Raw genomic sequence first — 72,089 nt, 5'->3', positions numbered from 1 at the left:
GGTGAGGCTCCAAGGGGGTCAAAAAAAAAGAAGTTAAAAGAAGCCAAATTCCCTTCTAGGTTTTTCTGGGTTTTGGCTAAGGAGTCCAGGCTTAAAAGCATATAAATTTCTTGGTAGTTTTCTTTGCAGTTTCTAGCCATTCGAAATTTAGAAGTGGAATAGTTTTCTAGGAAACACAGTGTCGATTGGTGCAGCAGCTGGGTAACCTTCAGTTCAACCATTTTCCTACCCGGGTTTGGTTTTGCTTGTCCATTGAGACAAGCCCAGCTACACCATTCCACCATCTATTGTATTTGGCTTGCATAAATATAATAAAATGGCTCAAAAGTTCTTCATTTGCAGTTTTTCTATGGGTGCTTGATGAATATTTTGTTTTTGTATTTTGATGCATAGAATATTTGTTGTTATCGCTTGTATTTCCTATTTAGGATCATTACATTTTCAGTGCTTTAGAGTTGTCAAACACCGGTGCTCCTCTTTCCTTTGTCAGGTTCCTTGACGTTAATGCTTCCCTCGCTTTCCATCCTTCCATTCATTGCTCAGTGCGTTGCTTTCAATTTTTCTCGAACAATGCTCAATTTTTTTTTTCATTTATATGGTAACCATGCTTCCGTGATGAGAAAATGTCTGAGAAATGTCCATTTTTTTCTTTAATTTAACTTTTTAATGGAGTAGAATTGAAAATTAGTTTAAAAAATCCATTGTTTTTAAATTTTTTTCCTGCGCGGTGCATTCAATTGGGGTGATTCGCATCGATGACAATGCACCCTGTAAATTTATAGGGTGCACCACAAATCGATGCATTCTTGATTAAGATTAGATCATTATATTTTTTTTTCATCCATATCGATGTATTTAGAGTGGAAAAAGTGGAGGAATCAGCTCACGAGACTATTTGTAACGACGAGACCCAGTTTGGCGAAAGGAGGTTTGAAATCTTCCAGGAACATTTTGAGGCGTCAAACGATATTTTTTGGCGTAAAATTTTTATTCTTTAGCGTGGAACATTTTCAAGCTATTCTACACAGAGATAGTTCAAATGGCACAAGTAGCGCATCAATGAGAGTCTATATGCAAAACTTATGCCACTTAGAATTTAACCTTCCTATTTTCACGTCTATAATTCAGGAGGATACCGCGCCAACCCCCATTATTCATGAAAAATGGGCTAGCCACCTGATTATGATGTAAATGACTCTAAAAAGGTCTATATTGTAACTCTAGATAAGAGTTGATGTAGTTAAACTTAACCACTAGTAGGCTATAAGGTTGTGTTATAATCGGGCCACTAGGAGGAAGAGGTATTCCATTCTTTTGAGAGCATTTTGTTACATAGCTGAGCAAAGATAACAAAGAGAGATAAGAGGTAGAGAACAGATAAAGGATTTCTGCACTATAGAAGTCCATAGGGCATAGGCCTTACTTCTTTGTATCTGTAGCCATATTTCCAATAGAGAAAGAGAGCGAAGAGACCTCACCTTCTAGATAGGTTTTCTATCGAAAGGGTTTCCTAGAGAAGATTTTGCGTCTTATGTGTGTACATGAGCTTATTTTTTCGTTCTCTATTTTTTTGCATAATTTTCATTCGCATGCATGCACTAATTACATTTAAATCTATAGATCTTGAATTTTACTAAAACTATAATAGTGTAGAATTTTCAGAGTCTTGAGATAAAATTATCAGATCTGTTGTGACGGACTCTCCGGTGATCCATGGAATTGTATGGATTAGTTTTGTTATTGCACCATAGTTTTGCGGTGCCTTTGATAAATTGATATGCATCAAGAAAGTTATAATTTTTTCCTATGGTGTGTCTGATAAAATTTACTTCCAAGTGTGTTTGTTTTTACCAAATACACTATAGTCATAAATATTAAAAGAATATAGCTTCGTGTGTTTGTTAACTTGAATGTTCCATTTAGGTGTAAAAAGGTTATTGATACGCACCGTTGTAAATTGTATGTTGATGCATCATGTCGAGAAATAAAAAACCAATGCTTAAGTGGTGTATTTAGAAATTAATATGTACTAGGAGAGTTATAATTTTTACAGTGGTGTGTCTAGTAAAATTTACTTCCTGGTGCGTCTTTTTTACCAAATGAAACACATGTATAACTATTAAAAAAATATAGCTCATTGTGTTTGTTAACTTGAACGTTCTGTTTTAGTGAAAAACGGTTATTCACACACATTGGTGCATATTGTATGTCGAAGAAAGCTGCATCAAGAAATAAAGAAACAAATGTTTAAGTGGTGCGTCAAGTAGTTGTATCCACTGCTTTCAGTTCTTTAGTGTGTTTTGCTGTGCACCATTTCTGATTCTTTATTGTTTCTTTTAGCACACCTACGATGTTTTTCATTAAAAGTTATATTTCCATATTTATAAATGCATTTCTCATTTAATATATATATATATATATATATATATATATATATATATGATGTATGTTATATGTCAATCATGTAAAAGAGTTATCAATAGAGGGAGAATAAACAACAACAAGAGTAAATAACATACCAATACAATGTGGTCTGACCATGGGAGGCACAAGAGAGGGAGAGGCATTTATACCCTCACCCTATTATTGTAATGACCCAAGCCCTCTTGAGGCATGTAGGCCTCCTTAAGTACTATGAGGAGGATACATCCTTGAAGGGGCACTCTGGGTTATTAGCACAGTTGATCCACCAGTGGGATTCCTACCAACAAAATTTCCATGTCTGTCCTAACGCGTGGTATGGGCACACTAAGGGGGACATATATTTCATAACTAGCCTATCGAGGAGAGAGGAGCATTTTCCCCACTTCCTTGATACCCCCCATGGTGTTGCAGTAGAGAGACAACTTTTTTACTCTCAAATATATGTTGGGGATCATGTAGTGCATGCACTAGAATTTCAGGTGTGTGATGGATATATACGGATCACTTCTTTTGATATAAAGGAGGTTACATTCCTCTCACTATTAGTCACTACCATTGCACACTACACTAGTGATGGGTAGCATATTATTTTCCCTCTTTTATTTTATGTTGATTCTTTGGTGTAGAGGCCATGGTGTATCGGATGGTCTGCCACTATTTTGTGTTAGTTTTTTATGGATTTAGATAGATTTCATGCTATGGTACATGGGAGGGCGAACTTCCATTTTGAATGAGAGTTTTTTCGTTTATTTTTTGAGAGGTTTCTATAGACAAGGCATAATTTTGATCATCGCCCTCCTAGGCTGAAGAATGAGGTGCATATGCGCATGTGGGGTGAGATGATACCCAATAGGGGCTTGTCTGAGTATTTGACCAGGATTTCCACTGAGGCACTAGGGCTACTAGGAAGTGAGGATGACCACTTGTTTGTCTTGGTGTCATGTCCTTATGCAGGTAAGGATTGGTGACAGTGTGCCAACATCCTCCTCACATCAGATGAGCATGCAGGTGATAGAGGTAATATTAAGATTTTATTTAAATTAATCTAGTTTCATTTTATTGTCTTAATTATTTATAATAACATTTATTCTGGCACATTATTTAACTTGTTTTATTAAAATTTTTAATGAAATTGTCTAATTATTGTTGTGTACTATATATTTTGTAGACACTGAAAGTTTTGTTAGGGACATGCCTCACCCCCCACCAGAGGGAGATTCAAAGATGGTGGAGGCTGTCGAGGGTGAGGAACATCGTTAGATGCATATGGGAACGAACACGTGGTCATGTAGGGCTAGTTTCATATTCACAATGGAGCTGCAACCAACACCCTATACTTTTGGTCGAGGAGGGATTCTGCCCCGCGATAGCTCAAGACATCAGGGAATATCCTAGGCTCATGGAGATCTTAAGGAAATTTCAGCATGATATGATGAGTCTAATGTATCATATTGTATGAGCTACTAGGCTATTGGCAGCGAGGAAGGATCATGGGCATGCAGTAGATGCACATGAGTCTTAATCCTATATTGATAAATGGAAAGTAGCAATGAAAGAGGAAATGGATGTCTTAGAAAGAAGTAAGACATAAGATCTATTGCAACTTCCTAAGGATAGAAAGGTTGTTGGTTGTAAGTGGGTTTATAGATTAAAGAAAGGTGTTGATGATACTGTTTAGAAGTACAAAGCAAGGCTAATTGAAAATGGATATTCTCATCAGGAAGGTGTAGATTTCTATTATATTTTTTCACCAATTGTTAAGCTTGTTTCAATTCGAGTTGTGTTAGCATTAGTAATTGCATTACTTGATCTGATGTTTGAGCAACTAGATGTTAAAAACCATTCTTACATGGAGATTTTAATGACGATATATATATGGAACAACGAGAAGTGTTTGTTCAAAATGGAAACAAGAGGTTTATTTGCAAATTGAAGAGGTCATTGTATGGTCTGAAGTAGCTTCCTAGGAAATGGCACAAGAAGTTTTATTCTTTCAGTTGAGCCACAATTTTACCAAAAGTGAGTATGATCATTGTGTTAACTTTCAAAAGTTGGAAAATGGCATATTCATCATTTTGGTGTTATATGTCGGCGATATACTTGTAGAAAACAAACACATCGTTGGGATCAATAGGTTAAAGGTTCAATTGGCTAGGACGTCCGAAATGAAGGGTCTTGGAGTAGAAAAACAAATCTTGGGCATGGAGATGCACAAAGATAGGAAAAATGGTAAGTTGTGGTTATCACAACAAAAATATGTGGAGAAAATACTTCCGAGATTCTGTATGAAAAATGTGAATGTGTTCAAATCCCTTTATCTTCCCAATTCAAGTTTGTGTCCAAGTAATGAGGAAGAAAATGAGTATATATCTCACGTACCATATGCTAATGCAATAGGATGCTTAATTTATGCGATGGTCAGTAAAAGGCTAGATATTTCATATGCGACTAGTGTTGTCAGTAAATACATGTCAAATTTAGGTAAAGAGTATTGGGCAGTAGAGAAATGGGTGGTTTGGTATCTTAGGGGCACAAGTAGTTATTGTATGACCTATAATGGTAGTAGTGATTGAGTCTATGGTTATGTTGATTGAAATTTTTCTGGTGACTTGGACAAGAGGAGATCCATTTATGGATATGCCTTTACTCTTGTAGGTGGAGTTGTTAGTTGGACGTCAAAGGTTTAGAACATAGTTGCATTATCCACTATTGAGGCAGAATACATAGCTACCTCACATGCTTGCAAAGAGGAAACTTGGTTAAAAGGTTTGTTGGGTGAGTTTAGAAGGATGCAGGACAAGGCGAAAGTATTTTTTAATAGTCAAAGGGCTATTTATTTGATTTGAAATCCATCTTATCACAGTCAGAGATAGCACATACCTGTTAAATAATATTTCATAAGACATGTTATTGATGAAGGTGGAGTAGTGACTCTCGAAAAAGTCCATACAAAGCAAAATTGTGCATACATGTTAACAAAACCAGCGTTTTTAGAGAAGTTGAAATGATTTCTGTTTTCTCTTGGCTTGCAAGGGAGGTTATGAATATTCTGGGCATGATATATCTGATAAGTTATTATCAAGGTGGATATTGTTAGAAGTTGTCAATTATTTCCCTATAGTCTTGGATGGTAGCTAAAATTAGCTCTTATGGTTTGGGAAGTTTTTCTAATGTGAATTTAGGAAAAAACACAAAATGAACAATTTATATTTTATGTAACTGCTTTAAAGTTGCCGACAGAGTTAGGAAATCTAACAAGTTGTTATTTATCTATATAAGACTATAAAGGTAGTAAAAACAAAATTTGAGGGTGTAGAATGGTTGAATAATGTATGGGTATGAGTTGACCATTGTAAATCCCTTGAATAGTAAAAATACTAATTGTCATTGTCCCCTGGATGTTTCCCTCGCAAAGAAAACTTTACCACATAAAACACTGTCAATTTCTGGGTTAGATTATTTTGTTATCTGGTTTATTTTTCATTATTTTCCCATTCTAATCTATTTACACGTTATGCTTTCGCTTCTCAATTCAACAGAGCCTCTGTTCATATTTACTCCTGAGCCAAGTCAAACGGCACTTGCGGGCACTTGCGTTGTAGATTCTCGTTGCGTTGTAGATTTTTGTCTTTCATGATCAACAGGGTGCTCCATCCTCTTGATTGGGGTCTTCCCATTCTCGTTGCGCTGTAGATTATTGTCTTTGATGATCAACACGGAACTAAGCCGAGACCCAAGATAACTGGTGTTGTGGGCTCTGCCATTGGACGTCTGGAAACCTTGATTCCGGGAGAAGTTGCCCATATTTCAATATCAGAATCGTATATAGAGGGAAACCTGCAAGAGTCCATGGCAGATGAAGCATTCTCTGCTACTGTACAAGCCATGTTCGTAAGAAGCATATCCTGATGAGGTGGCAGTGGTGAACCTTTTTGATGTCTTAGAAAACTACCTGTGTGTTGCGGTTGTTGTTGAGCCAACACAGGAGCTCTGGATCAGTAATGTGGGGCATCACTAAATCCCCCATCTCCTCTCTCTGTTGTTTCAAATTCAAATGACTCTATGGCTCCAAGCCCGTTCGTTGGGTATATTGAATTCTCATGGGGGATATGCCGAGCATTTATATTGAACTCAATAGGAAAATGTCCTGTTTTCGGCTCGGTCAACACTTATACTGAATCCAGCAAGTTAGCTCCAAACTCGTTCGTTAGATATATTAAGTTCTTATGTGGTATACGCTGATCATTCATATTGAGCTAAATAAGAAGGTGTCGGTTTTCTGCTCCGTCAACACCCTTACCGAATCCAGCACATCTGCAGTAAATTATGGTATATAACGCCAATCTCTATACACCAGAACAAGGTGAAATGGTCTAAAATTATAATTATAATTATATATATATATATATATCTTTTACGTTTCTGTGATCAAAATGTCAATCAGGAAACACTATTGATTGAAAATATATATTGTGATAATTAGGTCGAAGACGTTTTTAGTAGGAAGGAAATAGTCTAAAATTATATCTGGAACCCTTGTTACGTCTGTGTTGTCAAAGTGAACTCTATTGATTAAAAATATGTATGGTTATTGTTAGGTCGAGGACGTTTTCATGACGAAATTTTCCTTTACATGTCACATGTACAGGCACTCGTGGACGTTGGGTGGATGGAAGCGTGCACAGTCCTTACCGGCTCGCAGGGGCAATCACTTTTGACTTGGTGGGAATCATTTTATGATTTTGGCAATTGCGAAACTTAATCCAAGGAATACTCAGCATCATTTTTATGGTTTTGACAGTTATCAGATTTAATTTAAAGAAGGCTCAAGATGATTCTTATGATTTTGACAAGAGCTCAAACTCATGAATAATATACTCAGTGTAATTTAACCCCTGACCTCATGGATTTCCCCCAATCAACTCAGCCACCACACCACAAATCACTATATGACTTGGTGGCATCTTTTAATGTCTTTGTATTTTAGTTTCCAATGCCTCCATTCACCGAATCTACTCATGCCTAGGGGGCACCCAGCTTTGCATTTAGTTATATTTTAACGGGTCTTCCGCCGAGTGTCTTTTAGGGTAACAAACCCATCCATTCTTATCAGCGCGCAGTTTGTTCATTACGAGTTTAGCATTTACGATTTACCATATAAATATAATGTTTAATTATAAAAAAAAATAGTCTGATAACAAGGGTAATATTTGTTTCAACGCTCTGATTAACAATTGCACAAGCTTCAGTAGGCAGGTTTGCACAAGGGCTTCCTTGTGTCGTTAGCACAGCAAACTCTCTTGGGAACCGTAGTACAGCAGGGTTTGGTACTTTTTTGACCTTAGGCATGGATGTACGGCAGGGGAGGGGTGAAATCCCCTCCTTTCGGGATGTCATGATGGGGCATGCTGGAACTAGTACGGCGAATGGGCAAGGTTCGGATGCTGCTGATGCTACCCCAATTCCGGGCAACCAGTGACAGGCTCGCTTGGTTAATAAGTGTCTTCCAAGGGCACAGAAGAAACCCAGGTATGTCATTCCAAACAACAAATTGGAGGAATATCGTTGTTATATGAGAGACCATGCCTTAATCTGTAAATTTATTGGGTATTGGCCGTCTGAACGAGATCTCTTGCGGTGGATTCATCAGCGCTGGAACCCTCGTGGGGATATTGAGCTTAAATTGGGTGCTAAGGGGTTTTTTACAGTAATTTTTGCTAACTTACAGGACAAGGCAAAGGTCTTTGAGGAGGGACCCTATTTTATGAATAATGCGGGCTTATTTACACGATATTGGGAAGACCGATACAACCCTGATGCAGAGCAAATTAAGGCTGCACCACTCTGGGTGCGTTTATTTGGACTACCAGATGAATTTTGGGATCCAGAGATCTTAGAAGGCATTGGAAATTCAATTGGGACTTTTGTGAAAGTTGCAGAGACTACGAAACGGGGGAAATATACGTCGTATGCTCGAATTTGTGTATATATGGATATTTCGGCACCGTTACCGGAATCCATTGAGCTGGAGTATCAGGACGAAATTTGGCAACAGCCTCTGGATTACGAACATGTGCCGTTTCGCTGTCGTCGCTGCCATGTTTATGGTCACCTTGCCCGGGAGTGCCCGCAGGGTAATGATCAGAAAGGTACACCGGATAAACCAGCGGACATTCGAACGTCTGAGAAGGGTGGTGGGATAGCAACTGATTTTCAGGAGGTTCAGAGGAGAAGACGACCTCATCCTGGTAATCCTAAACCCTCTAAGGTTACGACTGGCATTCCAGAGAGTCAGAATCCATATAATGTTCTTCATCAACAGGAAGAAGGAACCCAACGAAACGACCGAAGTGAAGTAAATTCACTTGTATTGAACAAAGAGGGTAATGTGATAGCGCCGATGGAAATAATTAAGGATGGAAAGAGGAAAAGTCGAAGCCCTAGTCGCGAGCCGGAAGTAGATGAGAAGGGTAAAACTAATAAACCTTTAGATCAAGCAACGAAGGGGAAAGAAACTGTTAAAGAGAGTGGAACAGAGGAAGAAATAATTATGAAGAAATTGCTTACAGATTGGAAAAAATTGGACGAGAGATTCATACCCGATAACGAAAAACAATTATACAAAGAAACTTTTCAACGCTATAAGGAGAAGATGGCGGGGTGTTTGGAATCTAAGGGGGTCATAGATAATCACGATTCCCCAATTATTGATGGTAAGACTGGCAGGAAAAAAGGACGACGAACGTTGACGGAATCCATTCAAGCTGTGGGAGAGACTCTGGTCAACTCTGGACGGGTGATACCTCTGTCTGAGGTATTCCTTCAGACCCCTCGAAAGTTTTAAATGATTGTTGAAAGTTGGAATATTCGCGGCCTGAATAGTCAGGGGAAACAGCGATACTTGAAGGATCGATTGCAAAGAGACAAGCCAACTATTATGGTGGTTCAGGAAACGAAGGTGACTGGTCAACAGCTTGAAACAATTGTTAAGAGAATGAAGCTTGGATATGACGTTATGGCCTTAGATGCAACAGCGACAGCAGGTGGATTGGCTGTTATGTGGAATACTGAGGAGGTAATCTTCGAAAATTGGCTTTCCTTCCCTAGAATTTTGTCTGGCAGGTTTAGACTTGTTGGAATGGGGGAAAGAGTTTTGTTTACTGGGGTCTACGGCCCTCATAATCGTAATGATAGGCAGGACTTTTTGAGGAACTTACGTTCTCTGAGACTTCTCTTTCCGAATATCCCATGGATGATAGGGGGGGATTTCAATTTAATTAGGCATCTAGGGGAGAAGCGAGGAGGGGTAAGGCGAGCAGATTCGATTATGGAGGAGTTTAATGATATGATAAGGGATCTAGGATTGATTGACATTCAAACAATAAATGGTGTACATACTTGGAATAATCGCCGTGGGGGAGAGAGCCAGATTGCATCTCGTCTGGATCGATTTTTGATATCCGAGCAAATTTTCAATAGAGATGTGTTTATTGAAGCGAAAATTATGCCCTGCATTGGTTCAGATCATTGGCCCATTCACTTGGAGGTAGATATTAAGCAGATCAAAGGGAACAGGCCTTTTCGTTTTGAATCTTTTTGGTTAAGGGATCCACAATTCATTCAAAACATGGAAATCTGGTGGAATCAATGTACTAGTAGAGGGCATGGGAGAATGTATACGCTTCAGTTGAAGCTAAAGGAATTAAAACAGCGAATCAAGGCATGGAATCGCAAGGAATTTGGGAACATTTTGGAAGCTAAGCAATGGTTGGAAGGAGCAATGGAAGAGATTCAGCAGAAGATAATATTGGAAGGTAGAGATGAGGACAATAGTAGGGAGGAAGGACAGATTCTTGGCCAGCTGGAGGAACGACGCAAACAAGAGGAGATTTTATGGCAACAAAAATCAAGGGTTCGATGGTTACGAGTAGGCGAACGGAATACAAAATTTTTCCATCAAGCCATGATTCAACATAGACAGAGGAATCGAATTTTCTCTATCAAGAATGCGGAGGGTGAAAGAGAGATAGAGCAAGTTGGTATTGCAAGGACTCTGGTGGAGTATTTTAAGGGGGTACTCACGGAAACTCAGAGGGATAGAGCAGAGGCTATTAATAGTATCTGTAGTGAAATACCAAGGATTATAACAGTAGACCAGAATAAGGCGCTAATGAGGGCAGTCACTCTGGAGGAGGTGGAGGAAGTTGTAATGAACATGGCAAAGAATAAGGCCCCAGGGCCGGATGGTTATACGATTGAATTATTCCAGGCGACCTGGCACTTTCTAGGGAAAGACATAGTGGATGTAGTGGAGGAATCACATTTTAGACAGCAAGTCTGGCCAGGTATTAACTCAACTTTCTTTACTCTAATTTCTAAGAGTAATGCATCTGAAGACCCATAGGGTTTCAGACCCATTGCCCTCTACAACGTAATCTATAAGATAATCTCGTCAGTGATTGCGAAACGGCTGAAACCTCTCCTACCCAATTTGATTGCGCCTGAACAGACTGGTTTTGTGGAAGGCAGGCAGATCCTGGATGGTATAGTGGTATCACAGGAGGTCATACACTCTTTAAAACAGCAGAAGAAGAAAGGAATGCTTATGAAGCTTGATTTATCAAAGGCATATGATCGTTTGAATTGGGATTATCTACGCGCTGTTCTTCAGGCTTTTGGGTTTGACAGCAGGTGGATTGCTTGGATAAGTAGTTTGGTCTCTACTCCGAACTTCTCAATATTGCTCAATGGGATACCTACTGATACGTTTAATGCCACTAGGGGTATCAGGCAAGGGGATCCAATCTCACCATTCCTGTTCATTTTAGCAATGGAAGGCTTGAGCAGGAAAATTAAGCAGCAGGTCAGGGACCGTAGAATCAAAGGTCTGAGATTATGGGGGTCAAATTTAGTCATCACGCATCAGCAATTTGTTGATGACTTGATGTTGTTTGGTGAAGCTTCACTTCGAGAGGTAAGGGGATTTAAAAATCTCTTGGAGGTTTTCATGACAGCTTCAGGTATGGCAGTTAACAATGATAAATCCTGTACTTTTATTTTTAATTCTCCTGCAGTTGTAAAAGCCCATTTAACTCGAGTGTTAGGTTTTAGATAGGGTGCTTTACCGACAAAATACCTAGGTATTCAGTTAGATAGTAATTCTAGGCGTATAAACACTTGGCAAAATTTGATTGAGAGGATACAACAAAGATTACATAACTGGTCGTTTAGAGTGTTGAATCTAGCAAGTAGAGTGGTTCTCTTAAAATCAGTGATACTATCCATTCCTATATACCCATTGTCAATCATGCCTGCCCCTAAGGGAGTGTTCTGTAAATTGCGACAAATCCTTGGTAAATTTCTTTGGGGGGGACCAACACAGCAACGAAAATGGACGTTAGTTTCATGGCAGCAGGTCATCTGGCGGAAAGAGGAAGGGGGCTTAGGGGTTCAAGATTTGGAAATAGTGAATAAGGCTTTAGGGGCGAAGCTATGGTGGAGATGGGTGCAAGGGGGTGCCGATATATGGAAACGTATCTGGAATCAAAAATACAACATGCCAGGTTCGGTGGAAGGCCGCGTCCGGGTACACGACACTCCAAGAGGTTCCCAAATTTGGGAGCTAGCAAGAAGCAACAAAGATATAGTTCGCGAGTATGCGTTCTGGAAAATTAGGGAAGGTAATCTAGCAAGGTTTTGGACGGATGGATGGCAACAACGTGAGAAGTTGCAAAGTAATCCACATTTACAGGACCTTCAAGTAGGTGCGCAACGGGCGGGACTTGAATATGTTCAGGATTACTGGAGATTGCCTAATCCGAATGAGCAGTGGCGGATATGGAAACACCCGACGGCATGGCAGCAGAGAATCAGTCCTGAGACTCAAATACTGTTCATCAGAGAATTGGACTCCAGGAAAATCAAGATCCGTTCAGGTGGTGATATTCTTCGTTGGGGTAAGACCATGCAAGGTATGTTCACAGTTAAAGAAGCTTATTATAGGCTCACCAGAGAGGATCGACCGGAGGACCAAGTGGATTGGAAAAAATTGTGGGAAGGTAAATGGTGGCCCAAAGTAACTATGTTTCCATGGTTTGTGTGTAGAGAAAGGATCTTGACGTGGGACCAAATGCAGAAACACGGGATGATTGGTACATTGCGGTGTTATCTCTGTAATAATGATATTGAGAACCAGGAGCACTTGCTAAATAGCTGTTTGTATACACAAAGTTTGTGGGAAGAGGTGCGGGTTCTCTTCGGGCAGGTTAATAGAGATCCTCATAGTCTACGAAATACCATTTTACAATGGGGTACAGGTCATTTCCATAGCAAACTGGTGAGGAGGATATGGAGTTTGACGTTGGGTTTCCTAATCTGGGTGGTGTGGAAGGAACGTAATCGACGCATTTTTAAAGACCGAAGCTGCCATGTAGCCAGTATATGGGATGTGGTTTTCCGTTCCATTAAAGAGACTATCTTGTCTGAACCTTGGCAGGAGGAGGATTGGCAATTAAACTTGGGTGAGCAACGAATTTTATGCCAATTGAGCCTAGATTATACAATGTTGTATCCTAATACTGATAAGCGTAGTCGAGTTACTATCCAGAGCCCAAATCGTTTTAGGTTCCCAATAGATAATTGCATTAAATTATCCTTTGACGGTGCATCAAAGGGTAATCCTGGGGATGCAGGATGGGGTGGTATTTTCCGGGATAGTGGCGGTATATCGCGTTGGGTATATGCTGAATGGGGTGGTGAAATGTCCAATAATGAAGTGGAACTCTGGGGAATTTTTCATGGTATTCGGATTGCTGCGAGGAATGGTTATCGTAACCTCGATATTGAAGGTGACTCCCAAATTGTCATTGAAATGTTGAGGAAATTACAGAGAGGCAAAGCCTGGGACCATGTAGCCAAGAGCTGGCGGACGGCTGCAATTATTCAGGATATTGAACACCAAATGCGGAGGATTGACTATATTACAGTCACCCATGTTCTGCGACGAGGTAATAGAGCGGCTGATTATTTGGCAAATTGGGCATGTGGCGGTTCCCATTGTGTATTGGATGGCAGCTGGGTGGCCTTACAGGAGGACATGAGATGGCATGACCTGGCAGTCATATTGCGCCAGGATAATCATGAGGCGAGAGGGGAGGATAGGACCGCCTAAAACGCCTTCTCCTGATGATTTCAAACGAATATGACAACTGTATTTATGGAGACATACGAAGCCTCATTAATAGATATGTTGAAAATTTAAAAGGAATCATGAGGCGAGAGGGGAGGATAGGACCGCATAAGTGCCTTCTCCTCATGCTTTCGACTGAATATGATAACTGCATTTATGGTGACAGACGCAGCTTACGGAATACATGTATTGAAAATTTAAATGGGCGGCATCCTTATATCTATGCATGCGAAGCCCTGCTCATCCCAAGGCTGACGGCAGGGCAGGTACTAAGGTTGGAGCGCGGTGGCGTCAGGAGGGCAGGGAGTGCATCACATCAGGATTTGGGCTATGCAAGGTGTAATAATGAGATGGTCTGGAGAATAATTGTTCAGAACGTGGGAAGGTGGTCGAGCAAGGTCCTTATGCTGCATGATCTCTTTCGAAGCTGGTATGATAATAGCTGCCGCGACGCAAATTTCTTTCCTGCAGTTAGGCGAGCGAAAGTAAGGGTCTCAGAGTGGGAAATAGAATTGCAGTCACTGAGGAGGTCGTGGGAGACTGGCTGTTTGCGTTACATTGTTTTGTTTACGAGCCCAGAGTGTAAAGGCGGTTGTTTGCAGTGGAAGCAGTGGGTGGATAATATGGATATTAATCTAAATCGACCCGAAGGAAGGCGAACTCGCAGTCAGGGAGCGACGATGGCAGAGAAAGGGAAGCAGGTGATGGATGAATCCATCCCTCCCATTTACTTAGATATCCCTGAGGATTCGGACAAGCTGGAAGTTGATATTCGGGAGTTTCTTGCAGAGGATAACTCTCGCCCCTCCTCTGGTGGAAAATTTGGTAGGTGGATGAGGCATTCAGTTCCAGAGGAGGCCAAGGAAGATACCGAGATCGATTCTGAGGATGATGACGAGGCGGATGAAGGAAGGAGCAGGCGCGGTCGCGGGAGAAGGGGCCGAGGAGGTGTTAGGGGCAGAGGGAGGTATGTAGGGCGAGAAGAGCATCGCGGTTCTGAGGAGGGCTCCGGACGTGGTGTTCGTGGTCGGGCCAAGAAGGATATGCGACAGAAGTTACAGGATGCAGAGGCCGCTTATACCAAGGAAACTAATTATAAAATTCGCAGGATAATAGATAAGTTAGAAGAAGAGGCTCTGCAAGATCAATCTGATCCAGAGATGGCTGATTGGGAGACCTTCTTACCTGACCCTGGACATACAAGAGGACGGATGTCCCTCTATAAGCAGTCACTGCACGTATATTGGGGAATGAAGCGTTTACTTGCTAAGGCCCTGGAGCAAGTAGCAGTAGAAATGGTGGAGCTCGCACAGGGTATGCCAATGTTCAAAAGAGAATTGAAAAATATACAAATGACCCTTCTAATGCAGGACAGGAAAATGGATCAGCTCATAAAGCTGTTGAAAGATAATGGAATAGCTGTGAAGACAGAAGATGATGAAAATGCAGTAAGGAATGATGCCATGCATCCGTAGCCACAGTAGTTGAAGACATTAACAGGTTTTTACATGGAGATTTTTGTGCTTTTTCCAGATAGTAGTAGTTTATAGCAGTATAATGGTAGCAGTGTTGAACAATATGGATCTATCTCTAGTGTTGCATAGTCTGTTTTTGGATAGATTAGCGGGGTATTTCGTCTGGTTTGAGAAACTGATCTTCTATTACTTTTTGATGGCGGTTATATATTTTTAGGAATTCACCCGGTTTCCCTGTTGGGCGGGTGGTAATATGTATATGTACATAGTTTTCATTTTTATTAATAGAATTTTACCTTAGCTTACAAAAAAAAAATTATAAAAAAAAATATTTAGTTTACAATATTATTAAAATAATTATTTTTCAGTTATTTTAATTTTTTTCAATCATTTTATTGTATTATAATTTGAAAGTTTTATTGCAGACTTTTCATAATAGAGTTTCTTGTGGATAATTGTCTCACATATTTTAAGCCATAATTTATGGATATAGTTGCAATATTGATACATAATTTTTAGATATTTGTGTAGTGAATTAAATGCCCATACTCATTTAAAAAATATATTTACCACCAGGTACTTCTCACCATAATTTAAGCAATATTCTCATAAAAAACGAATAGGAATAAGATATAAATAATTAGACTTACCACAAGTTACTTCCCACAATTATTTATGTTTTCCTCATGTGTTTAGAGTTACTAGTGGTGACTGCCCACAAAAATTTATGAAAGTCCTTGCAAGGTATTAATTTATCCACTTCACTTCTCAATTTATTAGTTCTCACCAAAGAAAGATTGTCTAATTCTATTTTCCAATTGACCACCATTAATTTAACATTGACCATTGTAGATCATAATTTTTTATAGAAATTTTCCCAAAGCAAGATTTCTAACTTGGGTCGCAGGGATTAACTTCTTGCAACACTTCTTTTAAACTAAAAATTAAAATGAAATTTTGATACCAATATACAACACAATGGAAACAAATGAACTTATTTTAATGTAAATCTTTGCCATTTTTAGATGTAATAATTAGTATTTAATTAAATACTGACATAACTATATACATAAAGTGGTTGATATATGTTGATTGACATCATTTTTCACGTTTTAAAATTAATGGCCTTTTATTATCAAAGGTAGAAAATGATGTTGATATAAGCATATTGACCACTTTATAAATGTGCTTATATTAGTGAACTTTAAACTCAATGCTATTAGTAAACCATGGTTTGTTATAATTGACTATGGCTAAATATGGCCAAGTTATTGGTGATGAAAATTAATCATTATTAGTTATGGTTGATGGGGACTGACCATGGTTGGTGATGGTCAATTACGATTGACTATGGGTGACCATGTTTGCCAACGTTTAACTAAATATGAATATGGTTGACCATATTAACCATGGTCATCATGTATGTCCATAAATGACCATGGTGATCATCACTAACAATTGAGAACATGGTTGAGCATTGTTGGCTGTGGATTGACCATGGTTGAATATGGTTGATCTTCATTGATCAGTATTGACTATGGTTGGATATGGTCAAGTTATGGTCGATGAAGGATGAGCATGGTTGACATGGTTGATGAGAATAGGCCATGGTTGACCAACGGTTTCTGAGGATTGATAATTGGTCACCATGGTAGACCATTGGTGACAAGGATTGACCATGGTAGACTATGCTTAAACATGGATGGCCATGCTAACCATGGTTAACCATTATTGATCCAGTTTGACCATGGTTGACTATGGTTGAACTTCTTATCCATGTTTGAGCACGGTCAACATGGTAGACCAAGGATGTGCTCGTAAGAGCATAGTTAACCATGGTTGATTATGGTTTACTACAAGTGAACATGCTTGACCTTAGTTGGAAATATTTAACTATAGATGAATATGGTTGTGCATGTTGACTATGCATGACAAAGTGGTTGACCATGGTGGCCATGGTTGACCACTATTGATTTGGTTCAACCATGGATGGATATGGTTGACTAAGGTTCAACTTATTGATCTTGTTTTACCATGGTAAACATGTTTGTTAGTTACATCAGGAGATTGAATTTTGTTTGTTTCATTGCAATGTTGATATTTTTTTGTCACATTGCCACATCATTTCTTGTTTGTCATATACTAACATTGACCATATTTGTCCATCACATTGCAATATTTTCCATATTTATTTATCACATTTCAATGTCAATTTTGGTTTTTGACATTGTGATGTTGATTTTTGTTTGTTACATTGTACTGTTGATATTTGTTTGTCACATTCTGACATCATTTTTTGTCCACCACCTGCAACTTTAAGTTTTGTTTGTTGCATGTGACATCAATTTCCATTTTGCACATTCTCACATCAAGTTTTGTTTATTACATTGTGACATCAATTTCTTTTATCACATTGCAGCTTTATTTTTAGTTCATTACATGGGACATCAATTTTATTCAACGCATTGTTATGGCAATTTCTTTTTTCAAGTTGTAATTTTGATATATGTTGCAAGTTAACTTTTGTGCATCACATTGTGACACTATTTATTGTTCAAAATTACATTACAACATCAATCTTTGTTGATCACATTGCAAGGTTGATATATGTTCATCTCATTATGAAATAATTTTTTGTCCATAACATTGAGATATCGATTTTTGTTCCTAACATTACGATAGAATTTTTTTTGAACATAATTGAACTTAACCATAGTTAAGCTTGTTTGAACATGGTTGTCTATGGTTAACTGTGGTTGATATTGGGTGAGGATGGTTGACCATGATTGTGAATACTTAACTATAGATGAATATGGTTGACCATGATAACCATGGATGACCATTGAGTCCACGGTTAGCCATGGTTGAGGTGGTTTAAGAATTAATTACTAGGTTGTGTTCTTGACCATGATTGACCATTGTCAAATATGGTCAACCATAGGTGATTATGGATGAACATGGTTGACCATGGGTGACTATGGATGAACATGGTTGAGTATGGCTGTCAATGTTTAATTATAGATGTATATGGTTGACAATATTGACTATCGTTGACAATGGTTGAACACTGTTGAGTTTGCTTAACCATTGTTGATGTGGCTTGACCACGATTGACCATTGTGTAGTTTTTTTTACCACCATTAGGCTTCTTTAACTATGGTTGTCAATGTGTAACTATAGATGTATATGGTTGAACATATTGACTATGGTTGATTGTGTTGACCTTGTTAACCATGATCGACCATGGTTGAGTAGGTTTGATAATGGATGAATATGGTTGAACTAGTTAACCATGTTGTACCACAATTCTAATCCCATTGATTTAAGCTTTCTAAATATCATTGATATAACTAGAGTTGATTTTGTTGGAATTTAACAAAAGTATTATATTTGTACAAAATAGAGCTTAAATCAATAGGATTTATGGTATTTATATTATGTATAAAGTTTAATTAAAATTTAATTATATTAAATTTAAAGTTTATTGATATTAATGTGTGCTATTAATATAACTTTGAGATAATACTTGATAACTATATTATTGTTGCTAATGCCTAGTGTGACATAGTATATGTAGAGTGGTAATCCTAGATGACTTCTACATATGCCACAATTGCTAATTTTCCCAGGTTTTTCTTTTGAGGTGCCATCAAAATTCAGTTTAAGAAAGGAATGATCAAGATTTATGAAGGAATGAAATGAAATACAGATATAAATAGAAACACAAAGCTATAGTGAAAATAAAACTTCAATTCATTAATAAAATAGTATTAAAAAACATTTACATACAAAATGGAAATAGAGTACCTCAGGCGATGGTAACTTATCCCTGAGAAGAGATATGCGGCTACATGCTTCTAAAATTTGTTACAATGAGGCTCAGAGGCCTATTTATTATTAAAAAGGAATGTAAATCCATAAACATCCAAGAAACTAACCCTAGGAGATAAAGAACCAATATTCTCTGGGCCATGTTAGGGTAAATTGGTATTAACTTCTCAAGGTCATAACTTTGGCATATGATCTTTGTTTTACATGTATGATACCTCATTAGAAATATATATCCGAGGACTAGAAATTTTGACTACAAACCCTACTACAAAGTATTGCTTTCCCCATTTTCCAAAAAAAAAAGTCGTTTAGGGCTTCAAAATGGCTTAAAAAGTTCAAGACCCAAAAAATTTCCAAAAATAGTAAGATATGATACAATTAAAGAAACTAAAAGAAAAAATAGTGAGAGTCCAAGTGGAATCGGCAGTGGTCCCCATTCCACCATTATCCCATCCATTATTCCTGCCCGACCATCACTCCCTTTTTCAACAACCCTCTCCCCTATTCATGCCCCTTAAAACTATAACTATATATATATATATATATATATATATATATATATATATATATATATATATATATATATATATATATATATAGATATATATCTTAATGAAATAATAAAAATAATAAAAGAAAAGAAACGAGATTCTGTCAAGAAAAAAATGAACAAATTGGTAAGCAACGATGAGTTACAAGTTCATATTAATTGGTATAGGGATGAAGTTAATAATGTATGATATAGTCTCGGTAACTTAGAAAAATCACAAATAAAATTTAGGGAAGAACAGAAGAAGTTGATGTTGATAATGGAGAAAATACTACAAAATAAGTTCAAAATCAACGAGACCTCCAAAAAACTTAATGAACATGGTGAATACATTAATAAACTAATGGAGAAGGTGGACACATTGATGTTCCATTCTAGCCCCTATCAGGAACTGATGAATATGTAGCAAAATAAAAAAAAAAAGCATGAATCTTCAGATCCACCTGAGATATGCTTTTTGGGTAGCTAATATTACACTAGATCACCAAAAAGAAACCATTAGTGAATTAAAAATGAGTTACCAAAATATGAGAGAAAAGACCACAGAGGAGTGATTGTCTGGGCTAACAAAATTGACAGAATTGCTGGGAAAATTCACCATTAGGTGAAATAGAGAAGATAATTACCGCATCCAATACCTTAGAGGGTGAATCATATGATTGGTTCCTCTCGTAGACAAAGAGGTGTGACATCTCTTCTTTTCATTGGCAATGTTTCGCTGCAATAATATAAAATAGATGTCATGATGAAGATGATGATGACCTATATAATAAATTTATACATCTCAAACAAAAGGTCTATGTGAATGATTATACCCACGAATGGGAAGTCATGGAAATACGACACAATAGATTCACTAAATATAACCTATTAAAGATGTATATTTGTGGACTAAAAGACTACATTTGTGCTGACCTGGAATTGTGCAATCCCAACAATATTGATAAATCTAGGCATGTAACCAAGCTTATTGAACAAAAAAGTAAGTTCAACATGCCATCATTCAAGGAAGACAAAAACCAACAACAATACTCAGGTAAGAAAGAGACAAACAAATGTAGATAGTGTGGAGACAAAAGGACATTAAGACATAGATGCCTTAAAAAGAAATGACATACTTATGAAGTTGTGATATAGTCAGACACTTCAAGTAATGAGTCAAATAAAAGGATAAGGAATAAAAATAACTATCGCAAGTGTGGAGAAAATTGGACACCACAACATAAATGTGAATACCTGTCCTTGCACTACTGTAAAATAGTAGATGGAAGGAAATTTGGAGTACAAGAACCTTATGAAGAAATTGCCATAACACACAATGGACATTCAAACCCAAAGGAAACAACACAAGAAGCATCATTAGCTGTTTTCTCGTGCATCCGAAAAAATCAGGATGAAGGAAGCAATTTGTCAAAAGATAAAAAACCGAAGCAACTGCAAAATATATTCCACAATACCTTTGAAAGTAGAGAACCTAATCTCCAAGAAGAAAGAAAGCTAATATTAGAACTCCACCAACAAACATGATGAGGAGATTATGCACTAAAACTCTAAGGCTTAAAGGGATCATAAGAGGAATAAATATCAATATAGTTGTATATTTTGATAGTACTCATTGTTGTATAAAATTTGATATTTATAAACAACTTAATCTTTGTGTGTGCCTAATCAAGGACATCACTATGACTGTTGCTACTAGTCAAAAATTGAAAGAAATAGGAGAATGTCATAAGGTTTCAATCTAGATATATGATCTAGAACTACAAACATAATTATATGCCTTACCGCTTAGAGAAATGGATGTAAAGGTAGGTGAATGGTTAATACAGTTGGGAAACTACACTACAAACCTTGAGGAGAAATTCATGGGGTTTAATTACCAAGGTCAACACCATAAATTATATGGTGTGGACACTCCCAAATTAAAAGAAGGCACAAATAGTGTCGCGTACATAAAATCATATAGACCTCATTCCATAATATGTTCGAACTAGAGAAAACCCTACTTACAATTTAACGAAAAAAAATCTCTAAGAGGGTGTCAATGTTATGAATAAAATAATAAGTAAATAAGTAAATAAATAAATAATAAAATAATAATAATAATAATACAATTGATTAATTAAATAATAAATTAATTAGTTATAAAGGGTCAAAGGTTAAATAATCTTACCATTCACCTTTGTGGCTAGTCAATGCCTATATAGGAAAAACACCATGAAGACATGTAATGACCAAATCAATTCTTATTTAATAATAATAATAAAATACTTATATACATAGCCTACACAAAAATATTCTTGCACATTGTTTTCTCTCATAACATCTGAGCCATGATCTTTGTTACAATACATTTCTTTGATAGTTTCTTCCACTTCTTAAAGGTATATTTCTCTAAGGAGACATTCTCTCTATTACTACATTACCAGTGAAGGAATATGCTTGATGATTCACTGTCTTTCCTAGTTTCGTATTGAAAAGGGGTTATGTATGAAGATATTAATAGTGTATGTTAATCTCTTGTGTGATAGCTTGGTGCTACTACAACTTGACACTTTCCTAGTTTTTGAGAGAGGAGATACGATTATGGTGGCAGTATTGGAACATTGATTTTTGGAAGAATGTTGGGTTTCATTCTCAATCTATGAGACATTGTATCCTGGATTTATATTTCTAAAGTAGTTATTCTTACTTCTTGTGTTCCTCATGTTTGGTGAGAGTAACTATTTCTTCTTTAATTAGATCCTCTAATCTTCCATGGATGATGCCTTCCTATTGGATTGTTTCCATTTCCATTTCCAATTTCTTCTTTTCTTCCATAATTTTAACAAATTTCTAATTGTTCCAACCTTTGAGCTCTCATTTGATGTATTTGATATTTTGTTGAAGCATGTACATTGAGGTTCCTTCCAGAGTCACCTATTCATTCCACTATGTCTTGATGTTCACTTAAAATACAAGATGATGAAACCATAATTTCTCAAAGAAAAAGTGTTTATTATGAGGCTTGGTTTTGATGTCAATGCTTAGAAGAATGGGCCAAACGTTATATCCATTTGCTAGGGAGAATTGATACTCCTAGAAAGATATCCTAGTTTATTATTAATTCTAACACAAGGAAACTATCTAGTTTCAGGGCCACCTGGTGTATACCTCCCCTTCCGTTATTCCAAGTAAGTGTTTAGATCCACTAGCTACAAGGCCACCAAGGTGTCTTAAAACTAAAAGGAGTCTGCATTGAGTCTTCGTATGCCACCTCTTTTCTCTTCCAGGGATTTTATCATATTGAATTTACTGCCTACGATCTAAGGGGAGGCACAAATCAGATTATCAGTGTTGGAAGAGATATGAGAAAACAATGTTTGTCCTTTGGTTGGGGGACATAACTAATAGATAGATAATAGGTTTCAATGGGGTCGATAAGCTGAAATTTGATCATTAGAATTTTATATGAAGAAAACATGTTGAGGAAGAGGGCCTCATGTGTGTTCTAGGTAATAATCATCCCCCCCCCAATTGTTGTTGGGCATTTATGGCTATAACTTGACAACTTATAACCCGTTTGATAGTTACCTTGTTCATGAGAGTACTTGAAGATTTGGTTTCTTGTAACATCAAAAAGATTTGATTTTCAAGAACCAATTTTATTTAAGAAGCCTTTGTTTTCTTTGAAATTGAGACCTTTAATGTCCCAAGAGATTATTTTCATGTTGGTGGAGTATTGGTGGAGGGAAAAGCCTCCATGACTAACTTTATATTTCTTGAGTTAACTAGCAGGTCTCCTAGTTCTTCCAATAATTGTTGATTTATTTTCTTGCCCCTATTCCTTTCTTCCTTGTGTGGTTTTTTTGTTTATTTCATTGATTGGGATTGAACTCCCAATATTCCAACATTTGATTTTCCATAAGATGGTTTAGAGGTAAATTGACAGGATTTAAAGTATGCATGATCTAGGATCTTGACTTGGTGCTCAGGAAAATACCGGAGTCCTTGCCCTTCCAAGAATTGGTGATTTATGGGAGGTTAATATTTTTTAGCTTAACGTCATTGATGAGATCCATGGGATGATCCAAGCCATTTTTTGGGATTAAAAAGTGAAAAGAGGGTGGGAAGGGGGGTGCTAAAGAGGAAGAGGATGGCACAGACAAGGTATGTGAAGGAGGGTTGGAGTCCAATATTTCAATTTCAAGGGGTGGAATGGTCACAGGAGGAGCTAATTTATCTAATTTTTCTATGTTGGAGAGAGGATTGAAATGACTGTTGGTAGGTGACAACTTCCCATTTAGATTGGGTTGAGGGGGGGGGGGGGGGGGGGTGTGATTGGTCATTTTTTATTGCCCCCCACTTTGGTAAAACCATCCTAGTTTGAGGTGGAGGTGGGATGCCAAATTTGAAGGAGAAATCACTCTCCACCAATTTCTCCTATGAAATGTTCAACTTTTGGGTTTGTGACGCACTCTCAAACCTATGCACACACAAGCATTCATATTCCTATATACACACAAACAAATATGAAAAAAGTATTATACACATATAGAACATGTACAAAGTGAACAAGATATCAAATCCAGACTAAAAAATCACACTCTAAATGTTAGTCTCAACAAAATTCCCCCAAAAATCCCTCGCTAAATCATTCTTAGCCCTTTGATGATTTCAAGAATCACTTGAAAAAAAATTGACAGAAAATTGATGAATTTGGGTGCACATCTGTGATGTGGTATCCTCCTTCCTACTTGATAGCAGTCGCACACATAAAACATATTGCAGTTAGAAAAGTATATTGAATGGTATCCCATAGGTCTTTCCTTCCACATTGGCTAATCCATATGTGAATTTGACATTGAATGGTGGGGATTTAAAGGGAGGATGATTATTAAAACATCATCATCATGAAATATATAAGCTTTCTTCCAATTCTAAAATATGCACACATATTTGTATAGTTAGATTATTTATTAGAGTATCCATATAAATTAATAAATTCATAAAGGTCTACAAGCATTGAAACAATTACCTAATGGTACATATCACATTGGAAAGATTAAAAAATCATAAAAATTAACTAAATTATATCTTTATTTTAATTTATTGTTATTATTAATAATTATGTGGATAGGCATGCCTATTTTGGAATAGGGATTTTAAAATTTTAATTTAATTTTGAATAATTATTAGGTGGATGGTATGGATTTAACCTCAATAGCATATTCTAGAATATTTTTACTACTATACACAAATCAAAGGTTGAGATTTATTTCCAAAGTTGTTATGCATTGTTTCCTCATTTTAATTAAACTCCTTAATTAAAAAAAATGTCATATGAAATGAGCTATGATTTTTTTGGCATACAATAATAGTAAGCCATGGTATTGGCACATAATATTATAAGAAAGAATGTTTATTAAGTATCTACATTATAAAGTGGGGTTAAAACTCCATGGTTAAGAATCTAGTTACATTTTTTTTAAAATGTATAAATGTTTGACTTATATGTTATCTCTTTTAAAATTAATAATTATTTTTTGTAGACGACTTTCAGATAAATCACATAAGCATTGATTGATGGCCATCAATCAATGATTATGTGATTTATCCGAAAGTCTTCTACAAAAATTATTATGGATCACAAATGTCTTAGATCAAATATTAATAATAGTAATTATTATTTTTTTAAATAAAGTTATAATTTAGTTAATCTTTTTGTTTATTTATTTTTTTAAACGACTAGAGATGTATCATGAAGTGTTTTGATGCTTATTATGGATTGATTCCTATCAAAATTTACCAACCATATAATTTATATAATTGCACTAGCGATAAAAAAAATTAATATATGAGATATATGATGATGATGGTTAACGTCTGTTGAGACCAAAAAATGGTCTATCAGACCTAATGAAACAAATTATTTATTTTGATTTAAGATTTTATTCCTATGCTCAAAAAGCTTGGAGAGAAGCCTCCCGAGCTCACTATAATTTTGACATTGTAAAAGGCTAGGAAGGTCAATATTGTAACAAAGATTGTGAAACTGAGATCTATTGTGGTTGTACGCAGGGCACTCTAAGTGGAAGTGGTTTTCATCCTCGATGTTCCTATTCTCACATATATGGCAGATCCTTTCCATCCATGGCGTTTTACGAACTGCCCAACGACCTGTTTCACTATGGAGCTCATGAATATTCGTTCTAATCTTTTCTATATTAATCTTCTTCTTTGAGCTAGTTAAAATAGAGAGACACTTTTGATCTTCTAGGGTGGGGTTGATGACCTCCTTATAATAACTTAATTTTCTTTTAGTTGCAAATCTTTCTCACACCACATTTTTTCTTTGAACTTAGAAGTAACAATATCTTTGATGTTTTTTATGTTTTGCAAAGCATCATTTTTGTTGATCTCCCAATAGTTTAACCAGGCCCTTGTGTCTTTATGCCACCCTCGATTGAGCCTCAGGTGGTTTTGGCTGGAATTTAAAGCTAGCTTAGGAAGTCTATGATCATCTATGTTATTGAGTTTGTGCTTGTATAATAGAAACCTAAGCATAGTTAGGCTCTCAATAGGGGAAATACCTGCTTCTATAAGGAGAATAGGATAGGGTGTATTATTTTCAATTTTTAACTTATAAGTTATAAAACACTTATGGATTTGAATCTTTCTCCATGATTCTCAGGAGATGCTACAACCCCAAACCTCACAGTCATATAAGATAACATGAGTGACTAAATTTTCAAAGAGGAACTTATTTTTTCCCACATTACGAGGTTTGCTATTTTACAATTATTTTCAAGACCAAAATAAGATTTCCACCCCCCATTAATCCTTTTCTCAATGCTATGGGTCCAATTGAGCTTGTGATGAATATCAACTCCTAAGTACTTATAAGAATACACTTCCTCCAAGTTATTATTGTCATACATAAAATTAGCGTAAGTGTCCTTCTTGGATTTGATAATCATAACTTTTGTTTTGTCAGTGTTAACAGTCATACCCATGGTAGAGAAGAAATCCTTAAGAAGCCTGAGTTGCTTATCAAGATCAGATGGGCACCTTGCCTAAAGAACAATATCGTCAGCATAGAGAAGAAGGATGACGACTATCCTAGCTAATATCGTGTCGTCACATCCTGCTTCCTCTAAATAGCCTTTGAGCTTATCGATGTAAATGCCAAATAGGGTAGGGGAGAGGGGGCAACCTTGTTTAACTCCGATGTTACACTTAATATCTTTCGACCACCCCTCATTTCTCTTTAGCTTGGCAATTACATTCTCGTATAACCTTATAGCAACAGCTCTCAACTGGAGAGGAACATTTAGCTCTTCTAATCTATTCCAAAGGTTGTATCTAGGAACCGTATCGAAAGCCTTTCTAAAGTCCAAAAAGCAACAAAATAAATTGGATTTATCATTACGACATTCCTCCGCAATGATCCTAAGCGTAATAAGGTGGTCTGTTGTTAAGTGATGCCTTTTGAAACCTGCTTGGCCTTTAGCACGCTTACCTTCACTTTCAAGCCATATGCTTAACTTCTTTTCCAAAATACTACCATATAACTTGGCTAAGAGAGGGATGATCACAATTGTCCGATACTTAGAGGGGTTATTTGTATCCCCACTTTTAAAAATAGGGATAATGAGGCTCTTAGTCCAACGTTTAGGGAACCCTTGCTTGACTGCTTGATTGAAAAGCTTGTGGATGTGGGGGATGAGGACAACACCTCCAATTTTTAAGATTTCCGCCTGGTAACCTTCAATTTCCTTAGCTTTCCCATTAGTGAGGCGATTAACCCCAAACTTAATGTCTTCTAAAGCGAAAACTTCTTTTGTTGTGAGAAGGGCTGCCAAATTATCCATGACATTTGGAGATTTATAAAACTTTTTAAGATAGGAATTCCAATCATGAAGAGCAATTTTATCATTATCCTTTGTCTTCCTAGTCAGAATCTACCTCCAAAATTTCTTAGGAGCTACCTTAGAGAGGTGTAAGAGATTCTCCTATCTTTGACGAATGTATTGCCTTTTTTCCATTTTAGTTAGGGCTTTGAATATTTTTATCTTGTCCATTTTAAGAGATTCATCAACAGCTTCCTTAATTGCTCTCCTCGCACTTTTACAATCTTTTTCATACCATGGATTGGTTTTGTTATTTCTTTTATTATTTGAAACTTAAATTGAGAACTTGTTAATAGAATATGAGAGGGTTGTAGTAAAATTATGATAGAGGTCTTCTATGTTGTCTATACTAGATGAAAGAAGAAAATTAGTTTTTGATTCATTTAGAAAGAGATCATTTTATTTCTATCAAATACTAAGTTCTTTTGGCTATAAGTGTTATTTTATATGGGAACTCTATGCATGTGAAAATTGAGAGTTATAAGTAAAGGCCTATGATCAGGGTCAGGTTCATGGTCGTTTAAGATGTCAAAATTTATTATTTCGTTGTATAATGGGAGATTGGAAATAACATATCTACCACGCTGCTACCAAGTCCATGGATGCAGGCCATCTTGCTAGAATTGGGCCACTTCTTTAGACCGTTGAAAATTATGAGATCCTGAGCACTACAGAGCTTGACTAGCTTCGACCCAAACAAATTTTCCCCGAGGTCTTCAGAGCTCCTTTTGTACCTGCTAGCTAGAGTAGGGTCTTCGTCTAACCAAAGAGGATTAGGGTTGGAATGATTTCTTAGAATAATAGCTTGGTTGTTTGAAGTTTGAGCATTAAAGTCACCTATTAAAAGGATATTACCTTCATTCCTTAGGCTAGAAATATCATTCTCTAAACCATTGTAAGGGTTAGTTTTATCTAGATTCTTCTTCTTATAGAAGTTAGAATTGATGGGGGGGGGGATAACATATTGCTATGTAGGACTTTTTATTATTAAGGTCTTTGATCTCTATCCAACTATATTGGTTGTGAGGGTCATTTTTATAAATCCTAACATGGGGGGAGATGTTCTTCTTAATGTAACAAGCTATTCCCCCAATGCCTTTATGGGAGGATCGCTTGTTCCAGGTAGACCATAGCATAAAGCCATATATGTTAGGGACCTTATATTCTTCATGCTCCCAAGTTTCAACAAGCAAAATAATATCAACATCATTTGAAATCCAACTTAGCTTGGGGCCTTTGTTCCATGGGAAGCCCCGACAATTCCAAGAAACGATCCGGAGCATGTTTAATTTCTATTGATTACTATGTTTTTGGTTTCTATCTCGAATAAAGGCTTTTCTATTTCTGATTATTCCCCATTTTCCTTCCTTTCTAGCTTCTTTTACCTTTTAAACCTCCTTTCTTAATTCTACTTGATCTTTTGGAATGAGATCTTCATTTATGAATATTCTCGTTCCTTTTAGACTTGAGGTTTTATTAAGTATGTCATGCTTATGATCAGTGGAGCTCACCTTTATGCGGATTAGTCTTCCTTTATTCTCGGTTAATTTCCCCAACCTTGTTGCTTCTGTGAGACAAACTGTTTCAATTTGTAATCTATTATTTAGTTCTGTTTGGGCTAAGGCTAAAGTATCCTCATCTACTTCCTCTTTTAAACCAAAGATTATAAGGTTCAAGGCCCTTTTGTTACATTCGTGGTCTAATTCTATTAATTTTTTCATTTCATCTTTGATTGGTTTGATATCTAACTTATCTACCACATTATTTAGGGTGAGGTGGCTATTAAATTTTTCTTCTAGTTCTTTAATCATGTCTTCAAGAGATGCAAATTTATTTTCCAACATGGCTTCTAAATCTTTTTGTAGCCTGGCTTCTCTTTCTTCTCTACATTTCTCTAAAGACTCTATATACTCATAAAGGCCTTGTAGAGTAACTGTGCTAGGTCTGCCCTTGGTAATCTTTGGTAACTGTGGTGAAATATTCATACTTGAAATTATATGAGAAAATATGTATTATAAAAAGAAAAAGATAAGGAATGTGTGCACTTGATATCAGCAAACCTGACTGCAGATCGCCTGTGCCCACCGCAACCCGCAAGATTGAAGAATATATGCGAAGAATATATAGAGTACGTTTTTAATTCTTTCACCAAGCCTCAAAACTCTTTCACTGAAGACTATATGAGAAGAATATATATAAAGTACATGTTTAACTCTTTCACCGAGCCTCAGACCTCTTTCACTGAAGTATATATAGAGTACATTTTTCACCGAGCCTCAGAACTCTTTCACCAAAGAATATATAAAGTACGTGTTTAACTTTATCTATATATATATATATATATATAACAAGATTTTTAATAATGAAGGTTCATCTACACTCTACCATCGAAATTCTTAGCCTCTTACAATACCATGGGAGAATATCATGATTAGTTAATACTACACGCCCAAAAAGCCTTAAGTTTTGTTCATATGACACATGTTCATATGACATTTTTAATTAATCTATTTAATTGAAAGGGAAATAAGGGCATAACTAGCATCCACCAAATAATTATTTCTAATTAAATTGAAATTCTGGAATCCCTATTATGAAATAGACACTCCCATCAAATTAATTAATCGAATATAAAAACACTTACCTATTAATACATCTCACATCGCCAAAATTAAAAACTGGCACAACCATATAAATTAAATGGTTAGCAAACAGCCGTAGACATCGATCTATGATAACATTATTTTAAATTATTATTATTTTATAAATTGTAAAAAATCAATATATCAGTGATACACAGACACATATAGATAGTAAATAAATAATAAGTAATAAGTGTTACATGGAAAGTTAGCCCCTACTTAGAAGTTAAAAAAAACTTGATGTATAGTCAATCTTAATATGACTAAGTACACTTTATCAAAAGATAAATACTTACTTCTATTTAAAGAAAAAGGAGATTTAAAGTGCATGTGAATAATTATTAATTGTAAATTAGGTATCGATTGTTCAAATTTGACAACAATAAGTAAATGTAAATTTTAGGTTTACGCAAGTAAATATTGTTGTGATTTTTTAGTTATATAAATGAAAATATAGTTACCTAAACCATTGTAACATAGCTCACTTCATATATGCTTTGAGAGATGGGGAGGTTATATGGTAAGCCTGAATGTGATAACTCTCATGAATAATAAAACCGAACAGTTTCCTTAATGAGTTTTCAAGGTTTTATCTCATAAATCCAATTTAGTTTTTTTGCATAATTTTGTGTGATATTTCTGTTTGTGAATTCATTTTTTAGAGAATTTTAATAACAAGTGGTATCAGATCCATGAAAATTAAAGTATAATACCTATGTGTGTCTTTTGTGGAACCATCACTTAGACATAAAGGCAAAGAAGTTGTTGAACCATAGTAGTGTAATAGCCACAAAAATTCAACTTTGAAAACCTGTTTGAAGTTCGTTGGATGGTCGAGTGATACTATTACAAAAAAATGTGTTTAGAGAGCCTCCACAAACCTCACCAAATAAGGTTAGATGGTCAAGTGAGGCTATTGCAAGTGGAGCAAAAACATCAGCAACTAGCAGGTCAAGTGAGACTGTTGCAAAAAGTGTTTTTTAGAGAGCCATTGAGTGAAACTGTTGTAACAAAACAAAGTTTTTTTAGAGATGTAAAGCTGAAAAATTTACATACAATTGTTAGAAGAATTGGTGCGGAAGAGCCAAGGAGAGAAAACGATGATGGTTGAAATAATTTGGGCCTAATCGACTATGTCCTAACTTAAGCCATGTTCTTCTTTGCAGCCAAGTTTTTGATGTTTTGACGTAAAAAAGTAGCCAAAATGTTGAAGCTTTTTCTGTAGAGAATGTCAAAGTTTCTTAAGAAGAAGGAGAGGCTCAAACACTAGACACCAGTTCATAAGGAATGGGTGTTTTTTTAATAAACCATAGCAACAAATTTTTAAAGGAATAATTTTTCTTGAAGAATGGAAAACCTGTGAAAGAAAAAATTGTGGAAGGTAATTTTTTTATGAAAATATTTTGAAGAGAATCAAATTTAAAAGAAACTAGGATTTTTGAGTTTTTTGAAAAATAAAAAGTAAAAAGGAAAAAAAGAAGGGTTTATGGAAGAGTAATGAAAAATTTTAAACTATTTTTAAGAATTATTTGAAGAAAACGTATTTAAGCAAAAATAAAAAATGAGATTTTCTAGATAATTCTTTGCTAATAAAAAAGGGGTTGAAAAAATATTTAAATTTTCCTAGGAGGAGAGTCTATGTATAGAATTATAGAAAATGAAAAATATGAAGTTGCAAAATTTAATGGGAATTTGGTTTTTGAATTATGGAAGTTAAAAATCATTATTTACCAATACAACAAGGATTGCGTAAGGTGTTAGGTGGTAGGAGCAAGAATCTTTGACCTTGATTGATGATGAATGGGAGGAATTGGATGCCAAACCCCTCAATAAAATTTATTTATGTCTTGTTGCTGATGTTTTCTTTAACACGTTGAAAAATTTACAATAGCAGGGTTGTTTACCAAGTTCGAAGGTATATATATGACCAAATCCTTTATGAATATAGTCTACTTAAACCAACAATTATACATGTTGAAGATGAAACAAGGTAAAAAGAAATTAGATCACTTAAATTTATTTAATACTCTTATTTTCTAAATAAATAATATAGATGTCAAACTTCATAGTGAACATAGGGAAGTTACATTGTTGTATTCACTGTCAGAATATTCATACCTTTTTGTAACCTCCGTCAGCTTAAGCACAATAAAATCTCTTGAATTTGATGTTATTGTTGGAGCTCTGTTGTCTAAAAAAGTTAGAAGGAAATCATGCGTTGAAACCTCGAAACCAAAAGAAATGGTGGCTAGAGGCTGCTTGAGAGAAAGAGGAGACAAATCACGAGGATCTTCTAGGTCAAAGTAAAAATGGAAAAATAATAAACCAAGATGTTAGCTCTACATCAAATCAGGCCATCTCAAGAAAGGTTGTTGGAAAAGATAGGAATCCAAGGAGAATTCAAAAAGAGAGGCAAACCCAATTATATAAAATTCAGGTATGATCGATGAAGTGTTGTGAATTTATCATATGCTCTTAAATATTATGAATCTTAGTTATTATATTATTCTAATGCATCTCATGGTATGTGTTTACAAAGGATTGGTTTTCTACTTATGAAGTTGTTGATGATGAATGTGTCCTTATGGATAATAATATTTCCTGTAAAATTGTTGGCATTGGGAGTGTCAAAATCAAGATGTTTGGCGGTATTGTGAGAAAAATAGTAGATGTATGACATGTGTTTGAGTTGAAGAGAAATATAAATTCTTTGGGAGTATTGGATTCTAATGGTTATAATTTCACAAATCAAGGTGGAAAGATGAAAGTGGCCAAGGGTGCTTTAGTGGTTATGAAGGCTACGAAGACAAAGAACCTTTACAAGCTCGTTGGAAGTACTTGTATAAGCAAAGTAGTAGTGGAAACCGAGGAGGAAACTTAGTCCACTCGTTTGTGGCATCAATGACTTGTTCATATGAATAAGAGGGGATTTCAGGTATTGATTGATTGCAACTTACTCCCAAATTTGAAATCTTTGAATTTATGTTTCTATAAACATTCTTTTTAGGAAAAAATGTAGACATAAATTTAAAGTAGGAAGTCACAGAAAGAACAATAGTACAAATGGATAATTAATTACTAAAAAAATGACTAAAATTTGCATATAAACGACCATTTTTCAGTCGGTGACCAATAGTGGCTAATTTACAGTGTCTTATAGCATGACTGACTTTTAGTGGTTTTTAGTTTAATTATTAATTGGTCATCTCAATTTTATCGTCTAGTAGTATATTTAGTCATAGATTTGGTCATTGATTTAGTCATTTATTTCCACAATTAATGACCAAATACACAAAAAACTATAGTACTATATGACCACTCAATAAAACCAATTAATGACCAAATAAATATGTCTAAAATGTTGTTTGTGTTACAAGATACTGTAAATTAGCTACTAATAGTCATATATATGCAAATTTTACTCATCGTTTGAAACCAATTAATGACCAAAGAAATATCACTAAATTTCATTTGTGTTATAAGATATTGTAAATTAGCTACTAATAGTCATATACATGTAAAATTTAGCCGTCATTTGTAATAAAAAATTATCATTTACAGAAGTCATCTTTTTTGTAGTTTCATATTCATTATCTAAACGAGTGATTTAGTAGTTTATATTCATTTTATTTGTATTAATCATTAATCAATATAAACTACTAATTTAGTACTTTTAGATTGATTTTATGTGTTTATTAATCAACATAAATTAATTAGTATGGTTTTGCGACTAAATTTTAAAAAATGACATAGAATATGCATGATCATCTAATATGAAAATGCAAACTTACATATGTTAATTACAATACTAAAAAATATCAAATAAATAATTTCAACCACAAATTATGAAATGTAAAATATTACAATATGAGTTTCCAACTTAATATTGGTTGGACTACAATTTACACATGAAATATTGTTTTATTACTTCAAAACATTATTGTTGTGTTGCCAAGGCATTACAGGTGGATTCACCAAATCTAGAGACTTGACCATCAATATGTATGTGTGTGTCTCATGCAAGATATTGGCTTTAAGAGTATCACTAGTATGGTTCTCTATTAGCTCCAAAATGCCTTCCACTCCACCAAGAGCTTGAATACCATCTATTCAATAATTATTCAGATTCCACATCTACCCATCATGTCGTTGACAAGTCCACAAAAATTGATTTTGCTTAATCAACACCTGACAGCGTTTGAAGTTTGTTCGTACCCTCCAACCAGATTCGTCATAAGAAAGTGTGTGTCTATCTTTTTGAAAGAGAGTATTAATGTGAGTACATCTGTCCCATTAATCCTGTAATATCCAAGAGAAATAAGTAAGTGTTGTAAATAGAGTAGGTTCAATAATTATAAAGAGAATCCAATAGAAAGCATACCTTAAGATCCTTGAGAGTTAATCATATATCTCAAGCCTATTATTTTTTCCTCTTTAAATAACATTCATCCCAAACATGTTGAGAGTCTATGAATTCACTCTCCCATGCATGCCATAGATCATACTTCTATCTCATCACACAACTTTGAACTTGTAGTTTTAAACAAATTCAAGTAGAGAGACATTGCTTACAAATACGTGTATGTATTGATACAGATTTGGAATAAGTTGATCTTCCTCATGGCCCATACCACTACGGAAGTGTGGAACAACATCATCGATCTGTAGACTATAACGCAGGTCACTTTGTGTGATATAAATATGGACCATAGATATCATTCCAATCCCTCCGATTTCCTTCAATATAAGATAATAGGAGGAAACCTAATTTAGAAAACAAAATTTTTAAAAAATATTCAAATCTAACCAAGAATTTTAAGCTTACTGAGTATTTCCTTTATGCATATTATTATTCTTTTCCTATGAAATGACACAAGATACCTACATGGCATCTTTGAGTTCAAACCAATCTTTATACGTGTTAGAATTTTATTTTCACATTTGACAAGGAGACAAAGAAGCTCTTGTGTATGCATTGTTTCTTCATGGAAATAGCTTTTGATCCCTGCACCAATCAAACAAGCCAAACGGGTACGTAATAAGAACCTAAAATAAGAAAATGTTTTCAAATTGACAATCTATAATAGCTTGGATCATCATGCAAGTATAGGCATGAAAATCTAAGACAATTCCGTATGAAACAACTAGAAACACTTACCTATTAGTGCAGTATTCCATTTGTTTACTACTCTGGTAAAGGTTGTTGACCCTGATGAAATGAGGATCTGCCTAACAAAATTCTCAAACAACTTCATGTGTTCATCATCAAATCACAAGACAAAAACAATAGTGCGCTCTTTAGTCTGCTCATTTTGCAAATTCTAAACTACATCCTTCGTATTGCTAAATTTTTCTTGAGACATTGTTATCTTTGGTAACATTCAAAATTCAAATCCACACCTACACATAAAAAATCCACAGAAAAAATTATCTTTTATCCTTTTTCATAAAAAAACATTTGGAGTGGCGCAGAACTTTCAGACTTCTCTCTGCCATGTTTTTGGAGAATTTCAAATATGAAAACGGGAAATTCTTCTGAGAATCGATTGGCAATTGCTTCAGAAAACTAATATGCACCATACACAATAAATTAAGAAGTGGGAACAGCTTCTGGAGTATCGGCCTCTTTATTTATCAGCGTTTTGCACTGGAATAAAATAATTAAACAACAGAAATCCGACCTTTGAGTGGAGGTTGTCTTTGACTTTGCCTCGACTACCATTAGCATTCAACATATACTGATGGGACAGCATTAACGGGCAACGTAACGCACCATTCTGGGCGTTCATCAAACGGATCTGCTACCATTCTGGGCAGCGTTCAAATACTAAATGTGACAATGTTCAACACATTTATTTATTGCAGAGCTGTGATAACAATCCAGGTCCAGAACAACGAAATGGGTCTCAGTCACTAGCAGTGGAGCGTTAGAGTTTAAACAATGATAGAGTGACAGGTCTGACAACTTTTAATCCGGTGAGGATGAGTAGCACTGACAGGCTTTGGGTGCCCAGGCTCTAATTCAATGTATGTTCAGAGAGCAAACGTTTATGAACAACAAACGTTTTATAGACAGACGGGATAGCCAGAGACCAAAAATAGAGACCTGCAGATTTCATAGGTCAGGAATGTTAGGGATGGCAGAGTCAACACGCCAGGACTCTTAACCCTCAATGTTTTTTTTTGCATGGCCTTCAACACCAGCGCATGAATTAATCAACTAGCAATATCACTACACCGAGAGTTCATGACCCACATAACATTCATGGTAACTGCATAGGTCTGGTGAGAGAAACACAACAAAAGGCCACAAGTAAACAGTGACTCAAATATGAGCAGGGCTAGAATTCGCGCGCTCTGATACCATGTTAAAAACACATGGGAGCAAGAAAATATGAAAGATAAATCATGCAAGTACAATTGCAGCTTTATTTGAATGAACAGTAACATTATTGACTTGTTGTTGATGGGTGTCTGTTTCAATCTTCTGAATAGAAACAGGTTCAGAATGATGACTCCATTGCTGTAGTTCTTCTTGCTGTAGCTTTGTCTCAAGCTGCAAAAACTCAATATTCTCATGTGCATTTTGGAGATGAATTTTAATATTGGAAAGAGAGGTTTTGTTGATCTTAACCATCTCATCAACAGTGGAAAGTATTAAATTATTCAGTAGTTTCAATACATCATCTATTATATCCATTTCAGACCAATATAATAAGAGAATTGATGTTATCTTCAGCTACAAATTGGTCTATAAATAATTGCAACTATTAGATGAATAGCAGGATGCCAATATCACAAAGTCACTGTAGAAGAAAACACAGTACCAATTTCAATGTAGCAAATGACTCGCTGCTTTAATGTACTTCTCAAATTATTCAAACTACTCACATTGTGAAAAAAAGTGTCAATCTTTGACTTTCTTTGTAAATGAAATTTGTCGACAGTCTTAGTAGAGCAATCTCAACCATGTTTTGTCCATTGCAACATTATCATAGCAATGATCAAACCAACAGTGGTAAAAATATAACAGTGTATCAAGGCTTGTCAAGCTCTCTGACATAACACTTAGCCCGTCAGTTCAACATCATCATCAGAGTCTATCCATCAGCATATTCAGTCAATAATACTTGGTAATGAAAGACTTATCTCTAAAACCCTAGAATGTGAAATCATACTCCACTTCATCAATACATGTCTATAGATCAACAATGTCAACAGTACCAACTCAATAGTTGCTTTATCATAGGCATTTACAAAGAATAATGTGTCAATATTGTCATATCAAATCTCTAAATCTAATCTCTGTTTAATGCAAACAGTCAACAACACTCCTTGCATCAAATTAATAGATTACATCAATTCATAGACAAGTTCACACAAAACTTTGCCCTTGGTTGTTGTAGATGACACTGGCATACGTCGACCCCACAGCCACACAATTTCTGGAAGAGTCTCTCCGCAGAACTTTAACACAAAACATATTCTATAGTTCTTTGCATGAATGGGTGGATTTCTTGAGAAAAAGAGAGCCTTGTGGGTGGATTTCTCAAACAGAGAAAACTTTGGATGCACAGAACGAACTGACCTCTATATAAATATATAGCCAAGAATACCCATAAAAATGGTATTATTCGTTGTTGAGCAGATTACGGATGAAGCCACATCTCTGGTTGATTTCTTCCATGCATAAACAACACTCCTTTGCAAGAAAAAATGAATGTCTTCCACAATCTGCAGTTCAAGTACAAACAGTTCGAGCACTCCTGAAGGTAGAACTAGCACGCAAGTGAAGAATGAGTTCAGCTCACTTACATAATGCACAATTCATGTGTTAACTTCACCATCTACGTTGGAACGCTACAAGCAGCTGACATATGGGTAAAAATGATACTTAATTCAGGGTTCAATTTCATCATCTACATTAGAACTCTACAACCAACTGTAATATGGAAAAACGTGATGCTCAATTATGGTTTAACTTGATCACATATCTTAGACCTCTACCGGTCTTAAATGGCTCTGTCAACCTCTCCTGAGAAGAGCTTTATCAAAAGCATCACTGTAAAATACATACATCCCAGCTCAAATTATAGTTGCGGCTTGTGAGTGAAAGGATCTTTTATCTATGTTACCATAAAATTCTCATTTCGATCCAACCCCCATTCTCTTTCCAATCCACTCTTAACACTACATCAGTACATCACTAAACGATTTTATATGCATAACATTTGCTGGGAGGCAGGCGGTGGATTCAAGTTTCTTATACCATTGAAATGAAAATAGATATGTGCAGGATTAACACACCATATAAAAACATATATACCAGAACGTTAATACGCATTCATGACCACGCAGAGATACCATTCAATACCACGCATGAACAACACATCTCCACGCTTCGGCTGCGCCACGCTTAGTACATCACCATTCAAACATAGATCCACTGCAATCTCTCCACGACGAGACTCCAGAAAACCACCAAAGATTACAGAGCGAGCAATCCAGGGCCAGACCGCTCAAAAAGTTGACAAAAACACAATAAAATCATAGGCGAGTTTCCATACAAGCCAGAAATTCACAGATTTCAATCAAATCGGTGCGCTAAATGCAGGAAAAAGAACCCAAAACTTCGAATTTTTTTTTTTAATACTTATACCGGTCGAGCTGCTTACAACCGATACACCTCGTTTCCCCATAACCCACAGGTCACAGGACTCTTAAGGCACAGCGGAAATCAAATACTATTTTGTTGGCAGGCTTAAGTGGTGCAGGCAAGACTGTACTTTTCTATCAGCTGCGTGATGGTTCGACACACCAAGGGACTGTGACCTCAATGGATCCAAATGAAGACTGCTTTGTATTGCATTCAGAATCTTCAAAGAAGGGAAATATAAAGGCAGTTCATGTAGTGGACGTGCTGGGTCATTCAAGATTGAGAACTAAGTTGGATGAGTTTTTATCTCAGGCTGCTGGGATTGTGTTCATTGTTGATGCTTTGGATTTTCTTCCAAATAGTCGAGCAACAGTTGAGTATCTCTATGATATATTGACAAGGGCAGTTGTAGTGAAGAAGAAAATTCCACTACTAATAGTCTGTAACAAGGTGGACAAAGTCATAGCTCACTCCATAGATTTCATAAGGAAGCAGTTGGAAAAGGAAATAGACAAGTTGCATGTATCAAGAAGCTCTATATCAGCTACGGATATTTCCGATGAAGTTACACTAGGTGTTCAGGGACAACCTTTCACTTTCATGCAGATGCATTGGAAAGACAGGCGGGGGTGTAACGCATATTAGGTTTATGTTGCAACAGGACAACGTAATTATCATGAAACGCTTGGCAATCAGGATAGCCAATAATGGTAAATCGCAAATGGATTAGCGCTTTTAAATGGGGCATTTTTGGACAGAGAGCGCCAGTATGGCAGACAGAGGTCAGAGATGTCAGCGGATTTCAGGCAGAAAATAAACTGTATAGAGAGGCCATAAAACAAGTATCTCAAATTAGTTTTGCAAGGCAGGAATATGCCTGATCTGATACCATGTTAAACACACATGGGCAACTAGAAAATATGAAAGATAAAACATGTAGTACAATTTTTATTGACAACTGATATACATTTATAGTACATATTGTGACCGTTGGGTTTCACATCCCAAGGTCTCTTGGACTCCTTTTGTCCATTCGGCTTCCACACTAACCCATTGAGGATTAGGTGTTCAACAAATACATGGAAACAAATAAGCTAGTTGGGCAAGGAGGACTTATATGTTGAAAAGCAAATTTGGGTTGTCTTTGCTACAAATAGAGACAAAACTCTTCTCCCATTATAATATTGTGATACTATTATGGAATATGTTCTTTGTATCCCAGAAAACACTGCTCTGAATATTAAATGACAAATATTCAAGAGACTAGACACAAGTGATTTTAGATTTGAGTAATATTAAATGCCTGAAGATTTTACTGAAATAAATAAAAAAAACAAACCAAAGGGAAAAACACCACTTTAACATCATGTTTCATGAGCCTCATACGAGCATCCCTAGGACAACACTTTTTTGTTGTTGTAACGAACCATGCTTTCATTGTTTAGATCTAGATTTTTTGTAAGGTAGCGATGGATAAGATCCCTTGCCTCTTCATGAGTGAACCTAAAAAGATTGTGCACCTTCTCAATATAATGAGAATACAATATTATAGGATGTCTTGTATCCATGTTTATATCCCAGTATGTAGTAAATTCATTTGGAATTAGTGGAGGACGAATTATTTCTCTTGCCCGAGTGAAACCAAGGACTAAGAGATCCAAGACTAGACCATAATATTGCACAACAAAGGAGGAAAAATGAAGATATCGAATCATCCCATATGAATTGGTATGGATCATATTTTTTATGATATAATAGTGTTGATTTTTTTAGTGACATAATTAATAATGTTGTGGTTGAGCACCAAACACAGAAGCCCACAATAATTATTAATTCAGATTCTAGAAAAATAACTAAATCAAAAGAAAGATTTTTAGTACTCACAAACTAACAACATAAAATGAAAAAATTACCTCTTTAACATGTCAAATCTGTTTCTTCAAATAAATTTTAAAATTTTGTTTGAAGCATCACAACGCATTGCCTTCACTGGTGTTGCATATATCCCAAAAATTATTGATTCCTTCATGCCACTTATATACGAAAAGTGGAGGGGGATCTAAATCTGCTGGTTTGATCCAGTTTGGAAAGTGATGGCGTTTTTCACCTTATTACCAAAGATATAATGATAAGGATACACATATGTAATTTTCTCAAGAGATTCAATTTCATACATAGGGATTAGATAACCATACAAGTCTGTAAACTCAATGCCCACCTGTAATGTGAAACAAAACCAATTATTAGAAGATGAGGCATACAACATCTCAACACCATTGATTTAGCATTTGGAAGTGATTAATTATACAACTTACTTCTTTCAATGCACATTGTGTAAGCAAATGGCATTTGATACATGATAATGCCTCATGTGGATTATCATATTCTTGCTCGATAAGACCCATATCTTCCCTATGTTGTTGATTTAATCAGACGACAACATTATAATATTTTTTTTAATCACTCAAGTGTTAGTATTAGGATTTTGGTATTATGTTTATATGACAATGGTGGAAAAGGAATGGGAGAAATTTTTCTTGATTCCAGCCAATGCACTATAGTGGTATAAATGGCCAGAACTTCCTCAGGTGTTACACCGGGGCCATATTTCAAGTAATTATGTTTTTGTTCCTGTTAAGAAATCATGATAATTTATTAGTAATTTATAAACCTCTTTGATCTTGAACATTACAAATTTTCCATTCAATATACTGTAGGGGAAATAGAATAATTTCTACTTTACTTTCAACCAAAGACATGTGAACCTTCCTAGATTTTTTTTACAAACGGTATTGTCCACAGTTGCACCACACCTTATATGTTCATGATTATAATGAGAAACATTAGTTCACTAGTGTGATTTTGATTTTACATAACGAAGAATCATATTCTCAATTGGCATTGGTAGGCCAAGGACTTGGAGTACCAAAGTAGTGAGCATATTTATAAATTTGAGATATAAAAAAGAACATAAATAAAGAAAATGGACAAATTTGTCATGCTTAATTGAAATTTCTATTACAACATGTACGTTCGAGGGGATGTTTTCCTTCCAACAACACCAAGTTTCACTCAAATGTTGCAAAATTGTGAGATATTTGTTCTAATTGATGCCCTTTATCACAATATGACCAATTATGTTAGTAATTAGATAAGAAAATCACTAATAGACTCATAAATTTCATAAAAATAATACAAAATAGAGGGAGAAACGAGGATGTAGAAACTTCAAAGAAAACAACCAAATTAATAATTACAAAATGAGCTAGGAAGAGGATAAGTAGCATTCGCATGAAAGTTTGAACATATAGATAATAGATTAACTCAATCCTATTTACTATAAGCATCGAAGAGATTTAAATCTAATTGATACATTCCAAACAACAGAAAAATCCATTTCTTGCTACTTATCACAGAAGGATAAAATTAAAATCCCATGCCATTGCATCAAGAACATAATGCATGACAACTTGTCTAAGCTCCAAATCAAAATGACTTTCAACCTTTTGTTTCGTCATAGTGATTACCACTCCCTTTGAATGATGACCTTCAAATTGTTGTGTAAGAAAGTTTCCTAGCCACCTTTCTAGCTGGGGTACTATACCACATAGGAAAAAAAACCATAATCTCCACATTGGAGCCCAAAATCTACATTCACATCCTTTCCTAACAGGCCCAATTTTAAAGGGATAATAAGTCAAATGATTTACTAGATCTTTGCACATTCTTATTTGCTGCATAAGATAATACTTGTAACGATACATACTGGTCAATTTACCTACATGTGAAAATGTATATTGTAACATGTCTGCCAACTAGAAAGCATCTACATTTCCTAGTCAAAATTGAATATTTGCATCGAAAACTAGTTTTGTTAGTCGCAAAATTCCAGGACATAAATGGAAATCATTTACAAAACATGACTTCTTACGCTCCTTCACTGTGAGTTTCTTCACATGCTTTAGATTGAAATTGTAATCAAGGTGACAATAATTGAAGTTCTTTCACTGAACAAGAGGATTCAACATATAGTAACCTTGTCTGCAAGCTTGAAGCCCAGCCTCTGCCCAAACTAGCTCAGTTGTTTGGAAATTTTGGTGGCTTGTAAGGAACGAAACAAATATTTCCTCTTTTGATCCTTTGGAGGCCTGTGATGAAGTTCATTCAACATATAACATTTTATGAACTTCTGATAGCTCACATGAACCTTCATTGGATATGTGCGAGGACTGCATGACATGAAATATTTAAGGAATCAAATCCATGGCACATGCAAAACACAACTAAAAAACATTTATGTGTCATGCATTAGAAAAATGCATACCAGTGTTCTTTGTACCAATAAAAAACAAGAGGAATATATTACACTCATTGCATACGAACCAATCACATATTGAATGGGCATGGAGCAAACAATAATGAAATAACAACAGTTGTTGTATATGTGTAAAGTGGTGTATCATGAAACAAAGGTTCCACACCTTCTAGAACAAAAAAATCATCATCATCATCCTCCTCGTACATTTTCTTCTCAGGGTGATTAGTCTTATGAAAATAAATTGGATGAATTAGAGGATCAAAATAAAATGCTGGTAAATCTGGATCTTCATTTTTTTTGTACGTATTTATGTACATCACAATTGGATTGTGATATAGACAATGTTGAACTTTCCTAGACTTGTTGTTGTAGAGATGAGGAAATGAAATTCTATACTATGTCTGAAGTGGAGAGTGGATAATAATCTTATTAATATCATTGAATTCATTACAATGTTCATCATGCTTCTCCATATCTCAGTACAAAGGCTCAAAATTTGGTTCTCCCGTTATTAATATATGCATGCCAGTAAAAGTATGAACTCGATTGCAACAATAATAGTTATGACAAGAGAAAATAAAATAGATGACCAAATATTGAAACAACAATTTTCTAGGCATAAACTTCATAATACTTAGTATGCACATGTTCAATGCTTTTTCGTTGTAAAAATGACTCCATTTCAAAGAGATCAAATAGTTTTTAATACTAAAATCAAAAGTAGATGTCTTGTGAGACGATGCAAATTTACCATGATGGGAAGTGATAACTGCCACCTTCTATAACTAGGCCCATTTATGCTCATAAGACTCTCATGCATGATGGTGACATATATTGATGATTTAACTTTGAAGAAGGATAGATGCAAATTTTGAAAAAGGCAAGGCTTCTTTCAGACCCATTAATGAAAAAAGTGTTGGCATTATGGCAAAAGTTTGGAGCTATGGCACATGTGTTGTCCTTGATGGAAACTCTCTTTGATAACAGATCTCAGTTCAAGCTTTCAGAATGAAGGAAAAGACATATACGCAGGTTCATCTAGACGAGGATGCATATACACCCGGGTTAGACATTACAAAGGCGTGTATGCGTATACACACACTTTCATGCAAAGAAAAGCACTTATATGTTGGAAAACTTACCTTTGATCCGTGGTAGTTAGTCCTTGGTACTTGAACCTATGGTTTTGGACCATGGTATCTCATCAGAGGTGTTGATCCCAAGTATTGGGCCCATGGTATTGTGTTATTATGGTTTTGGACCGTGGTATTGAGAAAGGCCTAAGACTATAAAAGAGGAAGGAGATCATTTGGCAAAGTATCTTTGGAATCAATTGAATATCTAACATGTGCTACATCTGAAACTTTTGTGATTGGGGTTATGGTGCAGATTTGAATCTGAATGAAGGAGGAACCTAAGCACATAAAGAAGGATAAGATCTATTGATGGGTCATAATCTTTAAATCTTGAATGATAGTATCTTTGTTCAGTGAAGCGAAGGCGCGTATACACGCAGGTTCAGCAAAGGAAAACTGCATATATGCAGGTTGCTCCGCCCACAGGAGCGTATGCATGCAGGTTTCAGGTTGTTTAAGTAGCATAAACATGTTTTATTGTGATATAGCTGCCTCTGTTTGTTGCTGTAGTGTTCTGGGTTCAGAATTTGGTATATGGTTATTGTTGCTGTGTTCTAGGTACAGCTGTCAGAGAAGTGTTTATTGTGAATCAGTTTTTTTCAGTGGAAAGGAGCTTGGTTGAAGCAGAATTCTTGATGATTGATTGATGTTCATGGATCCAGTCTGAAAATTTATGAAACGTGGTCCCTGGAAGAAAGAGAAGGTTGTAGCCTTTAGTAGGCCAGCACCTACGTACTAGTATCTTGGCTAGTACAAGAGCTAAGGGGGTTGTAGCTCCCTTCCAGGAGAAGCTGAAAATGAGAAAGGGTTGTAGCTCTCTGCAGGTTGTAGCCTGCGTAATGGTAAAGGACTGCACCAGTACATTGTAAAAGGAAGTTTCTAATTAAAGAAATATAAAGACGAATTGCAGCAGGTGGTTTTCACCCACATTGGGTTTCCACCTTATATCTTGTGTTCTTGTGTGTGACTGTATTCTATTCTATTTTACTGGTCTGGTTACTGTTTATTTCACTCAGATACACAGATTAATAATCAACATCTGAAAGATAAAGTAAATCATAATTTTGCATTGTATACACGGGTTTCTTTCTACATAGTTGCGTATATACGTGGGTTTTACTAACTGAAGTAACGTATATCCTCTTATTTTTAAAAGGGAATATTTGGCTTGATAATACTGATTCACCACCCCTCTTAGTATTATTTCCAACAATTGGTATCAGAGCAGGTCCTTCTGAAGAAGCTTGATCGCTTGGAGGAAGATCCATCATCATGAGCAACTACGAGAGAGAATCATCTATCAGGCCACCGATTTTTGATGGGACAAACTTCGTATATTGGAAGGTAAGATTTATTGCCTATCTTCAATCTCTTGGTACAGAAGTCTGGGATATCATCGATACAGGGTACACTTTTCCATCGGCAACTCGTACAGATCTGGTTGAGAAGAAGAAATATGAAACAAATGCAAAGGCAGTCAATACCCTATTAGGATGTCTATCTCGATCAGAATTCTTCAAGGTTATGCAGTATAAATCTGCAAAGGAAATATGGGACAAGATTGTTCTGATCTATGAAGGAGATGAACAGGTGAAACGAGAAAAACTTCAAACCCTCAGAATTCAGTATGAAAATCTTAGAATGCACAATGATGAAAGTGTGGCTAACTATTTCCTTCGTGTAGATGAGATTGTTAATTGTATGAAAAACTTGGGTGAAGAAATAAAAGAGGTTGTTGTGGTTGAAAAAGTTCTAAGATCTTTGTCCCCTAGGTTTGAATCTAAAGTTTCTACAATAGAAGAAAAAGAGAATCTACGAAACCTTACCATTTCACAGCTGCACGAGATTCTAAATGCTTATGAAATGAGGAAAGGAGGACCATCGAACAGGAGAGAAGTTGCTTTCAAGGCTTCAGGAAAAGGAGACTACTATGAGTCAGGACATGTGTTAGAAGAAGAAGAAGAATCAAATTTTGTAAAGAATCTTCAACGGGGTGCTGGAAGTTACCTTTCAAATGCTTTGCTTGTGGAAGAGTCGGTCATTATGCTGCCAAGTGTCCTCATAAGGATAAGATTGACAAAGGGAAGGAACCTGTTTGGTGGAACAAGAAATAGAATGCAACTAAGAAAAGCTACTACACTCATGAAGACAATGATGGCCTATCAAATAGTGACGAAGATGAACGAGGTAATGATTATAAACTTTTAATGGCTTTTGAAGATGATGATTACATGGATGCAATAGATGTAAATGGTTTTTATGAAGAGATTTCTAGACTCAAAACATGTTTAGAAGAAAAAGATATGATCATTGATACTCTGCAATTCCAACTTGATGAAAAAGAAAAATTTCTTGAGAAATTAGAATGTGAAATTGTTGGCCTTAGAAAAGAGATTGAGAAAACAAAGGCTCTTAATCTTAAATTTGTTAAAGGATCTAAAACTCTGGATGATATTATCAATGTACAGCGTTCTCCACTAATCAAGACAGGTCTGGGGTATAATGGAGAAGCATCTCAAGCATCCACCTCAAAGAGTTATCTTGATGCAGCAAGGAGGAATGAGCAAAAGCCCAATGGAGATCACCAGGTAAGTCAGGGACGAATTACATAAAGAATAAACAAAGACTACCAGATAAGTCAGGGGCAATCCATCTTAAGGGTGAACAAAAGCTACAACCAGCCACAGGTAAAAACTTCTCAATTTGCTTCAAAAATGGATGACAATAGAAACTACAATCATTTGGGTGGTAGATTTGATAATCGCAGAAGTTTCTTCAATGGCCAATGTTTCTCTTGCCATAACTTTGGTCACAAAGCAACTCAATGTGTTGCCTATAAGACAATCATGACTAGAGAAGCTCAAAAACAAAGAAGTATGAATGGGATTATGAAAAGGACCTATAACAACTTTTCGGCCCTTGAAAATGAAATTGAATGTTCTATTTGTAATAACTTTGGTCATGAAGATTCTGAATGCAAGAGCAGGTTTTGGCAGACAAAGGAACAAGCCTCAAGCACCAGAACATGGAGAATAAAGGAACCACAACCAGAAGGATGTGGGACAGCGTTTTATGCAGAAGGACAAGAAAATCTATGGTACATCGACAGTGGATGTTGAAAGCATATGACAGGTGATAAAGAAAAACTTGAATCGTATAGTGTTTCAGAAAAGGGAAAGAAAGTTTCTTTTGGAAATGATACCCTTGCAGTCATAAAAGGAAGAGGCACTGCTCAGTTGAAAGAAAAGGTCAAAGCTGGGAATGTTTTGTATGTTGATGGTTTGAAGCATAATCTACTAAGTGTCAGTCAGATGTGCAATTAAGGAATCGAGGTAATATTTCGATCAAATGGATGTAGTGTTCGTGATCTTGATACAGGAAAAACAATGATCAAAGGTAGAAGAACTCCAAATAATTTAGACATATTTGAAGAAGGACAACAACAATGCTATTTGAGCAAGGATGATGAACACTAGTTATGGCACTGGAGGTTGGGGCATCTAAGCTTTTCACAAATAAGGAAAGCATGCAAATACCAGGCAGTTCGTGGTCTTCCAGATATCAAAATTCCAGACAACACAATATGCAAATCATGTCAGTTTGGTAAGCAAACCAGAACTAACTTCCCTAAGAAGGAAGGATTAGATAGCAGGCCTCTTGAGCTAGTCCATACAGATGTATGTTGTCCATTTAGGACAAGGTCACCTCGAGGAGAAGAATACTTTATATTATTCATTGACGACTTCTCCAGGATGGTTTGGTTAGGACCTATGAAGCACAAAGACGAAGCATACGAAAAATTCAAATCCTTCAAAGCCTTGGCTGAAAATGGATCAGATCACAAAATTAAGAGCCTCAGATCCGACAGAGGTGGGGAGTTTACCTCAAATGAATTTTTCGATTTCTATGAAGAACATGGAATAAGAAGGGAATTCTCTACACCTAGGACTCCTTAGCAAAATTGAATGGTGGAAAGGATGAAAAGAACGGGCCAACAAATGGCTCGTGCTATGCTTCATGAGTCTGGAACTCCCGCAACCTTCTCGGGTGAAGCTGCATTTGCTGTGATTGTTATTCTCAACAAAACAAATATCTGAGTGAATAGCACTCAAACCCTCATGAGCTCTTGTATGGTGAGACTCCTTCGGTAAAGCATTTCAAAATTTTTGGAAGCAAATGCTATATTAAGAATAATGATGAACAGCTTGGCAAACTTGAACCTAGAGCAGATGAAGGCATTCTCCTTGGTTATTCTCCCCACAACAAAGCATATAAGTGTTACAATAAAAGACTTGGAAGAATTGTTGACAACATTGACGTAGTGGTTGATGAAAAAGGATACATTCCTAGGCAAGTAAATTATGAAAATATCAAAGAGGATGAAGACTACTCTCCAAATCAGACTGATGATGAAGAAGAACCTCAAGAGGCACCAGAGGAACATATAAGGATAGAAGAGAAGACTCCATCCGGGTATGTTCAGAAGAATCATCTAGAATCTCAAATTTTGGGGCAGAAAGAGGCAGGTATACAAACAAGAAGAAAAATTGCAGAAGCCTCAACCTATTTGGCTTTGCTCTCCTCCACTGAGCCACAAAATGTAAAAGAGGCATGCAAAGATGAATGCTGGATCAAGGCAATGGATGAAGAACTTGAGCAGATCGAAAAGAACAACACTTGGGAGTTGGTCCCTAGACCAAAGGATAAGAATGTCATAGGAACAAAATGGATCTTCAAGAACAAGTTGAATGAAAATGGGGAAGTTATTAGAAACAAGGCCAGACTTGTCTATAAAGGGTATGCTCAACAAGAAGAAATAGACTTTGAAGAAACTTTTGCTCCCGTTGCTAGACTTGAGGCCATCTGAATGTTCCTTACTCTCTCAAGCTTTCAAAAATTCAAAGTATTCCAAATGGACGTGAAATCAGCCTTCCTGAATGGAGACTTAGAAGAAGAAGTGTACATTGAGCAACCAGATGGTTTCATTCTTGGGAATGATCCAAATCTTGTATGCAGACTTAAGAAGGCCCTTTATGGTCTTAAACAAGCTCCAAGGGCTTGGTACTATCGTTTGGACAAATACCTTCATCAACAAGGTTTTTCAAAAGGATCAGCAGATAGCAATCTTTATATAAAAAGTGAAAATGAAAAATTGCTAATACTTGTTGTGTATGTAGATGATATTATCTTTGGTAGTAATGAAGAAGATATGAGTCAAAGCTTTGCCTTGGTGATGCAAAAAGAATTCGAAATGTATTTGCTTGGAGAACTGCCATATTTTCTTGGATTGCAAATCCAATAAAATGAAGGCGGTATCTTTTTGTCTCAAGCCAAGTATCTCAAGCAGATCTTGAAGAAATATGGCATGGAAGATGCAAAACCAATATGTACCCCCATGGTTATAGGATGCAGCCTCAATGCAAATGATGAATCAGCAGCAATGCATCAACCAACCGATAGATCTATGCTTGGAAGTCTACTTTATTTGACAGGTACCCAACCAGACATCATGCATGCAGTGGGAATAGTTGGAAGATTTCAAGAAAATCCTAAGGAAACTCATCTTCAAGCAGTTAAGAGAATCTTCAAGTACCTTCAAGGAACTCAAAGCTATGGCTTATGGTATCCTAGAGATACAGATCTCACACTTCGTGCTTATACAGATGCAGATTGGGCCAGAAGCGTGGATGACAGGAAGAGCACAAGTGGTGGTGCATTCTTCATGGGTTCCAGATTAGTATCTTGGTTCAGAAAGAAACGGAGTTCGATTGCTTTATCTACAGCTGAAGCGGAATATGTAGCTGCTGCATCTTGTTGCACTCAACTCCTTTGGATGATGCAAACCTTGCAGGATTTTCAAGTCACTTGTACACCACCTATCTCCATCTTATGTGATAATACAAGTGCAATCAGCATTTCAAAGAACCCAGTGATGCTTTCAAAGACCAAGCACATACCGATCAGATATCACTTTCTTTGGGAACGAGTGTTGGAACAAAAGGTCAAATTGGAGTATGTTCCTTCTAAGGAACAAGTTGTTGATATTCTCACTAAAACACTGCCCAGGGAAACTTTTGAATACCTCAGACAGAAGTTGGGGATAGTTGATGCATCATCTTGCTATTAAATCTTGTCTGGTCAGAGAAAAATGGGTGTACGCGAGTTTCCTGAGGAGGATCCGCGTACATATGCCGGTTTGTGCAGAGACAGTCACGTATATAGAGGTTTGATGGATATCAGTAGGGACAGGCTCTGGTTGAAGATATTCTAATATGGGCCTGACAGAGACCATTCGACACAGGTTCAGGGGGAGTAGATAAACTTCTAATGATGCATTGTTGGGATTATCTTAGAAGCTTTTGGTTCTAAGCTATTGTTGAGTTCAGGTGGAACAAAGGCAGAGGGAGAACAAAAGGAAATCTTGGTTGCTGATCTGAATGGTGATTGACAGATGCTACTGCTATCAGTTATTGGTGACTTTCATAAGTATTTCGTCTCTATGTCATGTATCTCTTTTGTGGTGTCTCTTTTATGGTGTCAAGGTCATGTAACGACCTATTTTGGTTTCCCCACTATGCCTGGGATGAACAGGTAATGAACTTGGTTGTCATATGTAAATTTTTGATGTATCCCCACTTGGTTGGGTGGATGATCCCCACTTGGTTGGGTGATGGATGTATGTATTGAGTCTGTTGGTGATAGGAAGGTCTTTTATGATGTATAAGTCATGGTTCCTCTTGAAGAACATCTTTTTGCAGATCTTGCCTACAGTCAGGGGGAGCATGGTCAGCACAGCAGGGCAGAGATTTCAGCATGTATTCAGGGGGAGCACAACCCTTTGCCCTTGATGACAAAGGGGGAGAATGACTTTGAGGATCTTGGGGTTGCCATCAAGTCCAAAGGGGGAGATTGTTGGCATTATGGCACAGGTTTGGAGCTATGGCACAGGTGTTGTCCTTGACGGCAACTCTCTTTGATAACAGATCTCAGTTCAGGCTTTCATAACGAAGGAAAAGACATATACGCAGGTTCATCTAGACGAAGATGCATATACGCGCGGGTTAGACGTTACAAAGGTGTGTATGCGTATACACGCACTTTCACGCAAAGACAAGCGCGTATATGTTGGAAAACTTACCTTTGATCTGTGGTAGTTAGTCCTTGGTACTTGAACCTATGGTTTTGGACCATGGTATCTCGTCAGAAGTGTTGATCCCAAGTATTGGGCTCATGGTATTGTGTTATTATGGTTTTGGACTGTGGTATTGAGAAAGGCCTAAGACTCTAAAAGAGGAAGGATATCATTTGGCAAAGTATCTTTGGAATCAATTGAATATCTAACATGTGCTAGATCTGAAACTTTTTTGATTGGGGTTATGGTGCAGATCTGGATCTGAATGAAGGAGGAACCTAAGCGCATAAAGAAGGATAAGATCTATTGATGGGTCATAATCTTTAAAGCTTGAATGATAGTATCTCTGTTCAGTGAAGCGAAGGCGTGTATACACGCAGGTTCAGTAAAGGAAAACTGCGTATACGCAAGTTGCTCCACCCACAGGAGCGTATGCATGCGGGTTCCAGGTTGTTTAAGTAGTGTATACATATTTTATTGTGATCTAGCTACCTCTGTTTGTTGCTGCAGTGTTCTGGGTTAAGAATTTGGTATATGGTTACTGTTGCTGTGTTCCAGGTACAGCTGTCAGAGAAGTGTTTATTGTGAATCAGTTTTGTTCGATGGAAAGGAGATTGGTTGAAGCAGAAATCTTGATGATTGATTGATGTTCATGGATCCATTCTGAAAATTTATGAAACATGGTCCCTGGAAGAAAGAGAAGGTTGTAGCCTTCAGTAGGCCAACACCTACGTACTAGTATCTCGGCTAGTACAAGAGCTAAGGGGGTTGTAGCTCCCTTCTAGGAGAAGCTGGAAAACTAGAAAGGGATGTAGCTCTCTGTAGGTTGTAGCCTGCGTACTGGAAAAGGACCGCACCAGTAGATTGTAAAAGTAAGTTTCTAATTAAAGAAAGATAGAGACGAATTTCAGTAGGTGGTTTTCACCCACATTGGGTTTCCACCTTATATCTTGTGTTCTTGTGTGTGACTGTCTTCTGCTCTATTTTACTGGTCTGGTTACTGTTTATTTCACTCAGATACATAGATTAATAATCAACATCTGAAAGATAAAGTAAATCATAAGTTTGCATTGTATACGTGGGTTTCCTTCTACATAGTTGCGTATATATGCGGGTTTTACTACCTGAAGTAGCGTATATCCTCTGATTTTTAAAAGGGAATATTTGGCTTTATAATACTGATTCACCCCCCCTCTCAGTATTATTTCCAACAAAAAGATTAGTTGAAAGAAAGGAAATCTTAATAATTAGTCAACAACAATTCAGACTAGGAAAAAAGACCCAAAAGTGTCCAATTCTCATTTCCATCAAGTTTTGATGAAACTAAGCCCAGAAATAAAGCACTGTGAACATGTGTAATATTACCCTTGCTGCAGATTCTAGATCAAAGTAGAGAATGATATTTTCATCCTATAGCATGCACAAAAATCATAAACAACAACACTCTCCTTTGGAGGCCAAACACCTTTTGTGAAAGCATCATAACAATATTTGTTGCAAGTTATCTTTGCTCTTATATATCATATATCATAGTCACTGTTTGACAGGACAAGTTCCTTATAAACACATCTTTTCCAAATGACCTGATTGAAGATGAAGTGTACCTTAATCAATTTAGAGGTTGAAAAGGTCCTTAATGGGTTGTAGCAAGCAACACATGCATAGAACTCATGGGTTGATAAGTATTTATTGAGTTTGGGTTTCACTAATACTGTTGTATATCATAACCTTTACGATTTATATGATAAATTGATTTTTCTTGTCTTGGTCATGTATGTACATGATATGATCATTAGAGGAAATTTTGAGAAGCTCATGCACGATGAAAGAACAACCTAGCTATTGAATTTGATATCAAGAACATAGTCCTTATGAATTACTTTCTAGGTCTAGAGTTTTGTCATGGTATAAGTGAGGTCTTCCTTGGACATGGAAAATACATAGCAGATATTTGAAGAGATTTCAGATATTGGATTGCAAACACTTCGCTACTGATGTGGTTCCAAATCTGAAGTTCTATGTTAATTTAGCTTCAAATTTGGTATATTCCTTTTTTTATGTGTAGTTGATTGGCTTCCTGATGTATCTCATGAATACCATGCCTAACATATGTTTTGTAGTGAATACTTTGACACTATTGACAGTTGAACTCAAGAATACTAATTATAAACATGCTAAACATGCAGATACTTGAAAGGCATAGCTAAGTATGGCTTGAAGTATGTGGGAGATGGTGAGTTGGCGTTGCATGCTTTTGTTGATAAGAAAGAATGATAACACTGAGAACTTTGGAAATGATTATTTAATTTAGCATCACTTGAATCTGTACAAAACTGATTGGTATGAGAACTCATATATGCCTCTTGATTTAAATGAAGAAAGAGTCATATTGGAATATGTTAAAAAATAATAAAAATATTCAATATTTATTTTGAAAAATTAAAAAGTTTACATGTTCTATAATCTCCCTTGTAGTACACAACCATTGAGAAATAGTAAGTCATTTGACTTGAAGATGAAAAAATACAATTTTAATTTTCGAATAAATCTTGCAAATGAATCTGAAATTTTTAGATAATGGCTGCACTAGGGATTATAGCATCCTTGATTGTGATGAGTATGACAATACAATATATTATGAAGTATCCACCTGCCACTCTCGCCGCTTCTTGTACAGTGTTCACATTTATAATCTGAATCAAAATGTCCATTACAATATGCCATTTGAGGAAATTATAGGTAAAATTCATGAAATAAACAAATAATACTTGTAATTATAGGGGATTAATCATTACCTTGACATTATCCCCAATACAAGAATTATTATCAATGATTGCACTTCTTAGATGTGAGCTTTTTATAACACCAATTGGCACACCAACTTTTGGAAAAAATAAACTTTCTTGATTAGTATGAAACCAAAAAGCCACAAAATTTTCAACAATTATAATTCCTATAAGAAAGCTTGCCATCTAGATTAGGCTCTAGTGTGAGTGATGATTTTTTATTCACATATTCTTGAAGAAAAAAACTTGATATATTTCTTTTCCAACATATTTTCCACATTGAAAGAAATAAAGAGTTAGAAAATTATATATTATAGAGCAATGGAACACATAAAATATATTGTAGAAATATAAACACATAAAACAAGAGAGACAAAGATATACGTGGTTCACCCAATTTGGGCTACATCCATGGAGAAATAGATAGTCCTTCCTTTTATATTATCCAGCAAACTGAATAGATACAACCTACAACAAATCTGTTGTAGTTCCCTCTTCACTCTCACACAATATCCTCTCTCTTTATCACTCAGAATACATATCTACATAGACGCAATACAATTCCCTCATATATAGCGAGGGATTTCCTTCTAGGGCGAAAAAACCTAAATTAAACATAACTTCTACTGTTAGATCTTTGCCTAATGAATGGCTCAGATTGACTACAAAATTACAAAATTTTACAAGGAAATTTTACATCTATTTTTAGCTTCAGGGGCATTGCCCCCGATCCCCCGCTAGGGGGGCTCCTAAAGATCACTACGACCACTCAGCCCCCCACCCTCTGGACCCCCCTTGCAGTACAAATACGACGGGTGGCGTTGCCACCACATTGCGAACTGGGGTCTAATTCGATGATACCTCTGAATAAAGAAGATAATCATGATCCACACCCAACAATCTCCCATTTGGAGACTGATTATTGCAACTGTACCGTTGCTTCATTTGTTGGAAAATGACTCCACTTTGGATTTGACTATTTCTCATCTTCATCATCATACTTGAAGATCAATTGAAAATGAGCAAAATCTTAGTTTCTCCCTAGTTACAACTTTTGTTAACATATCTGCAGGATTTTGGCTAGTGTGTATCTTTTCCAACTTCAGCTATCCATCTTGCAACACTGATCGTATGAAATGATACTTGAGTTGTATATATTTTGTCTTGGAATTAAATGCATAGTTCTTTGCAAGATGTACAACACTCTGGCTGTCATTGTATAACCTACCCAACTCCTACTTCTTACCCAATTCATCTAGAAACCTTTGTAACCAAATCATTTCTTTACTAGCCTCTGTAACGGCAACATACTCTGCTTCCGTTATTGAGAGTGAAACAACACTTTGCAGTTTTGAAACCCAACTGACACCTGTTCCACCTACAGTGAACACATAACTTGTTGTGCTACTCCTGTTATCTCTATCACTCGCCATATCTACATCAACATATCCCTGTAGAGCAATGTTTGAACCAGCAAAGCATAATTTTTGATTTGTGGTACCTCTCAAATATGTGAGAATCCACTTCACCACCATCCAATGTTCATTTCCTGGGTTGTTCATGTACCTGCTTACAACTACCACTACATGTGCAATATCAAGCCTTGTGCAGACCATTGCATACATTAAGCTTCCAACTGCTGATGCATATGGAACTTTAGACATATCAGCCATTTCTTCCTGAGTCTTGGGACACACCTCCTTACTTATTTTGAAATGGCTAGCCAAAGGTGTACTAACTAGTTTTTCATTCTGCATATCAAATATTTTCAACACCTTTTCTCTGTACTCACTTTGAGACAATGTTAATTTTCGATTCTTCCTTTGTCTAGTTATTCTCATACCAAGGATTTGTTTTGCAGCACCCAAATCCTTCATTGCAAATGGGTTTCCTAGTTTTCTTTTAAGCACATTTATTTCCTACATGTTAGAACCTGTAACAAGCATGTCATCTACATACAATAACAATATAATATATCTGACATCATTTTTCCATTTGAAATAAACACAATGATGAGAGTGACATCTAGTATAAGCTTGTTCAGACATAAGCCTACCAACTTTTAGATACCACTTCCTTGGAGCCTATTTTAAGCCATACAAGCTATTCTTCAACTTGAACACTAGTTTCTCCTTCCCTTTTACCTCATATCCTTGTGGCTGTTGCATATAGATCTCTTCCTCCAAATCCCCATGTAGAAAGGATGTATTTACATCTAACTTCTCAAGATGCAAATCTTCAACTGCTACTAGACTAAAAATAGTTCTGATTGAATTCATTTTAGCAACAGGAGAAAATATCTCATCAAAATATATACGCTTTTTCTATGGAAACCCCTTCACCACATGTCTAGCTTGATAGCTTTTTCTACCTCCATCTTCTTCCTTCAACCTGTAAACCCATTTATTCTGCAATGTTGTTTTAGCTATAGGCAACCTGACTAAGTCCCAAGTCTGGTTATGTGCTAAGGAGTCCATCTCTTCTTTCATGGCTTTCTCCCACTTCTTCCTGGTTTCTACTACCAGATAAGTCAGGGGCAATCCATCTTAAGGGTGAACAAAAGCTACAACCAGCCACAGGTAAAAACTTCTCAATTTGCTTCAAAAATGGATGACAATAGAAACTACAATCATTTGGGTGGTAGATTTGATAATCGCAGAAGTTTCTTCAATGGCCAATGTTTCTCTTGCCATAACTTTGGTCACAAAGCAACTCAATGTGTTGCCTATAAGACAATCATGACTAGAGAAGCTCAAAAACAAAGAAGTATGAATGGGATTATGAAAAGGACCTATAACAACTTTTCGGCCCTTGAAAATGAAATTGAATGTTCTATTTGTAATAACTTTGGTCATGAAGATTCTGAATGCAAGAGCAGGTTTTGGCAGACAAAGGAACAAGCCTCAAGCACCAGAACATGGAGAATAAAGGAACCACAACCAGAAGGATGTGGGACAGCGTTTTATGCAGAAGGACAAGAAAATCTATGGTACATCGACAGTCGATGTTGAAAACATATGACAGGTGATAAAGAAAAACTTGAATCGTATAGTGTTTCAGAAAAGGGAAAGAAAGTTTCTTTTGGAAATGATACCCCTGCAGTCATAAAAGGAAGAGGCACTGCTCAGTTGAAAGAAAAGGTCAAAGCTGGGAATGTTTTGTATGTTGATGGTTTGAAGCATAATCTACTAAGTGTCAGTCAGATGTGCAATTAAGGAACCGAGGTAATATTTCGATCAAATGGATGTAGTGTTCGTGATCTTGATACAGGAAAAACAGTGATCAAAGGTAGAAGAACTCCAAATAATTTATACATATTTGAAGAAGGACAACAACAATGCTATTTGAGCAAGGATGATGAACACTAGTTATGGCACTGGAGGTTGGGGCATCTAAGCTTTTCACAAATAAGGAAAGCATGCAAATACCAGGCAGTTCGTGGTCTTCCAGATATCAAAATTCCAGACAACACAATATGCAAATCATGTCAGTTTGGTAAGAAAACCAGAACTAACTTCCCTGAGAAGGAAGGATTAGATAGCAGGCCTCTTGAGCTAGTCCATACAGATGTATGTTGTCCATTTAGGACAAGGTCACCTCGAGGAGAAGAATACTTTATATTATTCATTGACGACTTCTCCAGGATGGTTTGGTTAGGACCTATGAAGCACAAAGACGAAGCATACGAAAAATTCAAATCCTTCAAAGCCTTGGCTGAAAATGGATCAGATCACAAAATTAAGAGCCTCAGATCCGACAGAGGTGGGGAGTTTACCTCAAATGAATTTTTCGATTTCTATGAAGAACATGGAATAAGAAGGGAATTCTCTACACCTAGGACTCCTTAGCAAAATTGAATGGTGGAAAGGATGAAAAGAACGGTCCAACAAATGGCTCGTGCTATGCTTCATGAGTCTGGAACTCCCGCAACCTTCTGGGGTGAAGCTGCATTTGCTGCGATTGTTATTCTCAACAAAACAAATATCCGAGTGAATAGCACTCAAACCCTCATGAGCTCTTGTATGGTGAGACTCCTTCGGTAAAGCATTTCAAAATTTTTGGAAGCAAATGCTATATTAAGAATAATGATGAACAGCTTGGCAAACTTGAACCTAGAGCAGAAGAAGGCATTCTCCTTGGTTATTCTCCCCACAACAAAGCATATAAGTGTTACAATAAAAGACTTGGAAGAATTGTTGACAACATTGACGTAGTGGTTGATGAAAAAGGATACATTCCTAGGCAAGTAAATTATGAAAATATCGAAGAGGATGAAGACTACTCTCCAAATTAGACTGATGATGAAGAAGAACCTCAAGAGGCACCAGAGGAACATATAAGGATAGAAGAGAAGACTCCATCAAGGCATGTTCAGAAGAATCATCCAGAATCTCAAATTTTGGGGTAGAAAGAGGCAGGTATACAAACAAGAAGAAAAATTGCAGAAGCCTCAACCTATTTGGCTTTGCTCTCCTCCACTGAGCCACAAAATTTAAAACAGGCATGCAAAGATGAATGTTGGATCAAGGCAATGGATGAAGAACTTGAGCAGATCGAAAAGAACAACACTTGGGAGTTGGTCCCTAGACCAAAGGATAAGAATGTCATAGGAACAAAATGGATCTTCAAGAACAAGTTGAATGAAAATGGGGAAGTTATTAGAAACAAGGCCAGACTTGTCTATAAAGGGTATGCTCAACAAGAAGAAATAGACTTTGAAGAAACTTTTGCTCCTGTTGCTAGACTTGAGGCCATCTGAATGCTCCTTACTCTCTCAAGCTTTCAAAAATTCAAAGTATTCCAAATGGACGTGAAATCAGCCTTCCTAAATGGAGACTTAGAAGAAGAAGTGTACATTGAGCAACCAGATGGTTTCATTCTTGGGAATGATCCAAATCTTGTATGCAGACTTAAGAAGGCCCTTTATGGTCTTAAACAAGCTCCAAGGGCTTGGTACTATCGTTTGGACAAATACCTTCATCAACAAGGTTTTTCAAAAGGATCAGCAAATAGCAATCTTTATATAAAAATTGAAAATGAAAAATTGCTAATACTTGTTGTGTATGTAGATGATATTATCTTTGGTAGCAATGAAGAAGATATGAGTCAAAGCTTTGCCTTGGTGATGCAAAAAGAATTCGAAATGTATTTGCTTGGAGAACTGCCATATTTTCTTGGATTGCAAATCCAACAAAATGAAGGCGGTATCTTTTTGTCTCAATCCAAGTATCTCAAGCAGATCTTGAAGAAATATGGCATGGAAGATGCAAAACCAATATGTACCCCCATGTTTATAGGATGCAGCCTCAATGCAAATGATGAATCAGCAGCAATGCATCAACCAACCGATAGATCTATGCTTGGAAGTCTACTTTATTTGACAGGTACCCAACCAGACATCATGCATGCAGTGGGAATAGTTGGAAGATTTCAAGAAAATCCTAAGGAAACTCATCTTCAAGCAGTTAAGAGAATCTTCAAGTACCTTCAAGGAACTCAAAGCTATGGCTTATGGTATCCTAGAGATACAGATCTCACACTTCGTGCTTATACAGATGCAGATTGGGCCAGAAGCGTGGATGACAGGAAGAGCACAAGTGGTGGTGCATTCTTCATGGGTTCCAGATTAGTATCTTGGTTCAGAAAGAAACAGAGTTCGATTGCTTTATCTACAGCTGAAGCGGAATATGTAGCTGCTGCATCTTGTTGCACTCAACTCCTTTGGATGATGCAAACCTTGCAGGATTTTCAAATCACTTGTACACCACCTATCTCCATCTTATGTGATAATACAAGTGCAATCAGCATTTCAAAGAACCCAGTGATGCATTCAAAGACCAAGCACATACCGATCAGATATCACTTTCTCTGGGAACAAGTGTTGGAACAAAAGGTCAAATTGGAGTATGTTCCTTCTAAGGAACAAGTTGTTGATATTCTCACTAAAACACTGCCCAGGGAAACTTTTGAATACCTCAGACAGAAGCTGGGGGTAGTTGATGCATCATCTTGCTATTAAATCTTGTCTGGTCAGAGAAAAATGGGTGTACGCGAGTTTCCTGAGGAGGATCCGCATACATACGCCGGTTTGTGCAGAGACAGTCACGTATATAGAGGTTTGATGGATATCAGTAGGGACAGGCTCTGGTTGAAGATATTCTAATATGGGTCTGACAGAGACCATTCGACATAGGTTCAGGGGGAGTAGATAAACTTCTAATGATGCATTGTTGGGATTATCTTAGAAGCTTTTGGTTCTAAGCTGTTGTTGAGTTCAGGTGGAACAAAGGTAGAGGGAGAACAAAAGGAAATCTTGGTTGCTGATCTGAATGGTGATTGACAGATGCTACTGCTATCAGTTATTGGTGACTTTCATAAGTATTTCGTCTCTATGTCATGTATCTCTTTTGTGGTGTCTCTTTTATGGTGTCAAGGTCATGTAACGACCTATTTTGGTTTCCCCACTATGCCTGGGATGAACAGGTAATGAACTTGGTTGTCATATGTAAATTTTTGATGTATCCCCACTTGGTTGGGTGGATGATCCCCACTTGGTTGGGTGATGGATGTATGTATTGAGTCTGTTGGTGATAGGAAGGTCTTTTATGATGTATAAGTCATGGTTCCTCTTGAAGAACATCTTTTTGCAGATCTTGCCTACAGTCAGGGGGAGCATGGTCAGCACAGCAGGGCAGAGATTTCAGCATGTATTCAGGGGGAGCACAACCCTTTGCCCTTGATGACAAAGGGGGAGAATGACTTTGAGGATCTTGGGGTTGCCATCAAGTCCAAAGGGGGAGATTGTTGGCATTATGGCACAGGTTTGGAGCTATGGCACAGGTGTTGTCCTTGACGGCAACTCTCTTTGATAACAGATCTCAGTTCAGGCTTTCATAACGAAGGAAAAGACGTATACGCAGGTTCATCTAGACGAAGATGCATATATGCGCGGGTTAGACGTTACAAAGGCGTGTATGCGTATACACGCACTTTCACGCAAAGACAAGCGCGTATATGTTGGAAAACTTACCTTTGATCCGTGGTAGTTAGTCCTTGGTACTTGAACCTATGGTTTTGGACCATGGTATCTCATCAGAAGTGTTGATCCCAAGTATTGGGCTCATGGTATTGTGTTATTATGGTTTTGGACTGTGGTATTGAGAAAGGCCTAAGACTATAAAAGAGGAAGGATATCATTTGGCAAAGTATCTTTGGAATCAATTGAATATCTAACATGTGCTAGATCTGAAACTTTTGTGATTGGGGTTATGGTGCAGATCTGGATCTGAATGAAGGAGGAACCTAAGCGCATAAAGAAGGATAAGATCTATTGATGGGTCATAATCTTTAAAGCTTGAATGATAGTATCTCTGTTCAGTGAAGCGAAGGCGTGTATACACGCAGGTTCAGTAAAGGAAAACTACGTATACGTAGGTTGCTCCACCCACAGGAGCATATGCATGCAGGTTCCAGGTTGTTTAAGTAGTTTATACATATTTTATTGTGATCTAGCTACCTCTGTTTGTTGCTGCAGTGTTCTGGGTTAAGAATTTGGTATATGGTTACTGTTGCTGTGTTCCAGGTACAGCTGTCAGAGAAGTGTTTATTGTGAATCAGTTTTGTTCGATGGAAAGGAGATTGGTTGAAGCAAAAATCTTGATGATTGATTGATGTTCATGGATCCATTATGAAAATTTATGAAACATGGTCCCTGGAAGAAAGAGAAGGTTGTAGCCTTCAGTAGGCCAACACTTACGTACTAGTATCTCGGCTAGTACAAGAGCTAAGGGGGTTGTAGCTCCCTTCTAGGAGAAGCTGGAAAACTAGAAAGGGATGTAGCTCTCTGTAGGTTGTAGCCTGCGTACTGGAAAAGGACCGCACCAATAGATTGTAAAAGTAAGTTTCTAATTAAAGAAAGATAGAGACGAATTTCAGTAGGTGGTTTTCACCCACATTGGGTTTCCACCTTATATCTTGTGTTCTTGTGTGTGACTGTCTTCTGTTCTATTTTACTGGTCTAGTTACTGTTTATTTCACTCAGATACATAGATTAATAATCAACATCTGAAAGATAAAGTAAATCATAAGTTTGCATTGTATACGTGGGTTTCCTTCTACATAGTTGCGTATATACGCGGGTTTTACTACCTGAAGTAGCGTATATCCTCTGATTTTTAAAAGGGAATATTTGGCTTGATAATACTGATTCACCCCCCCTCTCAGTATTATTTCCAACAAAAATATTAGTTGAAAGAAAGGAAATCTTAATAATTAGTCAACAACAATTCAGACTAGGAAAAAAGACCCAAAAGTGTCCAATTCTCATTTCCATCAAGTTTTGATGAAACTAAGCCCAGAAATAAAGCACTGTGAACATGTGTAATATTACCCTTGCTGCAGATTCTAGATCAAAGTAGAGAATGATATTTTCATCATATAGCATGCACAAAAATCATAAACAACAACACTCTCCTTTGGAGGCCGAACACCTTTTGTGAAAGCATCATAACAATATTTGTTGCAAGTTATCTTTGCTCTTATATATCATATATCATAGTCACTGTTTGACAGGACAAGTTCCTTATAAACACATCTTTTCCAAATGACCTGATTGAAGATGGAGTGTACCTTAATCAATTTAGAGGTTGAAAAGGTCCTTAATGGGTTGTAGCAAGCAACACATGCATAGAACTCATGGGTTGATAAGTATTTATTGAGTTTGGGTTTCACTAATACTGTTGTATATCATAACCTTTACGATTTATATGATAAATTGATTTTTCTTGTCTTGGTCATGTATGTACATGATATGATCATTAGAGGAAATTTTGAGAAGCTCATGCACGATGCAAGAACAACCTAGCTATTGAATTTGATATCAAGAACATAGTCCTTATGAATTACTTTCTAGGTCTAGAGTTTTGTCATGGTATAAGTGAGGTCTTCCTTGGACATGGAAAATACATAGCAGATATTTGAAGAGATTTCAGATATTGGATTGCAAACACTTCGCTACTGATGTGGTTCCAAATCTGAAGTTCTATGTTAATTTAGCTTCAAATTTGGTATATTCCTTTTTTTATGTGTAGTTGATTGGCTTCCTGATGTATCTCATGAATACCATGCCTAACATATGTTTTGTAGTGAATACTTTGACACTATTGACAGTTGAACTCAAGAATACTAATTATAAACATGCTAAACATGCGGATACTTGAAAGGCATAGCTAAGTATGGCTTGAAGTATGTGGGAGATGGTGAGTTGGCGTTGCATGCTTTTGTTGATAAGAAAGAATGATAACACTGAGAACTTTGGAAATGATTATTTAATTTAGCATCACTTGAATCTGTACAAAACTGATTGGTATGAGAACTCATATATGCCTCTTGATTTAAATGAAGAAAGAGTCATATTGGAATATGTTAAAAAATAATAAAAATATTCAATATTTATTTTGAAAAATTAAAAAGTTTACATGTTCTATAATCTCCCTTGTAGTACACAACCATTGAGAAATAGTAAGTCATTTGACTTGAAGATGAAAAAATACAATTTTAATTTTCGAATAAATCTTGCAAATGAATCTGAAATTTTTAGATAATGGCTGCACTAGGGATTATAGCATCCTTGATTGTGATGAGTATGACAATACAATATATTATGAAGTATCCACCTGTCACTCTCGCTGCTTCTTGTACAGTGTTCACATTTATAATCTGAATCAAAATGTCCATTACAATATGCCATTTGAGGAAATTATAGGTAAAATTCATGAAATAAACAAATAATACTTGTAATTATAGGGGATTAATCATTACCTTGACATTATCCCCAATACAAGAATTATTATCAATGATTGCACTTCTTAGATGTGAGCTTTTTATAACACCAATTGGCACACCAACTTTTGGAAAAAATAAACTTTCTTGATTAGTATGAAACCAAAAAGCCACAAAATTTTCAACAATTATAATTCCTATAAGAAAGCTTGCCATCTAGATTAGGCTCTAGTGTGAGTGATGATTTTTTATTCACATATTCTTGAAGAAAAAAACTTGATATATTTCTTTTCCAACATATTTTCCACATTGAAAGAAATAAAGAGTTAGAAAATTATATATTATAGAGCAATGGAACACATAAAATATATTGTAGAAATATAAACACATAAAACAAGAGAGACAAAGATATATGTGGTTCACCCAATTTGGGCTACATCCATGGAGAAATAGATAGTCCTTCCTTTTATATTATCCAGCAAACTGAATAGATACAACCTACAACAAATCTGTTGTAGTTCCCTCTTCACTCTCACACAATCTCCTCTCTCTTTATCACTCAGAATACATATCTACATAGACGCAATACAATTCCCTCATATATAGTGAGGGATTTCCTTCTAGGGCGAAAAAAACCTAAATTAAACATAACTTCTACTGTTAGATCTTTGCCTAATGAATGGCTCAGATTGACTACAAAATTACAAAATTTTACAAGGAAATTTTACATCTATTTTTAGCTTCAGGGGCATTGCCCCCGATCCCACGCTAGGGGGGCTCCTAAAGATCACTACCACCACTCAGCCCCCCACCCTCTGGACCCCCCTTGCAGTGCAAATACGACGGGTGGCGTTGCCACCACATTGCGAACTGGGGTCTAATCCGATGATACCTCTGAATAAATAAGATAATCATGATCCACACCCAACAATCTCCCATTTGGAGACTGATTATTGCAACTGTACCGTTGCTTCATTTGTTGGAAAATGACTCCACTTTGGATTTGACTATTTCTCATCTTCATCATCATACTTGAAGATCAATTGAAAATGAGCAAAATCTTAGTTTCTCCCTAGTTACAACTTTTGTTAACATATCTGCAGGATTTTGGCTAGTGTGTATCTTTTCCAACTTCAGCTATCCATCTTGCAACACTGATCGTATGAAATGATACTTGAGTTGTATATATTTTGTCTTGGAATTAAATGCAGAGTTCTTTGCAAGATGTACAACACTCTGGCTGTCATTGTATAACCTACCCAACTCCTACTTCTTACCCAATTCATCTAGAAACCTTTGTAACCAAATCATTTCTTTACTAGCCTCTGTAACGGCAACATACTCTGCTTCCGTTATTGAGAGTGAAACAACACTTTGCAGTTTTGAAACCCAACTGACACCTGTTCCACCTACAGTGAACACATAACTTGTTGTGCTACTCCTGTTATCTCTATCACTCGCCATATCTACATCAACATATCCCTGTAGAGCAATGTTTGAACCAGCAAAGCATAATTTTTGATTTGTGGTACCTCTCAAATATGTGAGAATCCACTTCACCACCATCCAATGTTCATTTCCTGGGTTGTTCATGTACCTGCTTACAACTACCACTACATGTGCAATATCAAGCCTTGTGCAGACCATTGCATACATTAAGCTTCCAACTGCTGATGCATATGGAACTTTAGACATATCAGCCATTTCTTCCTGAGTCTTGGGACACACCTCCTTACTTATTTTGAAATGGCTAGCCAAAGGTGTACTAACTAGTTTTTCATTCTGCATATCAAATATTTTCAACACCTTTTCTCTGTACTCACTTTGAGACAATGTTAATTTTCGATTCTTCCTTTGTCTAGTTATTCTCATACCAAGGATTTGTTTTGCAGCACCCAAATCCTTCATTGCAAATGGGTTTCCTAGTTTTCTTTTAAGCACATTTATTTCCTACATGATAGAACCTGTAACAAGCATGTCATCTACATACAATAACAATATAATATATCTGACATCATTTTTCCATTTGAAATAAACACAATGATGAGAGTGACATCTAGTATAAGCTTGTTCAGACATAAGCCTACCAACTTTTAGATACCACTTCCTTGGAGCCTATTTTAAGCCATACAAGCTATTCTTCAACTTGAACACTAGTTTCTCCTTCCCTTTTACCTCATATCCTTGTGGCTGTTGCATATAGATCTCTTCCTCCAAATCCCCATGTAGAAAGGATGTATTTACATCTAACTTCTCAAGATGCAAATCTTCAACTGCTACTAGACTAAAAATAGTTCTGATTGAATTCATTTTAGCAACAGGAGAAAATATCTCATCAAAATATATACGCTTTTTCTATGGAAACCCCTTCACCACATGTCTAGCTTGATAGCTTTTTCTACCTCCATCTTCTTCCTTCAACCTGTAAACCCATTTATTCTGCAATGTTGTTTTACCTATAGGCAACCTGACTAAGTCCCAAGTCTGGTTATGTGCTAAGGAGTCCATCTCTTCTTTCATGGCTTTCTCCCACTTCTTCCTGGTTTCTACCCACACTAATTCTTCATAACATTCTGGTTCACCAGAATCAGTCAACAATACATAATATAATGAAGGAGAGTATCATTCAGGGGTCTACTTATCCTGGTAGATCTTCTACCACTACTTTGAGGTGTTTGAGGTGCTTGCTGTTGTTGTTCTGGTTGTTGATCATTATGATTTTTAGGCACCATCACTTTTTCTGTGATTTGATCAAGCATTGTGTATTCTCTATTTTCTTTTTCCTGTTTCTTTTCTTGTAGCTGACCATTATACAAAACATTTTCATTGAATATGGCATCTCTGGTTCTAATAATTTTGTGTTTTTCATAATCATAAAAGCGATAACCAAAATCATTAACACCATATCCAATAAAGGTACATTTATTTGATTTTTCCTCAAGATTTGTTCCATTTTATTTATCAATGTGTACAAAGGCTTCACAACCAAAAGTCTTTAAAAATGAGTAGTTTACCTTTTTACCTGTCCATGCCTCCTCTGGAATACCACCATCCAAGGAACTTGAAGGCCCTCTCTTTATTAGATAAAAAATAGTATCTACAACATCTTCCCAAAATTGTAAAGGCAATCTTGCATGCAATCTCATGCACCTTGCACGCTCCATGATGGTCCTGTTCATCCTTTCTGACACACCATTTTCTTATGGTGTTCCTGGAACTGTCTTATCTCTGTGAATTCCATTGTTGGAACAATACCTATCAAACTCTTTGCTACAATATTCACCTCCATTATCTGATCTGAGACACTTCAACCTTTTTCCTGTCTCATTTTAAACCAAATATTTCCATTTCTTGAAAGTATCAAATACATTAAATTTATTTCAAATACAACAAATCCAAGTTTTTATGGTTGCATCATCAATAAAAGTAACAGAATAATGAAAGCACCGAGAGATGATACCTGAGCAGGTCCCCATACATCTGTATGCACAAGATCTAATGTTCCTCTCTTCTTTTCTTTCCCAACTCTGAGGAATCTAACTCTTTTCTGTTTTCCATAAACATAATTCTCACGAAATTTTAAATAAGCATGCTTGAAACCTGGCAACAAATTTCTTGAGTGAAGAATCTGCATCCCCTTCTCACTCATGTGCCCAAGCCTATGATGCCATAATGTCGTATCTTCTCTTGTAGAGATTAAAGCATTAACAAAATTAGAAATACCATTGCATAAATACAATGTACCAACCTTTTCTCCTTTTTCCATTACCAGGGCTCCTTTAGTGACCTTCCAAGTTTTATCTGTAAAAGTAGTTACACAGCCTTCACCTCTCAGCTACCCTATTGAAATAATTTTTTTGTTCAGATCTGGAACATGCCTTACCGCCTTCAATAGCCATTGATTTCCATTCTATTGTTTTATGAAAATTGTACCCATTCCAATGATTCTACAGGGTTTATCATCACCCAATCGAACCTGTTCAAAATCTCCTTGAACATAATCATGAAAATGTTTCCTATAAGGTGTGGCATGGAATGAGGCCCCTCAATCTACCACCCAGGCATCAATAATATTTTCTAATGAAAGAATCAAGGAATCTTACAACACATCACCCGTTAGATTCGCTTCGTGATTGTTTTCTTGCTGCGTGTCTCCTTCTTTTCCCTTCCAAGACTTGCAGTCTTTCTTCAGGTGTCCTTTCTTCCCGCGTTTCCAAAACACTATCCCTGACTTGGACTTGGATATGACTTTCCTTGACTTACTGCGATATCTTAGGCTCTTTCCTCTTTCCATTTTTCTTCCCCTAGTCTCTGCAGTCAAAGCATTACCTGATGTCTCACCGAAGCTTTTTCGTTGCATTTCCTTGCTAAGGATTGCACCTACAACATCATCAAACTTTAAAGTACTAGATCCAGAGACAGAGTTACTAATGGCCATAACCAAACCATTCCAACTTTCTGGCAATGAGCACAAAAATAACAGAGCCCTAACTTCATCATCAAAAGTTACCCCTACAGAACTTAACAGACTAGTAACTGTATTAAATTCATTTAAATGATCAGCAACAGATCCACCTTTTGACATCTTCATATTAAATAAATGCTTCATCAGAAATACCTTATTTGAGGCCAAGGGTTTTTCATATAGTTTGGTCAATGTTGACATTAAATCCTCTGATCTCGTTTCCTTCGAAATATTAAAGGCTACCGATGTCGCTAGGCACAACCGTATTGTTCCAAGTGCCTTTCTGTCAAGAATATCCCATTCTGTGTCTGTCATACTCATCGAATTATTTGTCTTTCTGCTCAATGGTTGGTATAGATTTTTCTGGTAAAAATAATCTTACATTTGCATCTTCCATAGCTAGTAGTTTTGGCCGTTAAATTTTCCAACCCTAAACCTACCATCTTCTCCCATTGCTCCCACTTGAACCAGGAACCCTTCTCTCCTACGAGTTTATCAGCTAAATAGACCTTCAGCTCTGATACTAGTTGTTAGAAAATTATATATTATAGGTCAATGGAACACGTAAAATATAATAAAGAAATATAAACACATAAAACTAGATAGACACAGATATATGTGGTTCACCCAATTTGGGCTACGTCTATAGAGAAATAGTCAGTCCTTCCTTTTATATTTTCCTACAAACTGAAGAGATACAACCTAGAGCATATCCATTGAAATTCCCTCTTCACTCTCACACAATCTCCCTCTCTTTCTCACTCAAAATATAGAACTACGTAGACACGATACAATTCCCTCATATATAGCGAGGGTTTGCCTTCTAGGGAAAAAAACCCTAAATTAAACATAACTTTTGCCGTCAGATCTCCACCTAATGAACAATTCAGATTGACTATGAAATTACAACATTTTACAAGGCAATTTTACATCTATTTTTAGCTTCAGGGGCGTTTCCCACAATCCCCTCCCAGGGGGGGGCTCCTAAAGATTGTCCCCCCCCCCTTCGGGCCCCCCCTTGTAGCACAAATATTATAGGCAGCGTTGCTACCACATTACGAACTAGGTTCCAATGCGATGATATCTTTGAAGAAAGAAGATAATCAAGCTCCACACCCAACATGAAGCAATGAATTGGCCAAATAACATTTTCCTCATGGAAAGAAATGAAGCAATAAATTATTGGTTTAAGGAATAAGACCCTTAACTGGAGTAAATAACATTTATAAGCCACAACAAGGAAATATATATTTGTTTTCTTTATGTTTATTCTAATCAACAGTAGGAATATGAAGAAGCATATGTACTGTTAAATTTTCAGGCGATGATAAACAAACCTACACTCCTTATCAAACCTTAGGTGGAAAATTGTTTAATTTATCAAAACCATGGGTAAAGGAACATTAGAAGTTTAAACATACAACTTTGAATATATGAAAAAAAGGTACAAAATGTACTAAAAATCACATCACTCTTTATTTATTCAATGTACACCACTCACTAATCACTAGTTCATTACACAACTAAATGAATATCAGTCACCCACTCTGGCTTCTTTCACTGATGTAGAAGTATAAGTTTTTACAAAATAGAGCTCTTAGGTTTAAACTTTAGAAGAAAAACCATAAACCATAAATATAGCATAGGGAAGAATAACCTCCCTGTATGTGAAAATTTCTCAAACTTGAGTTCCTTGCTCTAATTCTAGAAAACCCTCAAACCCATACATTTTGTTTAAACCTAGAAAACTCCCTAAAGTTTCCTAAATATGAAAATGCTAAAATAAGGAAAGTAACTTTCTAGATTGGAAATCACTTCTTCATGAGAGGAGGATGGGTGTTCTAAAGAGGTTGAAAAGGTAGGGTTGCAGAGAAGTGAAGGAAAAAATCTCTTGGACTATGTAGTGGATCCATTGGAAGGATTCGTTCCAAACTATGTCTTTCCAATAATTGGTGTATATTCTTCAAGTTATCTCATGGATAAGTTTCTTTTATGCAAACCCTATGTTACTCCAAATTAAAAAAAATTGGTGTAGATTCATTGGAAACCATAATTTCATTATGAGAGAATAAATTGAGGAGCTCCCTCTAAGGCCAAGCCAAAGTAGATTTTGCAGCCCCCCCCCATCAAAGTCCACATCTTTTACAAAGGGACAAGGGGGGATCCACATCATATGTGCAAAGGGTGCGTGTTTCAGCTGAAATACCTACATTCCACACACACATCATTATTGGAAAAAGTAATAGCATAAGGAAGAGTAAATTTCAACACCCTCAAACTCCAATTGTGATTCAACCCAAAAACAATTAAAACGTACAAATGTTAATCAGGCACCAAAGGTGTTGACCAAAAACCCTCGTAAGGATTACCCATCAAAATACATGAAGATTTAATTGATAGTTAATGGGGAAGTAAAGGTAGTAAAGGAAGAATCCAAGTCAAATAAAAAAATATTGAGGGTTATTAAGAAGAATGAAGAAAGACCAAGGTTGGTTGTGGGGGAAGGTGTCATGCTGGAGATCATTCAATATATCTTCCTATTATAAATCTTCATATTTCTCATATAAATTAAAAATCACCACAATAACCAAGTATTATGTGTAACAAAAAGTATGGAAGGTTTCCCAAGGGTAGCCTCCTGAAATCGAGAGATATTTTCAATTTCCAGCTATTGATGTGCATCACATCTCAAAATTGTACATTCTTTATGTGAATGTAAGGTTTTGTCTCTCATCCATTATGTATGTAACACTTGTTAATTTCACTTGAGCAGTTTGTCTCAAAATTTTGTAGTTATACATGCACAACTTTCTGATCATGATATCCATGATTCCATATATCATAAATTAAACAGTGAGCTATATTTCAATATTCCTTTAAATCTATAGATAGATTCCATGTGTTGCACCTTGGTCCTCGAACAAAGTCATTTGATATTCCTACATTGGAAATCTATTGTGGTAAAGTTTACAACTTGCTAGTTTTTAGATTCTCCTAATGGATGTTCCCATGTCATCATGAGATCTATAGTATTGGAATTCTACAAGAAATTTAGCCTATATATTACTCAAAATTATGTCAATGAAGATGTTCCATGTTAGTCGATGCTCCATAACTTTCTACACAAATAATGCTTCAAGTGTCCATTGCATAGCAAATGTCACTCAAAGATTCCTTGAAAACTCAGTCACTCCAATCCACATCCTCAATCGTTTTATACCATCTCCACACAAGTAGAGAAAGTCATCTTTTCTTTTTTCCCAACATTTTTCTGTTGTTTCTAGTAAGAGATTGAACTTTGAATATTAAAAACTACTCAAGAGACCCTAGAGCAACCAATTGTTGTCATCAAAGTGATACAAAAGTAATATTCATAGAGAATATGAAGATAATTATGTGATCTAAAGATGAAAATGGAGTGAGCATCCAAAACTTATTCTTTAATCCCTCCTCTTTATAACGATTTCAATACTATTTCATCCTATGAATGACACCATGTGGACCCACAATGTGTCACATATTTCTTCTACAAAATCAAGTTCAAGAATTTTGCTTCAATCCTTGAGGCCTAAAACAAACTCTTCTCAATTTGCAAATTCCATGGTAACGATATCCTAAAAATGGCAATTTTCTAAGTAGTAGACATTATTATCCCTATAGTTGTAATTTGGAATGCATAACTGCATAAGAAATAAATCGCACTTGATGTATACCTTCCACATTCCTACTAATTAAAAGAACCAAAATATTCTTATCCACAACATTGTTAACTTCATTTAGCATGACTTCTTGTTGCCTTCATATGAATGCAAAT

General features: G+C 36.3%; 1 protein-coding gene and 1 pseudogene across 1 annotated transcript; one reads left to right on the top strand and one right to left on the bottom strand.

Moving 5' to 3' along the window:
• Positions 1-33,926: 33,926 nt before the first annotated feature.
• On the bottom strand, positions 33,927-43,796 carry LOC149211760 (pre-mRNA-processing-splicing factor 8A-like; annotated as a pseudogene).
• LOC149211761 (uncharacterized) lies at positions 38,349-39,303 on the top strand. The gene is made up of 2 exons (XM_089393102.1): positions 38,349-38,421; positions 38,711-39,303. The coding sequence occupies exons 1-2, from the start codon at positions 38,349-38,351 to the stop codon at positions 39,301-39,303; spliced, it is 666 nt and encodes a 221-aa protein (XP_089249228.1).
• Positions 43,797-72,089: the final 28,293 nt, after the last annotated feature.

Source organism: Pinus tabuliformis, chromosome 1_1 (assembly GCF_031772625.1).
Source record: "Pinus tabuliformis cultivar Carrire ecotype Pingquan chromosome 1_1, CPIR1, whole genome shotgun sequence".
Taxonomy (NCBI): Eukaryota; Viridiplantae; Streptophyta; class Pinopsida; order Pinales; family Pinaceae; genus Pinus; species Pinus tabuliformis.
Note: the sequence above shows the minus strand (reverse complement) of the source record. Positions and strands in the feature narration are given on the sequence as shown.

Coding starts and splice junctions, on each gene's coding strand:
- LOC149211761 (XM_089393102.1), top strand. CDS start 38,349: ATGACCACGCAGAGATACCATTCAATACCACGCATGAACAACACATCT. Junction 38,422..38,710: donor CTTCGGCTGCGCCACGCTTA/GTACATCACCAT, acceptor CATAACCCACAG/GTCACAGGACTCTTAAGGCA.